At 39.4% G+C, this 52532-nt stretch overlaps 2 protein-coding genes across 5 annotated transcripts; both read left to right on the top strand.

Moving 5' to 3' along the window:
* Nucleotides 1-9530: 9530 nt before the first annotated feature.
* On the top strand, nucleotides 9531-52173 carry FMO5 (flavin containing dimethylaniline monoxygenase 5). 4 transcript variants are annotated; one of them, XM_086392204.1, is made up of 9 exons: nucleotides 9531-9637; nucleotides 10113-10287; nucleotides 26750-26938; nucleotides 29679-29841; nucleotides 31797-31939; nucleotides 36759-36958; nucleotides 40281-40633; nucleotides 46880-46952; nucleotides 49943-52173. In XM_086392204.1, exons 2-9 carry the CDS (start codon nucleotides 10153-10155, stop codon nucleotides 50286-50288), a joined length of 1602 nt encoding a protein of 533 aa, XP_086248330.1. In that variant the 5' UTR covers nucleotides 9531-9637; nucleotides 10113-10152; the 3' UTR covers nucleotides 50289-52173. The 4 variants fall into 4 exon arrangements, with proteins under 4 accessions (XP_086248330.1, XP_086248331.1, XP_086248329.1 ...); XM_086392205.1 differs by having other exon boundaries at nucleotides 9544-9637; nucleotides 10117-10287; XM_086392203.1 differs by lacking the exon at nucleotides 9531-9637 and adding an exon at nucleotides 9828-10011 and having other exon boundaries at nucleotides 10117-10287.
* Nucleotides 20871-23831, top strand: LOC147376234 (histone H2A type 2-A-like). The gene has a single exon (XM_086392212.1). The coding sequence runs from the start codon at nucleotides 22584-22586 to the stop codon at nucleotides 22821-22823; it is 240 nt and encodes a 79-aa protein (XP_086248338.1). The 5' UTR covers nucleotides 20871-22583; the 3' UTR covers nucleotides 22824-23831.
* Nucleotides 52174-52532: the final 359 nt, after the last annotated feature.

Here is a 52532-nt window from a genome sequence, read left to right as displayed (position 1 = left end):
AATCCCATGGATGGAGGAGCCTGGTAGGCTGCAGGGGTCGCTAAGAGTTGGACACGACTGAGCGACTTCACCTTCACTTTTCACTTTCACTTTTCACTTTCATGCATTGTAGAAAGAAATGGCAACCCATTCCAGTGTTCTTGCCTGGAGAATCCCAGGGACAGGGAAGCCTGGTGGGCTGCCGTCTATGGGGTTGCACAGAGTCGGACACGACTGAAGCGACTTAGCAGTTATACTTGTAACAAACAACTGAAATATGAAAATGTAAAAATAATACGATTTACAATGGGATATGAGTTCCATCCCTGTCAGGAATGGAACCTGGTCAGTTCCATCCCTGCCCACATGTTGCAGAGCAACTAAGCCCATGTACCACAACTGCTGAGCCTGGGCATCACAGCTACTGAAGCCTGCATGTCCTAGAGTGTTGTCCACAACGAGAGAAGCCACCACTATGAGAAGCCTGTGCGCCACAACTAGAGAGTAACCTCTACTCATGGAAACAAGAGAAAGCCCACGTGCAGGTGAAGACTCAGCACAGCCAAAAATAAATAATTATGTTTAAAAAGAAAGTGAAAAGTTAAGTCACAGACTGGAAGAAAATATTTGAAATACTGCAAAGGATATATATCTGCAAAGGATTTGTAACCAGATTGCACAAAGATTCTTACAACTCAATTCTAAAACCACTGAGCTTTTTAAAAATGGGCAAAAGATTTTCACAAACACTTTGCAAAGAAGATATATAAATGGTCAAGAAATTAAGTGGAAAGACGTTCAATATCATCAGTCATCAGGGAAATTCCAATTAAAAACACTATGAGATAATACCACATGCCCACAAGTATGGGTAACAGTACAAAGCGTGGAGAGGCTATGGAGCTACTAGAATTTTTATATATTGCTATTGAGTGTGTAAATGGCACAACCTCTTTTGAAAACTTTTTGGCAGTGTCAACTAAAGTTAAACATTATACTTACCTACTACCTATAAAGTTAAACATTCTTCCTACCTATGACTCAGCCAGGCTTCAGCAATATGTGAACCGTGAAATTCCTGATGTTCAAGCTGGTTTTAGAAAAGGCAGAGGAACCAGAGATCAAATTGCCAACATCCACTGGATCATGGAAAAAGCAAGAGAGTTCCAGGAAAACATCTATTTCTGCTTTACTGACTATGCCAAAGCCTTTGACTGTGTGGATCACAATCAACTGTGGAAAATTCTGAAAGAGATGGGAATACCAGACCACCTGATCTGCCTCTTGAGAAATTTGTATGCAGGTCAGGAAGCAACAATTAGAACTGGACATGGAACAACAGACTGGTTCCAAATAGGAAAAGGAGTGCGTCAAGGCTGTATATTGTCACCCTGCTTATTTAACTTATATGCAGAGTACATCATGAGAAACGCAGGGGTGGAAGAAGCACAAGCTGGAATCAAGATTGCCGGGAGAAATATCAATAACCTCAGATATGCAGATGATACCACCCTTATGGCAGAAAGTGAAGAGGAACTCAAAAACCTCTTGATGAAAGTGAAAGTGGAGAGTGAAAAAGTTGGCTTAAAGCTCAACATTCAGGAAACGAAGATCATGGCATCTGGTTCCATCACTTCATGGGAAATAGTTGGGGAAACAGTGGAAACAGTGTCAGACTTTATTTTGGGGGGGCTCCAAAATCACTGCAGATGGTGACTGAAGCCACGAAATTAAAAGATGCTTACTCCTTGGAAGGAAAGTTATGACCAACCTAGATAGCATATTCAAAAGCAGAGACATTACTTTGCCAACAAAGGTTCGTCTAGTCAAAGCTATGGTTTTTCCTGTGGTCATGTATGGATGTGAGAGTTGGACTGTGAAGAAGGCTGAGCGCCGAAGAATTGATGCCTTTGAACTGTGGTGTTGGAGAAGACTCTTGAGAGTCCCTTGGACTGCAAGGAGATCCAACCAGTCCATTGTGAAGGAGATCAACCCTGGGATTTCTTTGGAAGGAATGATGCTAAAGCTGAAACTCCAGTACTTTGGCCACCTCATGCGAAGAGTTGACTCATTGGAAAAGACTCTGATGCTGGGAGGGATTGGGGGCAGGAGGAGAAGGGGACGACAGAAGATGAGATAGCTGGATGGCATCACTGACTCGATGGACGTGAGTCTGAGTGAACTCTGGGAGTTGATGATGGACAGGGAGGCCTGGTGTGCTGTGATTCATGGGGTTGCAAAGAGTGGACACGACTGAGCGACTGATCTGATCTGATGACTCAGCAATTCCACTTGGGCACACAAGAAAACTGAGACCAGAAATCCAAAAAATAAAAGACTTGTTAAAGAATAAAACATCTTCTTCATTACACCAAAAAGTGGAAATAATCCAAATATTCATCAATAAGAGAATGGACAAAACTTAAAAACACTACATTGTGTAATGATTCCAAGCACAGAAAGTATATACTGTACAATTTATATGACGTTCAAGAACAAATTAAAGTATCAGATGTTCTCCAGACTTATTGTGGTGATCATTTCACCATTTCACCATATACAAATATATTCAGATGTATAAATTCTGTACACCAGAAACTAAATATATATCAATTACACCTCAGTAATAAAAAAACAAACAAAAATGAAAGGAATCTATGGTGATAAAAGAAAACAATGCCTGCTTCTAGAGGTGGGTATTGGCTGGGAAAGTGCATAAGAAAACTTTGTATGACTCCTCTGCTCCACATCCATCAGGTCATTCTATCTCTGAACCGTTTCTAGAATCATGTACTTTTCATGATCTGCACTGTCCCTACCCTAGACCACATCCCAGCAATCTCTGATGTGCAGGTCAGCAGGACCTGTGTCTGAGGAATGAACGGAAAGACAAGAGCCCCAGAGACTCATCTGATATGACTGTTGTTCTCTATGTGAATGAGCCATTACCACAAAATTTTCATTCCCTACTGATCCAGAATTTTAACTGATTTTCTTTTGTGCCTCAGTTGGTTTTCACAGCATTTCCAGTCCCTTAACCACGGAAAAAGATATTGTTTCTATAGGGAAATGTATTCTGATTTTCAACAATTTATTAAAATTGCTTAACTTTATAGAACCCAGCCATTTCTTCATTGGAGACTTCCCACCTGTTTTTTTCTTAATGGTATTTTTAAGTATCTTTAAATCTTTTTGATGGGTCTATATTCTGTGTTTCCAATCATCTTTGAAAATCACAAGGGAAGGGGCTTCCATTGCTTGTTTTTGTGCACAAGAGCATGGCATGCCGCTCTGGATGCATAGGAAGCACAACTGAAACAGGACACTCCCAGCATGTCCTCTGCCTGCCCTTCGTCTATAGAAAAACTTTAGTCAAAGTTGAGCATATATATGTGCTGTGCTTAGTCGCTTAGTCGTTTTGGACTCTTTGCAACGCCATGGACTGTAGCCTGCCAGACTCCTCTGTCCATGGGGATTCTCCAGGCAAGAATACCGAAGTGGTTTACCATGACCTCCTCCAGGAGATCTTCCCAACCCAGGGACTGAACCAGGGTCTCCTGCTTTGCAGGCAGATTCTTTACTAGCTGAGCTACCAGGGAAACCTGAGTTTGTATATACTCACTTGCAAATTTGCAGTTACCTTAAATAGAGAGAAAATTTGAGTTAAAGTTTAAAACATTTCACAAGAATTTAAAAACGACATCCATGCCAAGTTTGAAAGTAATTAATTACAAGATAGTGAAAGTAGTAGAGCATTAAAATAAAATTACATTTTAAAATACTAATTCTTAAAGGTAATTCCTGTATTATTCTGAAATGGTAAAACTGATTCAGTAGGGAGAGACTACTATTCAGTTTATAAACATATTCATCAGTTTTCCTATAACTAGGAATCTGTAGTAAATTCAAAATTATCCAATTTATAAATAATTTCATTTTAGGTTACACTTCCAGTAAAACACTTTTCAGAATTTTATTTTTAAAAGTACCTATTGTAAGTTCACATTTATAACTGAAAACTTTTATGAAAGATATCAGTCTTTAAAAAGCTACAGGTCCAAAAAATATTGATGCTAAGATTAATTAGAGTTATAAAAAGTTGTAAAAGCAGTTGTAAAAAGCAAAACTGAGAATTCAATAGCACAAACAAAATAGCAATTGATTTATCTCTCATATAACTGACCAAGATTAATAGATCAGATTAGGAGATCCAGTCATTTAGAGCCTCAATCTGATGGTGGACCTACTTCAATACATAGTTTCCAAAGGTCTCTCTAGTTATCAATATTCTAGGCCACAGGTAAGAAAATAGATCAGAAATTCAGGGCAAACCAGGGCAAACTATTGCCTTTTAAATAGGCTGGGCAGAACTTGTCTAGTCACCTCTTTTTACATTCCTAAGTGAGGACTTAGTCATATTTAGACAAATAGCTGCAAGGGGAACTGCCGGGGACCAGCCCCGGCTGATCCAGGGTATTCGAAGCGGGGACGGCGTCGGCGAGGATCAGGAAACAACTGCTTAATTAAACGTTAATTAAGGATATAAAGAGTAATAGAATGAGGATAGCTCAGTGAAGAAATTCAGTGGAGAAAAGAGGCTGAAATAAGGATAGCTCAGTGAGGAAATTCAGTGGAGAAAAGAGGCTGAATAATTCAGCCAGAAGGTAAGAGAAAGAACGACATGGTGAGACCAAGTTTCGGTGAACAAGGCCCGCACTTTATTTTCCAAAGTAGTTTTTATACCTTAAGTTATGCATAGAGGATAATGGGGGAAGGGGTAGAGTCATGCAGTAAGCCAGGCTTTCTTCCTGCAAACTTATCATATGCAAAAGTTTAGGTGATTTGCATCATCTTCTGGCCCGGAGGCCTTTTTCTCTAAAGGTGATTATTCTGAAGTCAGGCGCCAGCCTCCAAAAAGCATTAGATAAAGTTGCATTCCTACAGAGCAAAGGTGTGGTGGGCTATAACAAGAAAAAGAATTAACTCAAGGGTCCCAGGTTACAAACATTAAAGCTACTACTTACACCAACTATATTAATCAATACACTGCCAGGGACACAGCAGGTAAGGGATATGGAGACTTAGCAGCAAACATTGGCCCAACAAGTGAGAATCCCTTCACCAATACAATTTCTAATCAATCTTTTAACTGCTCAAAGGACTCTGTATTTAGACAGTTTAGAACATCTCACGCCTCTCAGTTTGGAGGCTCTGAGCAATCACATGTGGCCGGAAAAACCTATTCAGGCAGGCTAGAGGACTTCCAAGGGAGTTTGTAGGTTGAAACACTGTCACACCCAGGAATTATTAACTGGAGCTGTAAGCTAACTCTTTTTTCAGAGAGGTAGTGGGGGACAGCCCCCCGTAAAGTCAGAGGTGTAGGTGAAAGCACAAAGCAGAAAGTAGGCAGACTCTGGTTTTGGGGGTAGATTGCTCGAGAATTTCCAGGGAGACTCCTGAGGCTTGATCCCGCCTTTGCGTATGTCAAGCCTCCTTCCTCATGACCTTTGCCACGGGCGGAGCTCGCTCCCCACAGGGAACTGGGAAATACAGTTGTTATTTGGGTAGCCCCATCGCATCTACAGTCCTATAATGCTATATAATATGAGGAAAACAGATTTCAATGAAGAGTTAGCAGTCTGACACCCCTCTAGTCACTAAAATTCTGTGTTCTTCCTTCTGTTCTGCTCATCCCCACGCCAAGGGAGACAACTCCAAATTCCATCCAGGTGCCAAATCCATCTCAAATTCAGGGATCTCTGGGTAACTTGTAATCACCTCCCTCAGACATGGGTTGGTTTTTGTGGTTGAGCACCTCATTAATGCAAAGGAAGTCACTTGCTTCTCCAATACCCGATAAATCATGGTCTAGTAGAAGAGACAGGATGATTGTATGAGAACTTCTTGTTCTTTAGTATTCAGTGGCCCTTCCACCACCATAAATCTTGGGCAGTGATAAGATGAGAGGTTAATATTTTGAAATCTCAACGAAGATGCGTTTAGGTAACTGAAAAAAGAAAAGACCCTGCTTTTTCTTTCTAGGAGAAAGTAACACTAGACAGAAGAAAAGATATTTGGTGACAAAAGGCATTCTATTTTGTGGTATTTGATGGTGAGGACACTAGTTAAATAAGAGATTTCTGAAGCAAAGTGAGAAAAGAATCCAGAACAATAGTTAATAGTGGCTTTTTTAGAAAAATGAGAAGTTTTTTATTAGCTCATCTTAATATCACTCGAGAGATAAATGGCATTTTGATAAATAAGAACCATATCAAAAAAGACAGAACCACATTTAAAAAACCCACTTTTTAAAACTACTGAGAATTTGAACTCTCTCCTTAAGCTTCTTTCCCTTTATCCTCCCATTAGGCTATGTTGATGTCACGTTTCCCACTGTGCATGTATGTGTCTGTATGTTCATATAATTCAGACCATATTGTGAGCAGAAGTCTTTCTGACGGAGCCAAATGATTTCCCAAACCGAAGATCTATTTTTAAACATATTTTAAAGTAGTCAAAATAAGACAAGCTATGATCAGCTAAAAGCAGTTCAATGAAAGTATAAACTGTAAAGGCAGGATTTAGGCAAAGAAAAGAGAGATGAGAAATGGAAGGACTTGTGACTAAATTACATGTAAAAAATATTCTCATAAAGGAGAATTATATATGGTGATTGACACCCAGGCCCAAAGCCAGACTGCCAGTGTACCCCCCCTGCATTTTCACTTGCAAAACACACACATTATGAAGTTGCTCAGAGGATTACAGGTGTCCATTCCCAATTACATCTGTTGCACCATACAAAGTAAACCCTTGAAAAATAACCATTGGTCTGGGAAGGATACTTTTGGGGTGAGGTAAGTCAAAACCCAGTTTTGGCATTATTGGCATCAAACCATCTTCAGTAAAGTTGACTCAGGGAGTAGTACAAGGTGCACAAAGATGCATGGTATCAGCCATAACCTACCTCTCCCAGAACCCCTTCAGATCAGATCAGATCAGTCGTTCAGTCGTGTCTGACTCTTTGCGACCCCATGAATCACAGCACGCCAGGCCTCCCTGTCCATCACCAACTCCCGGAGTTCACTCAGACTCACGTCCATCGAGTCAGTGATGCCATCCAGCCATCCCATCCTCTGTCGTCCCCTTCTCCTCCTGCCCCCAATCCCTCCCAGCATCAGTCTTTTCCACTGAGTCAACTCTTCGCATGAGGTGGCCAAAGTATTGGAGTTTCAGCTTTAGCATCATTCCTTCCAAAGAAATCCCAGGGCTGATCTCCTTCAGAATGGACTGGTTGGATCTCCTTGCAGTCCAAGGGACTCTCAAGAGTCTTCTCCAACACCACAGTTCAAAAGCATCAATTCTTCGGCGCTCAGCCTTCTTCACAGTCCAACTCTCACATCCATACATGACCACAGGAAAAACCATAGCCTTGACTAGATGGACCTTTGTTGGCAAAGTAATGTCTCTGCTTGTGAATATGCTATCTAGGTTGGTCATAACTTTCCTTCAAAGGAGTAAGCGTCTTTTAATTTCATGGCTGCAGTCACCATCTGTAGTGATTGTGGAGCCCAGAAAAATAAAGTCTGACACGGTTTCCACTGTTTCCCCATCTATTTCCCATGAAGTGATGGGACCGGATGCCATGATCTTCGTTTCCTGAATGTTGAGCTTTAAGCCAACTTTTTCACTCTCCACTTTCACCTTCATCAAGAGGCTTTTGAGTTCCTCTTCACTTTCTGCCATAAGGGTGGTGTCATCTGCATATCTGAGGTTATTGATATTTCTCCCGGCAATCTTGATTCCAGCTTGTGCTTCTTCCACCCCTGCGTTTCTCATGATGTACTCTGCATGTAAGTTAAATAAGCAGGGTGACAATATACAGCCTTGACGTACTCCTTTTCCTATTTGGAACCAGTCTGTTGTTCCATGTCCAGTTCTAATTGTTGCTTCCTGACCTGCATACAAATTTCTCAAGAGGCAGGTCAGGTGGTCTGGTATTCCCATCTCTTTCAGAATTTTCCACAGTTGATTGTGATCCACACAGTCAAAGGCTTTGGCATAGTCAGTAAAGCAGAAACAGATGCTTTTCTGGAACTCTCTTGCTTTTTCCATGATCCAGTGGATGTTGGCAATTTGATCTCTGGTTCCTCTGCCTTTTCTAAAACCAGCTTGAACATCAGGAAGTTCATGGTTCGCATATTGCTGAAGCCTGGCTTGGAGAATTTTGAGCATTACTTTACTAGCGTGTGAGATGAGTGCAATTGTGCGGTAGTGTGAGCATTCTTTGGCATTGCCTTTCTTTGGGATTGGAATGAAAACTGACCTTTTCCAGTCCTGTGGCCATTACTGAGTTTTCCAAATGTGCTGGCATATTGAGTGCAGCACTTTCACAGCATCATCAATGGACCCTGATTCTGACCCAATGTGTGAAGTCCTATATCATTACATTGGTCTTTTCTGCATGATTCGAAAAAATCTGTTACTTTTTAAAAGTGGATATTTTGTGTTTTTAATTGCACAGGTAACTGTGTGAGAAAAAGAGCCTTTTAAAAGTATTTTTAGTTTTCTGAAATTATGTTTGTGTATTGTCCTCCCTACTAAACTCTAAGCTCCTCTAAGTAGAAAACAATCCACTCACTCCTCACTGTACCCCAGCACCCAGGTCAGTGCATGGATATTTTAAAGAAAATTTCTATCAGTAGCATAGAACCATTTGAAGTGAAGTGAAAGTTGCTCAGTTGTGTCAGGCTCTTTACAACTCGGTGGACTGTAGCCCGCCAAGCTCCTCTGCCCAAGAGATTCTCCAGGCAAGAATACTGGAGTGGGGGAAAAAAAAAAGGATACTGGAGTGGGTTGCTATTTCCTTCTCCAGGGGATCTTCCCAACCTAGGGATTGAAGCCAGGTCTCCTGCATTGCAGTCAGATTCTTTAGCTGCTGAGCCACCAGGGAAGCCCAAATAGCAGAGGGGGCATCCCTGGGTGGGCACGAAGAATTGATGCTTTTGAACTGTGGTGCTGAAGAAGACTCTTGAGAGTCCCTTGTACTGCAAGGAGATCAAACCAGTTAGACCTAAAGGAAATCAACCCTGAATATTAATTTGGAAGGACCGATGCTGAAACTCCAATACTTTGGTCACCTGATGCAAAGAGCCGACTCATTAGAAAAGACCCCGATGCTGGGAAAGATTGAAGGAAAGAGGAGAAGGAGATGACAGAGGGTGAGATGGTTGGATGGCGTCACTGACTCAATGGACATGAGTTTGAGCAAGCTCTGGGAGATAGTGAAAGACAGGGAAACCTGGGGTGCTGCAGTCCACGGGGTAGCAAAGAGTCAAATACGACTGAGTGACTGAATAACAAGCATAGAACCAAAGACCCAATTTGGGGGGTTGAGACCAAAAGGTGGACAAGGGGGCCCCGAAGTGGTTTATCAGATCTCCCGAGAGACAGATGTTCTCCACTTAAGCTTTTGGAGCAAGACTTGCTTGGTGGTGGTGTTGACAGTTTCCCTTCGCCAGGAGGCGTCTATCACTTTAAGATAAACACCAGGAAGTTAAAAGTGAATGGGAGAGGCGAGTGACGGAAATTCCGGCTGCTTGGATCTCCCCCTGAGAGTATTTGAGAGTTCGAGCATCTGCAGCTGAAAAACCGAGAGGTTGTAGGGTTAATCCTTTCTGCTTAAAGCGGGTTGGCCCACTTTTTATTCCCTCAGCTGGGGAAAAGGTTGCGGCTGAGTGGGCGGGGTTTTGGCTGACAGGTGTGGAGCCGAACAGCCCCGCCCCACTGGCTATTGCTGATGTTGGTATTTTGTTGCTTTATATATCTTCGAAAAGAGCCAAAATTGCACTGTGCTCCAGATCGCAGCTGTAGGATCTGCTGGTGTTGAGGCAAAGGCATTGAGTTCGGGTATCCCAGCCGACCTCTCAGCTCTGTGTCTCAGGTCTGGGTCTTGCAGCCGCAGGGCTCTCCCATCCAAGGTGTAATAATTCCCTGTGGCTAGGAGGACACTGGTATCTGGCTTCCTCGAAGGTATCTGCTCTTTCAGCCTTTATTATTGATGCCACGGCCAAGTCTTACCGAAGGATGTTAATTGATGTGTGTTTTCTATCTTTTGTCATCCTTTCTTTCAGACAGGTTACACTGACCCAGCCCCGAAGATCTCTGGAGACCATGGCCAAGAAAAGAATTGCTGTGATTGGGGCAGGTGTGAGTGGGCTCACGTCTATCAAGTGCTGCCTGGAAGAAGGCTTGGAGCCCCTCTGCTTTGAAAGGTCTGATGACATCGGAGGGCTGTGGCGGTTCCAGGTAAATCTCTTGGTTCCTTAATACTTGGAACTCTGGCTGTAACTAGGTGCAAAAGATATTTTATCTTGTGTCAGGAAATATGATGGGCTTCATAGTGATTCAGCCTGCTAGACTTCAGTTTGCTGATCCCTTCTCAGGTTCTATGCAGGTTCCTCTTTCCCAAGGCTGGCAGCAAAAATGGGACAGAGATATCACTTTTTTTTTCCTTTACTGATGACTATGAAAATGGCACAGAGATCATTTTCATTTACAGATCTTCCTTGATTGACAATGAAATTACATCTTGATAAGCCCATCATAAATTGAAAATATCCTAAGCTTAAAATACATTTAATACACCTAACTTGGTAAAGAACCTGCTTGCTATGCAGGAGACTGCCTACAATGCAAGAGCCCACCTGCAATGCAGGAGAGGCAGGATTGATCCTTGGGTTGGGAAGATCCCCTGGAGAAAGAAATGGCAATCCACTCCAGTACTCTTGCCTGGGAAATCCCATGGACAGAGGATACTGGTGGGCTACAGTCCATGGGGTTGCAAGAGTTGGACACGACTTAGTGACTAAACCACCCCCTAACACCATAGCTGCACCTAACCTGTCTTAAATGTGCTCAAAGCACTCACTTTAGCCTACACTGGCAAAATCGTCTCACACAAAGCCTATTTCATAATAAAGTGTTGAATATTTTATAATTTATTGAATACTGTACTGAACATGAAAACTAGAACGGTTGTAAACTGATCAGTTGTTTACCCTCCTGATCTGTGACTGGGTGGAAGCTGCCACTGCCCAGCAGCACCAGAGTATGGTACAAAATATTGCTAACCCAGGAAAAGATTAAAATTCAAAATTTGAAATATGGTGTCTATTGAATGAATATTGCTTTTAAACTATTGTAAAGTAAAAAAAAAATCACAAGTTGAATCATGGTAAGTAAGTTGAGGAGTGTCTAATAAGTTTTGCTGCTATCTGGAAGAGGGCAACAATCTCCATGGTGGCAGGGTGTAACAAAACGACAATATGTGAAGTGGCTAGAAAATTTAGAGTGGTTACTCTTGGTCTGCATTAATCAGTAAGTGATCTAGAATATAGTTTACAGCTCCTAGGAATTCCTCTTTTCAGTCTCTTCTAATCTTACTGTTTTTTGTTTGTTTATTCCTTCCTTCCTTCCTTTTAAAAAATTCTAGTAACTTTAAACAATTCTCTAATAATTCCAGTCCCTGAATAGGATATAAAATCTGGCCTAAAAGAATCAAAAAATTCTTTGAACTTTTTCTTTGCTTGAGAAATCAAATCAGTAGTCGTATCTTCAGAGGAGGGCAGATAGCATGTGCAACTAGATTGTCTTGTCCTTGCACAGATAAAGTTGTTGCTTTAATAAGCACACCCAGCCCTGCAACTAACATATTAAAGTATCATCTAACTTAAATGATAGTTAAGCTTATTATATGTTAAAGAATATCAACCTCTTTAACTTCCTCCAAAGCAACATCCATTGGGTTTACTTCTAAACTCACTTTTTAAAGCCAGTGTTTCATATTTCATAAAGACAGTGTTTGCCAGTTACTTAAAAGTGGTTTCACAGCATCCCTTAGTTGAACAACAGTGCCACTGTTTTGCTTCTTGCCTCTGTCTTAGCGACTAACTCTGACAATAGTTCTTATTCAGATCTAGGGTGAATACCCCTTAGCACACAACCCATGCCTCGGTCATAATCAGTCTTGCACGTGGACTGAAAAGACTGTTAATTAATATTTTGTAATCAATAGAAAATTTTACTTTAGAAACCCAGCCACAACATAGTGTAGAGTTTAAGAGCATAGTCTGGGTTCAAATCCTGTGTCTGCACCTACTAGCATTACTGTGACTTTGGAGAAAATCATTAAACCTCTCTGTACCTCTATGTTATCATCTTTAAGAAGGAGATACCCACTTCACAGAGTTATTGTGGAGGTTAAGTGAATAATTATGTCATCACTAATAACAGTGGCACAATAAGTGCTACACACCAGTTGTTATTCAGTAGGCCAAATGTGGGGCCCACACAACTGAGCGACTGAACTGAACTGAAGCCTCCTAGGCAACTACTGATCACTTAAGAAATCGGTTGAAGGTTCACCATCCTACCCGATTATCAGGTTTCTAGCTTTTATCTCCGAAGTGGCTTAAACTTCTTCTCTGTTAAAAACTCAACTTGAAGTTTGTTCTAATGATACTCTTGGCAAAATTTCAATACCTTATAAACTGCTTACTTGAAAATAAATAAGCTATATTTCATCGTAATGCTCTGACTTCTGTTAAGACAGACCACATCTGGGTCTATTATATATAACGCATATTTTTACATATATTATATGCACACACATACACACCACTATAATTCTAGAGCCAAAGGCCATGCCTGGCATGTATTAGGCACCAAACATACTTGCATTTTATAAATGAATCCTTGAAATGGAAAATTTCTTGGGTGGCTGCTTAGACTGCTTATGGAAATAGACCTTCATTCTCATATATCCCAGTTACACAGCTGTGAAGCCTGTGGCATTATAAACATTTGTTAATTGCAGATTAAGCATGTTTCACATGTTGATGCTGGTTTCCTCAAATATTCCTTTGAGATCTGCTTTTCTTTTACCTCCTTGCTTGTTATTTGGAGCCTTCTCCCCCACCCTACCCCCCTTCACATTTTTATAATTTCATTGGGGGTTTCATATATAAGATCATCCCAAAGTGAAGTCACTCAGTCGTGTCCGACTCTTAGCAACCCCATGGACTGCAGCCTGCCAGGCTCCTCCACCCATGGGATTTTCCAGGCAAGAATACTGGAGTGGGTTGCCATTTCCTTCTCCTGATCATCCCAAGCACACTGGAATTCCACTGTTGCTACGAGGTGTCCAATAAGTCACTGGGGACTCAGGGCTTCCATTTTCTTTCTTGTAATAGGTCTCAGGGATTCAGTATGTATGCCTTTCTTCTTGACCTCTTCATTAATGTTAGATCAGACTGAGGGTGAAACATAGGTAGTGATGTGAGACATATTGCTTTAATGTTCATTACTACAGTATTACTTTATAAACAAAGTGGCTTAAAATGATAAATCGCTTGGGAAATGTTGAGGTTTTAATAAGTATGCAATGCTGTAGAATAATTTTTAATTTTAGTTAAATTTAGTTTAATTTTGGAGAAGGCAATGGCACCCCACTCCAGTACTCTTGCCTGGAAAATCCCATGGACGGAAGAGCCTGGTAGGCTGCAGTCCATGGGGTCGCTAGGAATCGGACACGACTGAGCGACTTCACTTTCACTTTTCACTTTCATGCATTGGAGAAGGAAATGGCAACCCACTCCAGTGTTCTTGCCTGGAGAATCCCAGGGACGGGGGAGCCTGGTGGACTGCTGTCTCTGGGGTCACACAGAGTCGGACACGACTGAAGTGACTTAGCAGCAGCAGCAGTTTAATTTTAGTTAAATTTTTAAAATCTCAATGTATACCATAGCAATGCTTCTCAAACTTGAAAATGAAAATGAATCACTGGAGATTTTGCTAAAATGTACATTCTGATTCATTAATCTGGGGGTGGTGCTAAGATGCTATACTTCAAATAAGCCCCCAAGTGATATTGATCCTGCTGATTATTACATTTTGAGTAGTAAAATTCTAAAGTGTATATGTTATACAAAGGTACCATATTGATACAATATAATGTAAAGTAAGGCATATTTAATACATTTTGATTTAAAATATAAAATTAAGTGATAACCACTCTTAGATGGATAGATCTTTTAAATTCTTAAATATATCTCCCTCCGAAAAAGACAACTGAATGGATACAAAAGTACTTAGAAGGTTAACTATAGAGCAGTGGCTGTTAACTTTGGCTGCACACTGAGCAATCACCTGGGAACTTTAATAAACTTTAGCAAATACTGCTATCAGCCCATCCAGATTCTGGCTTTATTGGCCTGGAGTGCCAATAAAACTTTCCACTAGTTATTTCTAATGCCCAACCAACATGAAAACCTTTGGCCTTCAGCCTTTACCCCTGCTTTCCCACATGATAAATGAGGATGACATTGCATCTTTAAAACAAAATCAATAATGGTTTATTAAATAAACATTTCTGGACCTCAGACTATATTAGACGATGGGGAAACAGAATTATATAACCTCCTGCCTCTGCCCTTAGATATTTTGCAATTTAGCTAAGAATGTGAGGAGAAAGGACTTCTGAGGTGGATGGGATAAACTCTGGTTCCCTGAGCCTTCTAGGGCTAGCACATGACCTCATATCAGTAGATTTCAACCTTATCTACATATTAGACAGGCAGTAATTAAAACAGGGTCTCTGGGAGAAGGGACCAGGCATTAGTATTTTAGAGTTCCCCATGTGATCCCTGTGTGAAGACAACATTGAGAACAGTCCTAAGACAGCTGGGGTCCAATGGGATTCTGAGAGTCTGTCAAAGGAACAGAAGGTCCACACTGTTCTCATTCCTCCCACTGAAGGTAAGTCATTTTTCTCCGTTCTTCTGCCCTTACTAATGCCTCCAATCCCTTCAGTTTAAATTACATTACCCTATGTCCCCATTATTTTTTTTTCACATGAATTTCCTATTCAATGCAAGTCATGTGCTTAGGCAGGAAATATGATCAAGGTATGTCTGTATAGGGAAGATTATTCACTGATAGTAGAAAATACTAAAATGCGGGAGTAGAAGCTCCTTTTTCTACTCACTGACCTGATACTGCTCTGCCCTCACTTATAAAGTAGTGAGCTGACAGTAATAAGCACTACGAAGGATCTAATGGGGTGTTTAGAAGGACTTGAAGGTTTTTGTGGACATACAATATTTCATTGTCTTAATTATTTGAAAATTAATACAAATATATGATTATTGTCACATATAATGGGTAAGATCTGTGATTCATTTAGCTCAGTGACCCCCAACAGACCTGCTGTGGAAAGCATTGGTCTACTCCTTCTATATGGAAACTTCGAACCTTTGGAAAACAAGGACAGACGTGTATTTTTTAGCATTAAGATCGTGAGGTTTTTTGTTTTGTTTTGTTTTTTTATTTTGGCAGCTCTGGATCTTGGTTGCAGCATGCAGAATCTTTAGTTGCAGCATGAGAACTATTAGATGTGGCATGTGGGATCTAGTTTCCTAACCAGGGATCGAACCCACGTCCTCTGCTTTGGTACAGTGTGGAGTTTTAGCCGCTGGACCACCAGGGAAGTCCCTGCGGTGGCTGCTTCTGCTGCTGCTGCTGCTGCTAAGTCGCTTCAGTCATGTCCGACTCTGTGCAACCCCATAGATGGCAGCCCACCAGGCTCCCCCGTCCCTGGGATTCTCCAGGCAAGAACACTGGAGTGGGTTGCCATTTCCTTCTCCAATGCATGAAAGTGAAAGTGAGGTTGCTCAGTTGTGTCCGACTCTTAGCGACCCCATGGACTGCAGCCTACCAGGCTCCTCCATCCATGGGATTTTCCAGGCAGGAGTACTGGAGTGGGGTGCCATTGCCTTCTCTGAGGGAAGTCCTTAATATAGTGTTTTTATTACTTTAGAAATATCTGCTGAATGAATGAAGTCAAATTTAATAGTTAGGAATATTTCTACCCCTGCCCTCACAAACACCTTGTTTTCAAAAGGACCTAACCACTAATTAATTTTTTAATGTGCTATTACAAACAATATGTTTAAATAAACTTTAATTTTAGAACTGTGTTAAGTTTACAGAATTATTAGGAAAATAGTACAGAGTTCCCATATACCTCATGCCCAGATATTGTTAACATCTTACATTAGTGTGATAATATTTGTCATAATTAATGAACCAATATTGATACATTATTATTAACTGAAGTCCATGCTTTATTCAGATTTATTTAGGTTTATTTTTCCTAATGACCTTTTCCTGTTCCAGTTGTCCTGTCTCCTTAGGCTCCTCATGGCTGTGTCAGTTTCTTAGCCTTTCCTTGTTTTTGATAACCTTGACAGTTTTGAGAATCACTGGCTAGATATTTTATAGAAAATCCCTCAGCTGGGATTTGTCTGATGTTTTCATCATGGTTAGACTGGGGTTATGGATTTTGGGGAGGAAGACTTTAGAGGTAGAGTGCCATTCTCATCACACCATATCAGTGTTACACTCTATCACACTTGTCACACTGATTGATGTTAATCTTGATGACCTGGCTGGAAATGGTGTTTATCAGAGTTTGTCACTGTGAAGTTTCTTTTTTTCTCCCATGTCATACTGTACTCTTTGGAAGAAAGTCACTATGCACAGTCCACATTTAAGGGCAAAGTTGGCTATTCTAGGCTTTTTGTCCTTCCACATAAATTTTAGAATCAGTTTGTCAACATCTACAAAATAGCTAGCTGGGAGATTGACTGGGACTGCATTGAATCTGTAGATCAAGTTGGGAAAACTGACATCTTAAAACAATATTGAGTCTTCCAATCTATGAGTAGAGAATAAGTTTTCTTTTTTTTTTTTTTTTAAATTTTTAATATCAAAATGAATCCACCACAGGTATACATGTGTTCCCCATCCTGAACCCTCCTCCCTTCTCCCTCCCCATACCATCCCTCTGGGTCGTCCCAGTGCACCAGCCCCAAGCATCCAGTATCGTGCATTGAACCTGGACTGGCATCTCGTTTCATACATGATATTTTACATGTTTCAATGCCATTCTCCCAAATCTTCCCACCCTCTCCCTCTCCCACAGAGTCCATAAGACTGTTCTATACGTCAGTGTCTCTTTTGCTGTCTCGTATACAGGGTTATCGTTACCATCTTTCTAAATTCCATATATATATGCGTTAGTATACTGTATTGGTGTTTTTCCTTCTGGCTTACTTCACTCTGTATAATAGGCTCCAGTTTCATCCACCTCATTAGAACTGATTCAAATGTATTCTTTTTAATGGCTGAGTAATACTCCATTGTGTATATGTACCATAGCTTTCTTATCCATTCATCTGCTGATGGACATCTAGGTTGCTTCCATGTCCTGGCTATTATAAACAGTGCTGCGATGAACCCTTCTGGTTTCCTCAGTGTGTATGCCCAGCAGTGGGATTGCTGGATCATAAGGCAGTTCTATTTCCAGTTTTTTAAGGAATCTCCACACTGTTCTCCATAGTGGCTGTACTAGTTTGCATTCCCACCAACAGTGTAAGAGGGTTCCCTTTTCTCCACACCGTCTCCAGCATTTATTATTTGTAGACTTTTGGATTGCAGCCATTCTGACTGGTGTGAAATGGTACCTCATAGTGGTTTTGATTTGCATTTCTCTGATAATGAGTGATGTTGAGCATCTTTTCATGTGTTTGTTAGCCATCTGTATGTCTTCTTTGGAGAAATGTCTATTTAGATCTTTGGCCCATTTTTTGATTGGGTCATTTATTTTTCTGGAGTTGAGCTGTAGGAGTTGCTTGTATATTTTTGAGATTAGTTGTTTGTCAGTTGCTTCATTTGCTATTATTTTCTCCCATTCTGAAGGCTGTCTTTTCACCTTGCTAATAGTTTCCTTTGATGTGCAGAAGCTTTTAAGTTTAATTAGGTCCCATTTGTTTATTTTTGCTTTTATTTCCAATATTCTTGGAGGTGGGTCATAGAGGATCCTGCTGTGATGTATGTCAGAGAGTGTTTTGCCTATGTTCTCCTCTAGTTTTATAGTTTCTGGTCTTACGTTGAGATCTTTAATCCATTTTGAGTTTATTTTTGTATATGGTGTTAGAAAGTGTTCTAGTTTCATTCTTTTACAAGTGGTTGACCAGATTTCCCAGCACCACTTGTTAAAGAGATTGCCTTTAATCCATTGTATATTCTTGCCTCCTTTGTCAAAGATAAGGTGTCCATATGTGCGTGGATTTATCTCTGGGCTTTCTATTTTGTTCCATTGATCTATATTTCTGTCTTTGTGCCAGTACCATACTGTCTTGATAACTGTGGCTTTGTAGTAGAGCCTGAAGTCAGGTAGGTTGATTCCTCCAGTTCCATTTTTCTTTCTCAAGATCGCTTTGGTTATTCGAGGTTTTTTGTATTTCCATACAAATTGTGAAATTATTTATTCTAGCTCTGTGAAGAATACTGTCGGTAGCTTGATAGGGATTGCATTGAATCTATAAATTGCTTTGGGTAGTATACTCATTTTCACTATATTGATTCTTCCAATCCATGAATATGGTATATTTCTCCATCTATTTGTGTCCTCTTTGATTTCTTTCACCAGTGTTTTATAGTTTTCTATATATAGGTCTTTAGTTTCTTTAGGTAGATATATTCCTAAGTATTTTATTCTTTTTGTTGCAATGGTGAATGGAATTGTTTCCTTAATTTCTCTTTCTGTTTTCTCATTATTAGTGTATAGGAATGCAAGGGATTTCTGTGTGTTGATTTTATATCCTGCAACTTTACTATAATCATTGATTAGTTCTAGTAATTTTCTGGTAGAGTCTTTAGGGTTTTCTATGTAGAGGATCATGTCATCTGCAAATAGTGAGAGTTTTACTTCTTCTTTTCCAATTTGGATTCCTTTTATTTCTTTTTCTGCTCTGATTGCTGTGGCCAAAACTTCCAAAACTATGTTGAATAGTAATGGTGAAAGTGGGCACCCTTGTCTTGTTCCTGACTTTAGAGGAAATGCTTTCAATTTTTCACCATTGAGGATAATGTTTGCTGTGGGTTTGTCATATATAGCTTTTATTATGTTGAGGTATGTTCCTTCTATTCCTGCTTTCTGGAGAGTTTTTATCATAAATGGGTGTTGAATTTTGTCAAAGGCTTTCTCTGCATCTATTGAGATAATCATATGGTTTTTATTTTTCAATTTGTTAATGTGGTGTAGTACATTGATTGATTTGCGGATATTGAAGAATCCTTGCATCCCTGGGATAATGCCCACTTGGTCATGGTGTATGATCTTTTTAATGTGTTGTTGGATTCTGATTGCTAGAATTTTGTTTAGGATTTTTGCATCTATGTTCATCAGTGATATTGGCCTGTAGTTTTCTTTTTTTGTGGGATCTTTGTCAGGTTTTGGTATTAGGATGATGGTGGCCTCATAGAATGAGTTTGGAAGTTTACCTTCCTCTGCAATTTTCTGGAAGAGTTTGAGCAGGATAGGTGTTAGCTCTTCTCTAAATTTTTGGTAGAATTCAGCTGTGAAGCCGTCTGGACCTGGGCTTTTGTTTGCTGGAAGATTTTTGATTACAGTTTCAATTTCCGTGCTTGTGATGGGTCTGTTAAGGTTTTCTATTTCTTCCTGGTCGAGTTTTGGAAAGTTGTACTTTTCTAAGAATTTGTCCATTTCTTCCTCGTTGTCCATTTTATTGGCATATAATTGTTGATAATAGTCTCTTATGATCCTTTGTATTTCTGTGTTGTCTGTTGTGATCTCTCCATTTTCGTTTCTAATTTTATTGATTTGATTTTTCTCCCTTTGTTTCTTGATGAGTCTGGCTAATGGTTTGTCAATTTTATTTATCCTTTCAAAGAACCAGCTTTTGGCTTTGTTGATTTTTGCTATGGTCTCTTTTGTTTCTTTTGCATTTATTTCTGCTCTAATTTTTAAGATTTCTTTCCTTCTACTAACCCTGGGGTTCTTCATTTCTTCCTTTTCTAGTTGCTTTAGGTGTAGAGTTAGGTTATTTATTTGACTTTTTTCTTGTTTCTTGAGGTGTGCCTGTATTGCTATGAACTTTCCCCTTAGGACTGCTTTTACTGTGTCCCACAGGTTTTGGGTTGTTGTGTTTTCATTTTCATTCGTTTCTATGCAAATTTTGATTTCTTTTTGATTTCTTCTGTGATTTGTCGGTTATTCAGCAGCGTGTTGTTCAGCCTCCATATGTTGGAATTTTTAATAGTTTTTCTCCTGTAATTGAGATCTAATCTTACTGCATTATGGTCAGAAAAGATGCTTGGAATGATTTCTATTTTTTTGAATTTACCAAGGCTAGCTTTATGGCCCAGGATGTGATCTATCCTGGAAAAGGTTCCATGTGCGCTTGAGAAAAAGGTGAAATTCATTGTTTTGGGATGAAATGTCCTATAGATATCAATTAGATCTAACTGGTCTATTGTATCGTTTAAAGTTTGTGTTTCCTTGTTAATTTTCTGTTTAGTTGATCTATCCATAGGTGTGGGTGGGGTATTAAAGTCTCCCACTATTATTGTGTTATTGTTAATTTCTCCTTTCATACTTGTTAGCATTTGTCTTACATACTGCGGTGCTCCTGTGTTGGGTGCATATATATTTATAATTGTTATATCTTCTTCTTGGATTGATCCTTTGATCATTATGTAGTGACCTTCTTTGTCTCTTTTCACAGCCTTTGTTTTAAAGTCTATTTTATCTGATATGAGTATTGCTACTCCTGCTTTCTTTTGGTCCCTATTTGCATGGAAAATCTTTTTCCAGCCCTTCACTTTCAGTCTGTATGTGTCCCCTGTTTTGAGGTGGGTCTCCTGTAGACAACATATGTAGGGGTCTTGTTTTTGTATCCATTCAGCCAGTCTTTGTCTTTTGGTTGGGGCATTCAACCCATTTACGTTTAAGGTAATTACTGATAAGTATGATCCCGTTGCCATTTACTTTATTGTTTTGGGTTCGAATTTATACACCATTTTTGTGTTTCCTGTCTAGAGAAAAGTTTTCATTTATTTATATCTTTGATTTTCTTCTTCTGTGTCTTATATTACCTGGATATAAGTCTTATACATATTTTGTTAGATTTTTACCTAAGCATTTAATTCAGGGAGTATTATTATAAATGGTATGGTTTTTAATTTCAAAGTCCAATTTTTCAATTCTGGTATATAGGAAAGCAGTTGGCTTTTGTATATTACCTCTGTAGCCTGCAGTCCTGCTATAATTGCTTATGGTTTCCAGGAATTTAAAAAAATTCTTTGGAATTTTCTACATAGATAGACAGTCATATCATCTTCAAATAAAAATCATTTTACTTATTCCTTCCCAATATTTCATTTATTGCCATTTCTTACCTTATTACATTAGTTAGGATTTCTAATACAGTGTTTAATAGAAGTGTTAAGAGAGGCTGTCCTTGCCTTGTTCTCAATTTTATGGGTAAATTGTTCATTTTCTCAGTATTAAGTATAATGTTGTTGTATTAGTTGCTCAGTCGTGTCCAACTCTTTGCAACCCCATGGATGGTAGCCCACCAGGCTCCTCAGTTCATGGGATTCTCCAGGCAAGAATACTGGAGTGGGTTGCCATTCCCTTCTTCAAAGTATCATGTTACCTGTAAGTATTTTGTAGATGTTCTTTATCAAATTGAAGGTGTTTCCCCCTATTCCTAGTTGGCTGAAGGTTTTTATCATGAAGGTGTGGTATAAATATTTCTACAAAAATAAAAGAAAAATCCTACCTCCTTAATAAATCAATTTGTTTTTCCTACCTTCAAGTTTTATTGATTCATAATAAATAAAATATATAACAGGGGAGAGATTATGCAATGTGTAATTATGTAAACTTGGGTAGACACAGGCATACAGTTGCCCCAGGCATACATAATATTATATTTGGTGATTACAATGTAAATTTAATTTTGTATATTGCTTTTTCCACTTAAAGTTATAGCATAGGCTATTTTCAGTGTTCCTTTACAGATTTCAAAATCACATTTTTAAGTGTCTCTAAATTCAATCTCTATAATTCACTCATTAATTCATTTCAAATCATTTATTAAGCATCCACTATATATCAGGTTGGGAAGATATATACTTTCTGGAGTAGGAAAGGGCAACCTACTTCAGTATTCTGGAAAATTCCATTGTCAGAGGGGCCTGGCGAGCTACAGTCCATGGGGTTGCAAAGAGTCAGTCAGACACGACTGAGTGTGCACGCACACACACACACACACACACACATCAGAAATACAAAAAATAAGGCACAAACTCTACTTTTGGGTACCTCACAGTCATAGTAACAAATGTAGACTACTGTGTATTCTAAGTCGCCTTGATGGCAATATGAGCAGAGAGTTTTGGCAGTTTGGAGGTTGAATGGAGGCATTTAACTCAGTGGAGAGAACAAGAAATACTTCTCTAAAGAAGTCATATTTGATGGGACTCTTGAATGACTGATAAGAATTTTCCAGGAGTTTGTCGGACGTTTGGCGGGAGCAACTGTTAGTGGGTGTCGCTGTCATGTCTGGTCGCGCTCGTCTCGCCCAGGCTTGCAGTTCCCGGTGGGGCGGGTGCACCGCCTGCTGCGCAAAAGCAACTACGCTGAGCGGGTGGGGGCCGGCGCGCCCGTCTACATGGCAGCGGTCTTGGAGTACCTGACCGCTGAAATCCTGGAGCTGGCGGGCAATGCGGCGCGAGACAACAAGAAGACGCGCATCATCCCTCGTCACCTGCAGCTGGCCATCCGCAACGACGAGGAGCTGAACAAGCTGTTGGGCAAGGTCACCATCGCCCAGGGCGGCGTTTTGCCCAATATCCAGGCCGTGTTGCTCCCGAAGAAGACTGAGAGCCACCACAAGGCAAAGGGCAAGTGAGGCCGGTCTCCGCAAGTCCTACCCAGCTCTCCTGTAGAAGGGGCATCTGTAAAATCAAAAGGCTCTTTTCAGAGCCAAAAAAAAAAAAAGAATTTTCCAAATGAAGAAGCAGTAGTATTACAAAAGTTTAAAGTTGTGCAAGAGTCTAGAATGTTTCAAAAACAATTTAATGACTCAGAACCTTGAAGTTAATTGAGGGAACAATAAATGCAGATAATAAAGTAGATTAGGATTGTGCAACATGCTGAGTTTTAGAATAAGAAATCTGGTTTCCCACATGGAATCAGTGGAAGCCAGTAAGCAGTGGGCTGATAGGATCTGCTTTGAATTTAGCAGGATACTTAAGAAGTGGTGTGGAAGATAATTTCTACATCATACTGAGATCATAATTTATTAAACCATTTGCCTATTGGGAGAGGGGCCATTTTAAGTGATTTCTAATTAATAGCTATTTTAAACTATAAATTGAATATCTTCATGCATTTGATTTTATATTATTTTGCAATTTTCCTTACAACAAATTTTTATAAGATAAAAATATCTTATTCAACTCTTTTTGGAATGAATTTGATGTATTTCATTAGTTTGTTAAGCATTATGTGAAATTTACTTCTTTTTTCTATATGCACCTTTCTCAATGTAATTCAGCATACATCTATTAAATAGCTACTAAGTGCTATTTATAATTTTATATACTGTGGGAAAGATCATAAATATAAGTCAAGGGGTTTACAATCAAATTGGGGAGATAAAGAATGTATAAACTATAAGACATTATGGAGGTCTCTGAATCCTAAATTGAAAAACAAACTATAGAAAATGGAGCAGCATCCAAAAGTTTAATTAGAGAAGAGATACAACCATACCCTAGTAGAACACTTTGGTTGAAATTTGTAGGATAGGTTAGAAGATACTTGAAAAGAGACTTGTGAAAACATTATTAGCAGCCAACAAGAATGAGATCTGAAGTACAGGGAAAGAAATGGGAATGATCAATTCGGGATTCTGAAATTCAAAAATTCTTCTCTAAAAACCAGGGGAAAATCATCTCTAATGTGGGCAAAGCCAATGAACACTCTCCTTTATGGCCATTGAATGCTCAGGAACATCCAACATCCAAATATCTGTTTGTTTATGGAAAAAAGTGAGGACTCTCTCTGCATGATAAACAACCTTTTGTTGTTTAGTCTCTTAAGTCATGTGGACTCTTTTGCAATCCCATGAACTGGCAGGCTCCTCTGTCCATGTGATTTCCCAGGCAAGACTGCTAGGGCAGATTGCCATTTCCTTCTCCAGGGGATCTTCCAACCCAGGATTTGAACCTGTGTTTTCTGCATTGGTAGGCAGATTCTTTACCACTGAGCCACCAGAAAAGCCCTAAAAAGGAAGTGCATGGGTGTGTGCTCAGTCGTGTTGGAATCTTTGTGATTCCATGGACTTTAGCCCACCAGGATCCTCTGTCCGTGGGATTTTCCAGGCAAGAATGCTAGAGTGGGTTGCCATCTCCTACTCCAAGAGAGCTTTCCCACCCAGGGATCGAACCCACATCTCTTGCACTGGCAGGCAGATTCTTACCACTGGGCCACCTGCAAAGCCCAGAAAGGGAAAAGGGGGTCTAAGTTGGTTAAGGTAATTGACCATAATCAAAACAATTTTTAAAAGAGTTGAAAAATCATCATTTGTGATGTTTCAGTGAAGGCTAATATAGCTGTCTGGATAGATACTGTGCTATTTTTTGTGGTCAGTACAACACCCCTGTTTGTGTGTGCTAAGTCACTTCAATCATGTTCAACTCTTTGCAACCCTATGGACTGTAGCCCACCATGCTCCTCTGTCCATGGGATTATCCAGGCAAGAATACAGGTGTGGGTTGCCACGCCCTCCTCCAGGGCATCTTCCCAACCCAGGGGTTGAACCTGTGTCTCTTGCGTCTCCTGCATTGGCAGGCAGATTCTTTATCCCTGAGCTACCTGGGAAAATCTTGAGGATTTTGCTAAAAAGGCAGGTTCCAATTCAGTAGGTCGGGGTGGGGCCTGAGATTCTGCATTTCTAACAGTCTCCCAAGAGATATCTCTGCCTGCTAGTTCACAGATCATACTTCAGGTAGCAAGGATCTAGAGTAGTGATTCTCAAATACAGTGTATTTGTTGGGCATTAAATGGTTCTGAGACCAATGCCAGTGTGTGTGGGTGTGTATGTGCATGGGTGGGGGATGGTCCCCAGACACCAACAGACAATGTTCAGATACTAGCAAGATGTCCAAGAATTAAACTCTATTCTATTTACCCAGAGATAGTTTCAGATTCCACAAATTGAGAGCTCAGTCCTACAAGACTGCCCCCTAAGCCCTACTGTAGACACCAAGTCATAAACTCAGGTTATTACCAGTGCTTCTGATGAACTGGCTGCAGTTTGGAGATTCCAAGGACCCCTCCTTGGACTTTGGACTTCAGATGCCAGTCGTTACCAGGTTGTTACCTATACTTCTGACCAACTGGCTAGAAATCAGAAATTCCCATGACCCTTTCCTTGGGTTTGCTTAATTTGCTAGAGCAGCTCACAGAACACAGAAAACCCATTTACTCACTAGATTACCAGTTTCTTATAAAGGTATGTAGCTTGGGAACAGCCAAAGGGAGAGATGCACAGGGAAAGGACACTGAGCTTCCATGCCCTCTCTAGGCACGCTGCTCTCCTGATCTTTTCAGGTTCACCAACCTGGAAGCTCCCTAAATCCTACTCTTTTGAGTTTTTATGGTGGCTTCATGACATGGGAATGATTAATTAAATCACTGGGCATTGGCTACTGATTCAACTTCCAGTCCCTCTCCCCTCCCCAGAAGTCAGAAGAGGGCAACTGAAAGTTACAACCCACAGGGTTTGCTCCATTGGTAACGAGGCCCACCATTATTTGCTTTGTAAGAGTCACCATACTAACACAACAAAAGACTTTAATTACTCTCAACATTTGGGAAATTACAAGAGTTTTGGGAGCTCGGAGCTAGGAACTGTGGTAGAAAGACCAAATATATATGAGAAATATATTTTGACCATCTGGATGACCAAATATATATTTCTTATAAATCACAATATCACAGACATTTATTTCATTTTTATGTTACAAATAATGCGATCAACATACATTAACATAAATTTTTGTCTGAATACTGAATCTTTTTTTAAATGGCTAAGTGTCAAGGGTTTTCATATTCTTGCCGCATTACTCTCCAGAAAACATTGTACTGAGATTTCATTTTTGCTAACACTGAATAATTGTCTTTTAAATTAGTGAAAATAAGGTAAAACAGGAACACATAGTGGACAGAATTATAAATTAGTACAGTGTTTCCTGGAGAACAGTGTTGCAAGTACATGAAAAACCTTGAAAGTAGTACTCAGATGGGAGTCTCTTGTCATTTTAATCAGGTGACAAGTAAGACTGGACACATACTATGACCTCTTTGCTTCCATGTTTAGAACATCAGCTGGGATAACTAGGACTTCTGGGGGCTGGCTACACATCTCTCTATCACAAACATGCTCTTCATGTGGATAGCTTGGGCTTCCTCATAGGATGATGGTCTCAGGGTAGCTGGACTTGTTACACAGCTGCTGACTTCTACTAGAGGAAGCTTTCTAAGGAACCCAGGTGGAAGTGGCAAGACTACTTAGCACTTAGTTTTGGAAGCCATTCAGTATCATTCCAACTGCATGCTGTTGGTGAAAAGCAAGTCATAAAGACAACTCAGATTCAAGGGGAAGAAACAGCTCGAGGGTACAAATCCTGGGAGATATAAAGGGATGTGTGTGTATAACTTTTTTTTTTTTTAATTGGCGTTGCAGATAACTTTTCAAATGTTAATTGGCTGTTTATAAACCATGACTTTAATTCTCAAGCTGCTATGAATGCTTTTTATTTACTGCAGGAAGAACCTGAAGAAGGAAGGGCAAGTATTTACAAGTCAGTGATCATCAACACTTCTAAGGAGATGATGTGCTTCAGTGACTATCCCATCCCAGATCATTATCCTAACTTCATGCACAACTCCCAGGTCCTGGAGTATTTCAGGATGTATGCCAAAGAATTTGACCTTCTAAAGTACATTCAATTTAAGGTAGGGAATTTTGTGGGTATCTCTGTGTTTGAAGTTGTTTGCAAAGTAAATGAATAATGTGGTTTCATTTAGCAGTGCTTATGTGTAGCTTGGTTTGATATGCTCATGTATCTATCCAATAGACTCCACACTGTGTCTTCTCTCTGACTGAAAAGTATCAGTGGGAAAGTCTCTCTTCTATGTATTTTGACTACAGATCCAGGAAGCAACCTTCATTTCATTGCCTTCATTCTGTATCATTTGATTACAATAAACAAATGAGAACTGACAGGTATGGACACTTTGAAACCTTCTGGTGCCACAGTTTGTTCTACAACTTGCCACTTAGCCCTTTATGCTTTCTGAAGTGCTTTCCAATGCATTTTTTATGTGACGACAACAACCCCATGAATTAGTTATTGAACAGTTATGAGAAAGCAAATAAGTCAACTCTGGTGTAGAGGAAAGAACACTGAATTGAGGAAAAAATCTTAAGTTTTATTCTGCTGCTAATCTACTTGTGACTTCAGGCAAGTAAGTTCCTCAACTTTGATGTGTCTTAGTTTTATTTTTAAAACAAGATGATTGTAGTATATCACCTCCTTGGTTCCTTCCTGCTGTAAAATCTTCCATGATATTTCTATCATTTTAAGCCATGACCATAAAAGAACCAGTATTTCTGACAGCTGGCAAAAAGCCCAAATCTTCTACTTTCTGATCATTCTACTAAATCATGCCTTTTTCTATTTAACAACAAAATTAAAATGGCAATATCCAGTAACGACTTCCAAAGTCAGTCGTTTACAGCCTAGTGGTGCTTCTCTTCACTTGTTAAAAACACTTAGGTTTGTTATCACACTAAGCAGTGAAGAAACAAATACCAAAAAAACAAAACAAACAAAAAAACAGTGATTTAACAGTCTTAAATACAGAGTTACAGGGTGATAAATGCCCTGAGATCTATACATTGCAGCTCAGAGGTGGGACACTTAACCCATCAGAGCTTGAATTATCAGGTACCAAGGACGTTTTCTTAGAGGAGATAATACCAAACTAAATGTTGAAGGGTGAGTATCTCCAAATGAAGAAAGCATAAAAGGATGGTCCAGGCAGAAGCACCGGCCTGTGTAAAAGTAAGAACATGCTAGAGAGGAACTATAAATAATATAGGATCACTTGGGTATATAAGAGTGGTATTTCTATCAGTCCACCAAGACATTATGGTCATAAATCCTAGAAGCACATAGGACATACTCTTAATGTTTCCTTAGACTAGATAAAGTAACCCGTATTTGTTTTTAAAGCTAAAAACTATACCACTGACTATCCCATCTTGTATCTTCTTTCTTTCTAGTTATTTGTAAAATGGGCATTTATGGGAGTCAAAGAAGTTCATTTACACAAAACATGAGCCACTGAGATGTTTTTCTACTCTATTAGGAAAGGGAGCCTTATTAGCTCAGTCACACATTTAAGACTAGACAGTGAGAACAGAACTTGAGATAAGAAAGCATCAGAAGATCTCAGGATGTCTGGGAGTATGGGGAGGAATAGGCATTTAGTACATCAAGTGTCTTAGAAACACAAGAGAAGCCCAAATTTTATTTAAGTATCATATTGCCTTAGGGTATGGTCCAGGGCATATGGTCCAAGAAGGGCTTCCCAGGTGGCGCAGTGGTGAAGAATTCACCTGCCAATGCAGGAGACACAGCAGACTTCGATCCCTGTGTCAGGAATATCCCCTGGAGGAGGAAATGGCAACCCACTCCAGTATTCTTACCTGGAAAATCCCGTGGACAGAGGAGCCTGGTGGGCTACAGTCCAGGGGATCGCAAAGAGTCAGACATGATTGAGTGACTGAGCATACACAAATGCATGGCCTAATAAAACTAGTAATTTGCACTTTTCTCAGAGAAGACAATGGCACCCCACTCCAGTACTCTTGCCTGGAAAATCCCAAGGATGCAGGAGCCTGGTAGGCTGCAGTCCATTGGGTCGCTAAGAGTCCGACACAACTGAGCGACTTCACTTTCACTTTTCACTTTCATGCATTGGAGAAGGAAATGGCAACCCACTCCAGTATTCTTGCCTGGAGAATCCCAGGGACGGGAGAGCCTGGTGGGCTGCCATCTATGGGTCACACAGAGTCGGACATGACTGAAGTGACTTAGCAGCAGCAGGAGAGGACAGTGCAACGTTAATTTGCCAACTCATTTGAATTAGGTTGCCTCATGAAAGTTTTCTCACTCTGACCAAGGCGGTGGTGGTTGTGATGGTTTAGTTGCTAAGTTGTGTCCTACTCTTGTGATCCCATGGACTATAGCCCGCCAGACTCCTTTGTCCATGGGATTTTCCCAGGAAAGAATACTGGAGTTGGTTGCCATTTCCTTTTCCAGGGGATTCTTTCCAACCCAGGGATCAAACTCTGGTCTCCTGCATTGCAGGCAGAATCTTTACCAACTGAGGCATGGCCCAAGAAAAGTAGTCATTTGTACTTTTCTAGAAGGAGAAGATAGTGCACTGTTAGTCTGCCGACTCTGTTTTATTTAGCTTGCCTCGTGAAAGTTTTCTCACTCTGACCATAGCCCGAAACAAAAATAGTTCTTATTTGTAGAGTATGAATATCAAATATCCCTGCCTTAGCCCTCTTATGTGGTATCAGCCCTTTCGTGTAACCCCGTGCAAAGACATACCTGTCAGGGAAGATGACCACTGCATATCTGTGGCTACAGTCCCCCGTGGTGATCCCTTTTCTTCTTAGACCACTGTTTGCAGTGTGAAGAAGCAACCTGATTTCCCCACTTCGGGCCAATGGGAGGTGGTCACGGAATCTGAAGGGAAAAAGGAGGTGTATGTCTTCGATGGAGTTATGGTTTGCACTGGCCATCACACCTATGCTCACTTACCCTTGGAAAGCTTCCCTGGTAAGTACCTACTAAGCAGGAAGACCCTTGAACCATGCCTGTGACCTGGTCCCTAAAGAATGGTCTGAGTGATTCCTACCTTGGGATGAAATAAGGCTTATCCTAATTCTGCATATTCTCCTGAAAAATGTCGTGGTAACTTGTATTAATAATATTTGGGAGGTAGAAATAACAGTAACATGGGGGTCTAGAGGAAAATTAGAAGGCTTTATATTTAGTTTCACAATGATTATAGTTTTTCTAAGGATAAAAAGAGTTGATCTGCATTAGACTGAACGAGGGCTTTAAAAAAATTTTATTGGAGTATAGATGATTTAAATATTGTGTTTTGAAAAGTTTCTGCTATATAGCAAAGTGAATCATATATCCACTCTTTTTAAGGTTCTTTTGCCACACAGGTCATTACAGAGTATTGAAAAGAGTTCCCTGTGCTATACAACAGGTCCTTACTATTGCTGTTTAGTTGTCAAGTTATGCCAGACTCTTTTGCGACCCAATAGACTGTGGCCCACCAGGATCCTTTATCCATGGGATTTCCCAGGCAAGAATACTCAAGTCAGTTGCCATTTCCTTCTCCAGGGCATCTTCTCAACCAAGGAATTGAACCCATGTTTCCTGCATTGGCAGGTGAATTCTTTACCACTGAGCCACCAGAGACCCCTTATTAGCTGTCTATTTACAGTGGTGTGTATATGCCAATCCCCATGTCCCAGTTTATCCCTCCCCCACTTTTCCTCCCTATAGAAGTTTGTTTTCTATAACTCTTTCTGTTTTGTAAATAAGCTCATCTGTGCAATTTTTTTAGACTCCACATATAAGAGATACCATATGATATTTGTCTTTCTCTGACTTATTTCACTCAGTTTGACAACCTTTAGGGGCATCCCTGTTGCTGCAAATGACATTATTTTGTTCTTTTTCATGACTGAGTAATATCTCATTGTATAAATGTACCACATCTCTTTATCCTGAATGAAGGCTTTTTTTTTTTTTTTTAAGCAATGGAGGAAACAAACAGAAATATTGAGTTTCTAAGCAAGAAAATAAAGCTTAAAGAAAGAGTTAAATTACAGTCTTTGGCCTGGATTTTCATTTTGAGGGGAAAAAAATACTATATATGTGCTCAGTTGCTCAGTTTTCAACTCTTTGTGTTACCACTGGAGTGGGTTGCCATTTCCTCCTCCAGGGGATATTCTCAACCTAGGGATTGAACCCATGTCTTTCTGCATTGCACATGGATTCTATGTATACTCTAGAGTATATAAAAACATATATACTACAATTGAAATGGAAGTAGGTATTTACAGAAGATGAGAGGGTGGGGTGGGCAAAATAGGTAAAGGGGATTAAGAAATACAAACTACTAATTATAAAATAAGTCACAAGTAATATAATATACAGCACAAAGAATGTAGTCAAAATACTATAATATTGTTAGAGAAGAAAATGGTAACCCACTCCAGGGTTGTTGCCCAGAGAATCCAATGGACAGAGGAGCCTGGTAGGCTGCAGTCCGGAGGGTCACAAGGAGTCTGACACAACTGAGCATCTAAACCACTATAATATTGTAATAAGTTTGAATGTTGCATAATCTATAAAATATCAAGTTACTATGTTATACATCTGGAACTGATATAAGTCAACTACAAAAAAAAAAAAAAAAGAAGAAGAAGAAGAGATGAAAAGACAAGAGAATGTTTTCTGAAGTAGTTTGGATTTGTGAGTCCACAAGTCCAAAATACAAACAGATCCTGAGGTAAGCAGACTACTTATGGTAAGGAAATCACAAGGTTTGACTCTGGGGCTATGGGAAAAGAAAACAGGCAAAAATATTTAAAAAGGTGACAGTGTGCTTGAATAAAAGGAGAACACATGGAGAATGTATGCATAAACTCTACAGACTGCAAAAAAATTGAATGACCATTACCCATTAATTATTTTTCCTTCTGTTGTAGGAATTGAGAAGTTCAAAGGACAATACTTACATAGTCGAGATTTTAAGAATCCAGACAGTTTCACTGGAAAGAGAGTCATTATAATCGGCATTGGGAATTCTGGAGGGGACCTGGCAGTGGAAATTAGCCACAGGGCCAAACAGGTTTGAATTAGTAAAATTATTTACTTTGCTTCACCAAGGAAGCCGCAGGACCCAACGGAGTGTATATACCTGCACACAGCCCATCAGTGCCAATGGCAAATGTAGGGATTGGTTTTGTAGCCTCAATTGGCAACATCATGATTGATGATGTGACTGAGCCAGGTTACAAGTTAAGATTTCCATCATTTATCTGGTCACTCTAAGGAATTCAGTTATGACCAAGGACTGTGCCCATAATCGCTCTCAGCTGTCTCTTCGGAGGGTGCTTCTGGCTTTGAAGAAGACCAAGTGATTGCTGGGAGAGCTTGTTAGAATGCAGCATCCAGTGGGGACCACCTGGTGGCCAGCAGAAGTGCTATGCTCTTATTTTGAAGGAAAGTGTACTGGGTCATTGAAGGCTTTTCACTCATAGGCTGGTAGGGGAATTTTCCCCTTCACTCTTCTTCACTCCCCAAATGAAAAAAAAAAAAAAAAAAAGCAGTCTAATCCTCTAAAGACAACAGACATCAGTATGAAAAGCATCCACATTGTAGCACATGCAAGCAGCTCTTCCCAGCTTCCGTGTACAATTAGTTAACATAGAATTACATCCACAGTAAAGCCATTTCTATGTCCTTGAGGGTTTTTTGATTGTTTTTTATTTTTTGTGTATCATAGATTTTGAACTGTGAAGAAAGTATCTTCATTATAAATTCCTAGAAAAAGACATCATTGTCTTTCTGGAATCATAAAGATTCATGTCTTTATAGAATCATAACTTTTTTGGCATAGTTAAATGCCTGGTTGTTCTTCAGTAACTTTAATTAAACATACATTTTAAATTACTTTAAAAAAAATTACTTTTAAAAATAGAAGTTTAATGCCACAACTTTGTTAAATAACCTTTACCCAGAAATTCCATTCAATAACAGTTCTTCTCAGGTTTATCCCCATCTATTGCCACAAAACTGATTTTATATGTTACTCCATGAGTTAATTCAATGAGCATTTATTAGGAAACAGTTATGTAAATAATAAAGGGTAAAAATGTACGTGGGTGATGTGATAAAAGACTTTTCAAAGTACGTGGTAGGGACCCAAGGCATGAGCTTTCTTTAATACCATTGGCTTGTTAAATTGTCAGCTATAGAGAAGCTTGGCCTTACAAGCACTCAGTTCAGTTCAGTCACTCAGTTGTGTCTGACTCTTTGCAACCCTATGAATCACAGCACGCCAGGCCTCCCTATCTATCACCAACTCCCGGAGTTCACTCAGACTCACGTCCATCGAGTCAGTGATGCCATCCAGCCATCCCATCCTCTGTTGTCCCCTTCTCCTCCTGCCCCCAATCCCTCCCAGCATCAGAGTCTTTTCCACTGAGCCAACTCTTCACATGAGGTGGCCAAAGTATTGGAGTTTCAGCTTTAGCATCAGTTCTTCCAATGAACATCCAGGACTGATCTCCTTTAGAATGGACTGGTTGGATCTCCTTGCAGTCCAAGGGACTCTCAAGAGTCTTCTCCAACACCACAGATCAAAAGCATCAATTCTTCGGTGCTCAGCTTTCTTCACAGTCCAACTCTCACATCCATACATGATTACTGGAAAAACCATAGCCTTGACTAGATGGACCTTTGTTGGGAAAGTAATGTCTCTGCTTTTGAATATACTATGTAGGTTGGTCATAACTTTCCTTCAAAGGAGTAAGTGTCTTTTAATTTCATGACTGCAGTCACCATCTGCAGTGATTTTGGAGCCCCAAAAATAAAGTCTGACACGGTTTCCACTGTTTCCCCATCTATTTCCCATGAAGTGATGGGACCAGATGCCATGATCTTCGTTTTCTGAATGTTGAGCTTTAAGCCAACTTTTTTACTCTCCTCTTTCACCTTCATCAAGAGGCTTTTTAGTTCCTCTTCACTTTCTGCCATAAGGGTGGTGTCATCTGCATATCTGAGGTTATTTATATTTCTCTGGCCAATCTTGATTCCAGCTTGTGCTTCTTCCAGGTCAGCGTTTCTCCTAATGTACTCTGCATATAAGTTAAATAAGCAGGGTGACAATATACAGCCTTAACGTACTCTTTTTCCTATTTGGAACCAGTCTGTTGTTCCATGTCCAGTTCTAACTGTTGCTTCCTGACCTGCATACAGGTTTCTCAAGAGGCAGGTCAGGTGGTCTGGTATTCCCATCTCTTTCAGACTTTTCCACAGTTGATTGTGATCCACACAGTCAAAGGCTTTGGCATAGTCAGTAAAGCAGAAATAGATGTTTTTCTGGAACTCTCTTGCTTTTTCCATGATCCAGCAGATGTTGACAATTTGATCTCTGGTTCCTCTGCCTTTTCTAAAACCAGCTTGAACATCTGGAAGTTCACGGTTCATGTATTGCTGAAGCCTCGCTTGGAGAATTTTGAGCATTACTTTACTAGCCTGTGAGATGAGTGCAATTGTGCGGTAGTTTGAGCATTCTTTGGCATTGCCTTTCTTTGGGACTGGAATGAAAACTGACCTTTTCCAGTCCTGTGGCCACTGCTGAGTTTTCCAAATGTGCTGGCATATTGAGTGCAGCACTTTCACAGCATCATCTTTCAGGATTTGAAATAGCTCCACTGGAATTCCATCACCTCCACTAGCTTTGTTCGTAGTGCTGCTTTCTAAGGCCCACTTGACTTCACATTCCAGGATGTCTGGCTCTAGGTCAGTGATCACACCATTGTGATTATCTTGGTCATGAAGATCTTTTTTTGTACAGTTCTTCTGTGTATTCTTGCCACCTCTTCTTAATAACTTCTGCTTCTGTTAGGTCCATACCATTTCTGTTCTTTACTGAGCCCATCTTTGCAAGAAATGTTCCCTTGGTATCTCTAATTTTCTTGAAGAGATCTCTAGTCTTTCCCATTCTGTTGTTTTCCTCTATTTCTTTACAAGCACTGAGGAACCATAAATTGCCAAAGAACAAGGCAGCAAGAGTGGGTTAAGGTAAGGTGGATATGTTTCTGATAAAGGTTTGTGACATATGTATTATTGTCACTATTTTATACATAGAGAAGTTTTTACTATTTTTTAAATAGAGGATAATTGCTTTATAATGTATTGGTTGAGAACTTTTTAACTGAAGCTCTGAGCATTTACATTACTTATAACCTATATTTTAAAAGTTACATAGACTGCACACAAAATCATTTGATTCCTAAGACCATGCATGCTCTTTCAACTGTGACACATATAAAGTGCTTAATTATGATAGTGCTTAAGGGCACCATTGGTGAGAATACATGTATGAAGTATATGATCATCCCTCTGTAGACAGGTCACCTTTTAACAGGAGGACTTAAACAAAAAACCGTGAAATAAGGACTTCCCTGTCAGTACAGTGGTTAAGACTCCACTGCAGAGGGTGCGTGTTCAATCCCTGGTTGGGGAACTAAGATCTCACTTGCTGCATGGCATGGACCAAAAAAAAACAAAAAACAAAAAAAAACCCCACAAAACATTGTACTTAAATAGCTTGCTGCTGCTGCTAAGTCACTTCAGTCATGTCCGACTCTGTGCAACCCCATAGACGGCAGCCCACCAGGCTCCCCCGTCCCTGGGATTCTCCAGGCAAGAACACTGGAGTGGGTTGCCATTTCCTTCTCCAATGCATGAAAGTGAAAAGTGAAAATGAAGTCGCTCAGTCGTGTCCGACTCTTCACGACCCCATGGACTGCAGCCCACCAGCCTCCTCCATTCATGGGATTTTCCAGGCAAGAGTACTGGAGTGGGGTGCTATTGCCTTCTCCGCTTAAATAGCTTACAACCCTGGAAAGTATCTCTAGAGAGTGTTATAACGTAGACAAAGTGATGCTTTTGCCAAGTAGCTGAATACCAAACTTTTATTAGCTCTGAATGTGGACTTGAGCCAGCAGATGACACAGAAAGAGTGACCAGCTCCCGTGTTGTTCTACTCGCAATATTCAGTTTTTCCCTTAAATAACTGAAACATTTCTTAAGCACAAGCTTTGGCATAGGTAAGACTTAGGTTAGAAATTCAGCTCTACCACTTAGTAGCTATATGAGTTCAGGCAAATTATTCATCTTCTCCATGTTTCTCATCCATCAAATGGACATAACATTACCTACCTCAAGAGGTATTTATTTATTGATCAAATAAAAATACAGATAAAGGACCTAGTACAATGACTTACGGGTTATAATTCTCAATAAATGGAAATGGTGATGATGGTATGTTGGGAACTAGAAGATGTATGTGCTATACCTTCCACCTTGGAGAAAATACATTCGGAAAGACAAAAATCAGAATATACAATGTTAAATATCAGTATAGTTGATGTTTTTTTGTAATAATGCAAACAATGTCAAAGAAAAGATTAAAGGTTTTAGATTAAATGATGTCCACTTGCTGTCAGCTTTATTGTCCCCTGATTTTAGATGAATTGGACAGGTGATAAGTGCTAGAGAAGTTCAGAAAATGGAGAGAAAATTATCAGCCAGAATGATCAGTGGTATCTTATGGAGGAGGGAGACTTGATTCTGGATCTTAAAAAGGAATAAGCTTTGGAGAATTTAGGGAATAGGGGGCCTTTCAGGGAGGCATAATGACATTAAACAGAAATGCAGTGGTAGCTTACAGCAAGATATATTCTTGTTCAGTGAATATACCAATTTAATTGTAAGCTTAGTGTTTGAGAAGAAAATGGCAGGAAATTTAAATAAATAAAGAGATAGGCAGGGAATAAAAAGCCAGATTAATGAGTTTGAACTTCATCTTGAAAAAAATGGGTTCCCATTTCTTCAGAGAATGGCAAAAGCAAAAATTATTTTTTCCCCATTCTCAGGTTTTCCTCAGCACCAGAAGAGGGGCTTGGATCCTCAATCGTGTAGGAGACTATGGATATCCTTTTGATACAATTTTGTCATCTCGATTTAATCATTTGCTGAAGAAGATTACTGGTGAATCAGCAACAAATAGATATTTGGAAAAAAAGATGAACCAAAGGTTTAATCATGAAATGTTTGGCCTGAAGCCTAAACACAGGTATGTTCCAAGGCTTGGAGTTGGCAGGGATGGCCAAAGCAAAGTATAAAGGCTGTGCCCACAGACTAACAGTAGAGCTTATCTCTACCTGTACATGAAACAGATGCACAGAATCAGAAATCAGATTTCTACCTTGCCCCCACGGAAGTCCAAGATCTACTGGTCTGTAATTTTCAGTCTAGAATTCTCCTTGGCATTAATCATTTTATCATTCTCCAAGGTACGAGTTCTTTTTACACGATGCCCAACAGCAACAATAAAATGGTAGTAGAGGGCAGTGCATCCTTCACTCATCTAACAACTGAGCATCTGAGCCAAGCAGTAAACTGGCTTGAGAATACTGAGACTCAAGACCTAATAGTAATACTAACATCTTACCTTTCTGAAGACTTAATATAAGACAAACATGGTGCTAAATGTGTTACATGCATGATCTCATTTAGTCCTCACAGTAGCCCTATAGGTTGGTACTATTTTGATCTCCATTTTGCAAATATAAAAATTGACAATTAGAGAAACTAACTTGCCCGAGATCAAGTAAGCAATAAATGAGAAATGGCTAGTTCTTTAAATACTCTAACAAGAAGACAGATGGTAGAATATGATGTTATAAGAGAAATGCATGGAGATTATGAAGGACAGAAGTCTTCACACAGAAGTGGACTGTGATAGCATTTCCAGAGGGTGATTTTAAATGCTTTTTACTCCCTCCAACTTTTAATTTTTTTTAATGTTTAGATTTACTTGCTATAAAATAGTAAGTACAATGAACACCCATATACCCTTCATTTAGGTTGACCTATTATTACCATTTCACTATATTTCCTTTCTCTCTCTTTCTGGAGGTATATAGATCCATACATATATAGTATCTATATATCCATGCATGCATTCATACATTTTTTCCCTGAACTATTTGAGAGTAACTGCTGCTGCTGCTGCTGCTAAGTCGCTTCAGTCATGTCCGACTCTGTGCGACCCCATAGACGGCAGCCCACCAGGCTTCCTGGTCCCTGGGATTCTCCAGGCAAGAACACTGGAGTGGGTTGCCATTTCCTTCTCCAATGCATGAAAGTGAAAAGTGAAAGTGAAGTTGCTCAGCCGTGTCTGACTCTGAGCAACTACTTGTAGTCAATAAGACACTTTACCCTACATTCTTTAGCATACATTGCCTAAGAAAAAGGGCATTCTTCTACATAAACATAATATAATTACCAGACTTAGCAAACTGAACATTGATAAACTACCATTATCTATTGATAATATATTGCATATTCAAATTTCCCAAATTGTTTCAATAATACTTGTAGCTTTTTATTTTGGAGCCACACTGTGTGGCTTAAAGTGCAGAGTCCTAACCACTGGATCACCAGGGAATTCTTTGTAGCTTTTTTATTTTTAAAATCTAGGATCCTGTCAGGTATTATACCATGGCATTCAGTTGTCATCTCTCTTTTGTCTCTCTTAATCTGAAATAATTCTCTATTTTTTACACGGATTTTTGTTTTTTTTAAGAATTGAAGCCATTTGTTTTGCAGGAAGTCTCTAAATTTGGACTTTCATAGTTATTCTTCCTCTATTATATTTAGATTAAATGGTTCTGGTGCCAATACTCATAGGTTGTGTTGTGCCTTCTTGGTGGATCACATGAGAAACCAAATGACAACAGTTTATTGCATATTAATGATGTTAAATTTGATCACATGGATTTGGTAGTAGCTACCAGGTTTCTCTTCTGTAAAGATATTTTTTTCCTTTGAAATTAATCAGTGGGATGATACTTGGAGAGTGTGTTTCCCAACAAACTTTCAGCCATTTATTTGACCCAATTATGGAAACTGTAGCATCCAAAACTTTGGGAATCACAAAAATAAACTGAGTCTTTATGAAATAATAGGAGATAGTCAAACAAAATGGGTAAGGAAGTAGCGTTCTAATTATAAATACAAGGTCTTAGAATAGCAAAAAATACATTATGCTGTAAGACCTGCATATAGTTTTGTTGGGCTGGACTACTAGGCAGAGATAGAAGAGTGCCTGAGTACATCTCCAGGTTCGCTGGAAATAAATAAAATAAAAAGTTTAGAACGAAGACAGTCCAGAGCCATCATCAAAAGGTTTTAACCGAGTGACATAATAATAATAAATACATTTTTGAACAATCACTCCCAAAAAAATGTAGAACATAGATTGAAGGGGGATGGAGCAGAAGACCCTGAAGACAACTATAACAGTCCAGGTGAAACAGAATGAGTAAAACAATTCTGAAGATGTTTAAAGGAGAAAGGGTGGCCTTGGTAACCAGATATAAGACTCACAGTTCTGTGATTTGGGCAACAGTGTGGAATTGTGGTACTGTTAGTGAAAAGGAGTAAGTTTGGAGGGAAAGATGAAATGAGGTTAGAATGAGAACAGAATCACAAACCTAAAGGTTTGAGTCAAAGAATTACTAAATGCAACAAGCCAGTAATACTGTTTAAACAGACCAGTTCCTGAGAAGAGGCCAGCTCTGTCCGAACATGACAGGCTGAGGATTATCAGAGCCTGTTAACACAATATCCAAGGATTCAGACTGTTTTTAGAAAGGTCCAAATTCTGCAAACCTGTCATTTTTTTGTCACCTTATCCTATACTATTTCTAGGAAATACCACTTACCATGCCCAGAGGATCTCAAGGGAGTTCATAAAAAGCCATTTTGATATAAATCCTAAAGTCCTAGGCTGCAGGACCTTAGGCAAGTCACTTAACTTCTTTAGTCCTCAGTTTCCTCATCTGTAAAACCTGGATAATGGTAACTGTCCTGCCTCCTTCATTAGGTTTATGTTAATGTATGTAAAATCAATTTATAAAAGTAAATTACTATACACATGTAGTTCATTATACAGTTTGGAAGATGATGGTTCAAGTCTACCTCCTGGGCCTTTGAAACTAAAATGAGGCTCAGTAGGATGCTGATAATACAGTTCTGCAGACTTTCTGACATATGGATAGAAACCACTAGACTGTGGCCTTATTATGTCACCAAGAGCATTATTATTCCTTGAGAAACCATACATGTACTTTTCAAATAAGACCATTCTTCCCTTACTTCTCCAACATCTCCCCTTTCAATGCCTTCCACAGTCCAACATCTACTCTGAGATCGTCCTTATCTTTATCAAGCTGGTGTATATTAGACTGTTTCCAAATTTCATGAATAAAGGGAGACTATTGGCATATTGATTAACCACCTCAATTGAAGCAGAATTTTACTTACATGGTAATGATTTCTCTCTCTCTCTCTCATGATCTCTCTCATTTCTCCTTTATCATCATTCACAGAGCTCTCAGTCAGCATCCAACAGTAAATGATGACCTGCCAAACCGTATAATTTCTGGCTTTGTGAAGGTAAAAACAAATGTGAAGGAGTTCACAGAGACAGCAGCCATATTTGAGGACGGCTCCAGGGAAGATGACATTGATGCTGTTATCTTTGCTACAGGCTATAGCTTTGCATTTCCTTTTCTTGAAGATTCTGTCAAAGTAGTCAAAAACAAGGTATCCCTGTATAAAAAGGTCTTCCCTCCTAACCTTGAAAAGCCAACTCTTGCAATCATAGGCTTGATCCAGCCCTTGGGTGCCATTATGCCCATTTCAGAGCTCCAAGGACGCTGGGCCACTCAAGTATTTAAAGGTAAGTGACCATGTAAGATGATTACCTGATTACTTAGCAGTATGTTTAATTATATTTATGTTCTTGCTTATAAATAGCCAGATAGATAGTATGTATGATTAAAACAGTGCCTGGCACAAAGTTAGTGCTCAAAAATTAATTGTTGAGGGAATATAAAGTAGTAATTTATAACCATGGACCTATAGCAAAATCTCCTGGGAAATTTTCCCAAAATAGGCATGTTTTGCTGGTGGTATTTAGTTAATAAGTCCGAGATGGAGCTGATATAAAATCATTGAGAAAATGTTCCCCAGGTGATTAAAATGTGCACTCCAGATTAAAATCCACTCTTCTAGATTTTAGAAAATGGATACATATTTGTGAAGCAGTCTTCTTTTATTATAGTTAGAGAAAGTCAAATATAGAAGTGCTGTGACTTGATTTCAGCAAAAAATTAAGACCTGGTAAAGACTAGTCCAGAATATAGAAGATTCAGCCACTCAAATTCTCAATTTCCCCCTTTATATTCCCTTTTTCAGAAAGTTTTGGCTATGAGAACATGAGAAAAAACTGTAGGGTTTGGGATAGTAGGTTCAGTATGAATTAGCAGAATAATGTGGCTTCTAAAAGACTTAATTATACCTGACATCATTAAAAAACTATAATATCCTGGAATTTACAAAATTCTTCTCTAAGTCAGACCACACTGTGGTCAGACCACACCTAAAGATATTTTAAAAGTGAAACTGGAGTACATTAAAAGGAGAGAGATAAGAATGGTTAAGGGATTTGAAAATGTGCCATTTGAAGTACTAAAAAGGAGCTGACATATAGATTCAGGGATCAGATCTGATAGACAGAGTACCTGAAGAACTATGGATGAAGGTTCATAACATTGTATAGGAGGCAGTGATCAAAACCATCCCTAAGAAAAAGAAATGCAAAAAGGCAAAATGGTTGTCTCAGGAGGCCCTAAAAATAGCTGAGAAAAAAAGAGAAGTGAAAGGCAAAGGAGAAAAGGAAAGATATACCCATCTGTATACAGAGTTCCAAAGAATAGCAAGGAGAGATAAGAAAACCATCCTAAGTGAACAATGCAAAGAAATAAAGGAAAATAATAGAATGGGAAAGACTAGAGATCACTTCAAGAAGATTAGAGATACCAAAAGCACATTTCATGCAAAGATGGGCATAATAAAGGACAGAAACACTATGGACCTAACAGAAGCAGAAGATATTAAGAAGAGGTGGCAAGAATACACAGGAAAACTATACAAAAAAGATCTTAATGACCTAGACAACTATGATGGTGTTGTCACTCACCTGGAGTGTGAAGTCAAGTGGGCCTTAAGAAGCATCACTACAAATAAGGGTAGTGGAGGTGATGGAATTCCAGCTGAGCTATTTTAAATCCTAAAAGATGGTGCTGTGAAAGTGCTGCAGTCAAAATGCCAGCAAATTTGGAACACTCAACAGTGGCCACAGGACTGGAAAAGTTCAGTTTTCATTCCAATTCCAAAGAAGAGAAATGCCAAAGAATGTTCAAACTACCACACAATTGTACTCATTTCACATGCTAGCTAGGTAATGCTCAAAATCCTTCAAGCTAGGCTTCAACAGCGTGTGAACCAAGAAATTCCAGATGTACGAGCTGGATTTAGCAAAGGCAGAGAAACCAGAGATCAAATTGCCAACATCTGTTGGATCACAGAAAGAGCAAAAGAATTCCAGAAAAACATATACTTTTGCTTTACTGACTATGCAAAAGCCTTTGACTGTGTGAAAAGTGAAAGTTGCTCAGTTGTGTCCAACTCTTTGTGACCCTATGAAATTCACCAGGCCAGAATACTGGAGTGGGTAGCCTTTTCCTTCTCCAGGGGATCTTCCTAACCCAGGGATCAAAGCCAGCTCTCCCTCATTGCAGGCGAATTCTTTACCAGCTGAGCCACCGGGGAAGCCCCTTTGACTGTGTGGATCACAACTGTCTGTGAAAAATTCTTAAAGAGATGGGAATACCAGACCACCTCACCTGCCTCCTGAGAAATCTGTAGGCAGGTCAAGAAGCAACTGTGAGAACCAGACATGGAACAACAGACTGGTTCCAAATCGGGAAAGGTGTATTTCAAGGCTGTATATTGTCATCCTGCTTATTTAACTTATATGCAGAGTACATCATGCAAAATGCTGGGCTGGATGAAGCACAAGTTGGAATCAAGATTGCTGGGAGAAATATTAGTAACCTCACATATGCAGATGACACTGCCCCAATGGCAGAAAGTGAAGAACTAAAGAGCCTCTTGATGAAAGTGAAAGAGGAGAGTGAAAAACATTCAAAAAGCTAAGATCATGGCATCCGGTCCCATCACTTCATGGCAAATAGATGGGGAAACAATGGAAACAGTGACACACTTTATTTTCTTGGGCTCCAAAATCACTGCAGATGGTGACTGCAGTGATGAAATTAAAAGACGCTTGCTCCATGGGAGAAAAGCTATGACAAAGCTAGATAGCATATTAAAAAGCAGAGACATTACTTTGCTGACAAAGGTCCACCTAGTCAAAGATATTGTTTTTCCAGTAGTCATGTATGGCTGTGAGAGACCATAAAGAAGGCTGAGTGCCGAAGAATTGTTACTTTTTAACTGTGGTGTTGGAGAAGACTGTTGAGAGTGCCCTGGCCTGCAAGGAGATCCAACCAGTCCATCCTAGGGGAAATTAGTCCTGTATATTCATTGGAAGGACTGATGCTGAAGCTGAAGTTCCAATACTTTGGCCACCTGATGTGAAGAAGTGACTCACTGGAAAAGAGCTTGATACTGGGTAAGATTGAAGACAGGAGGAGAAGGGGATAACAGAGGATGAGATGGTTGGATGGCATCACTGACTCAGTGGACATGAGTCTGAGTAAGCTCTGGGAGTTGGTGGTGGACAGGGGAGCCTGGCATGCTGCAGTTCATGGGGTCACAAAGATCGGACATGACTGAGTGACTCAACTGAACGGATTCAGAGTTCTTATAAAAATTACAGCTTCTTCCCTAGTGAATACTTCATGGTAGTAGAGAAAAAGAAACTATGGTGATAGATGGGAGTGAAAACTAGTACAACCACTATGGAGAACAGTGTAGAGATTCCTTAAAGAACCAGAAATAGAACTGCCATACAGCCTAGCAATCCCACTGCTGGGCATACACACTGAGGAAGCCAGAATTGAAAGAGACACACGTACCCCAATGTTCATTGCAGCACTGTTTACAATAGCTAGGACATGGAAGCAACCTAGATGTCCATTGGTAGAAGAATGGATAAGGAAGTTTTGGTACCTATACACAATGAAATATTACTCAGCTATAAAAAAGAATGCATTTGAGTCAGTCCTGATGAGGTGGATGAAACCAGAGCCTATTATACAGAGTGAAGTAAGCCAGAAAGAGAAACACCAATACAGTATATTAATGCATATATATAGAATTTAGAAAGACAGTAAAGATGACCCTATATCCAAGACAGTCAATGAGACATAGATGTAAAGATCAGACTTTTGGACTACGTGGGAGAAGGAAAGGTTGGGACGATATGAGAGAATAGCATTGAAAATGTATATTACCATATGTAAAATAGATGACCAGTGCAAGTTCGATGCATGAAGCAGGGCACTCAAAGCTGGTGCTCTGGGACAACCCAGAGGAATGGGTGGGAGGGAGGTGGGAGAGGGGTTCAGGATGGTGGGACACATGTACACCCATGGCTGATTCATGACAATATATGGCAAAAACCACCACAATATTGTGAAGTAATTAGCCTCCAATTAAAATAAATAAATTTTTTAAAAAAAGATTAGCAAAAAAAAAAAAAAAAAAAAGAGCTTTCCCAGATTTCTCCAAAGTTCTTTCATTTCTTTTCTTTTTCTTTTAATTTTTTGGCCACACCACAGGGCACATAGGATCATAGTTCCCCAACCAGGGATTAAACCCGTGTCCCCTGCATTGGAAGCATGGAGTCCTAACCACAGGGACTACCAGGGATGTCCCAGAGTTCTTTCATTTCTTAATTCTTTAATTCTATCCAGTAGATTGTGTACTCCTTGAGCGCTGGACCAGCAATCCAATGCAAGTAACCCATTAAGTTGGCTAATTCCAGTCATATTAAGTGGATCTTTTAAGTGGTCAATTAAGTAAGAGGAAAAAATTGCATTAAAATAGGCCACAGTACCTTAATATATTTTGAACAAACAACTGAGACTCTTCCAGAACAAGTGAACTATTGAGAGGATTAGGGAAAAAACATTTGGAAGATTCTGCATTACGGCTGTGGGATTAGGGGATTTTAGGGGAATTGTATAAAAAGCCCAGTTTTCTATGCTAGCAGAGCTTAGTGCTAATTCCTCCAGCTTTCTTGTAACACTCGGAAGGAAGGAATCATCAGAGAATCCCTATAAATTTATCAAACTTCCAAAAGGAACCCTGAGTTTCTTCTGATACTCATACCCCTACATTCTACCTACCAAATTTCTTGCCTTTCTCATCCCTGAATTCTACCCTCACTGTGCTGATTTTAAGCCTTTAGAATCAGCTAATTTCACACATGCCCAGCTCAGCCTGTCTTCTTGCCTGATGTGTTCTTTCCTACCAAGTCCCAATTCTCTTCTTCCTTTGTTCTCTAGAATTACTATTCTCTTGTTAAGGAAATATTACACCCTTTTGTAGAACACTAAGTCTACTTGCTTGCCTTGACCAAAATCTAGTTTTCTTTAATCTTTGTCTCTTTTGTAACCTCTCAAGAGCCCTTGCAAGGATCCCACTTTCATTTAGTAACTTTCTTCCCTTGCAAACCATATGAAATGATACAATTCTCTGGATCACAAGGAGGCATTATGTCATAGCATGGCATGTTCCTTCACAAATTGGATAAAGGCTGCTTTTTCAGGCCTATCTTTCACTTCTTTTACCATATATCCTATCATTTTCTAGATCCTATCATCTTCTAAATCTTCTAGCTGACTTACCCACTAAGCAGCAAACACAGCAGGTAATATGTTGAAAGCTCTTTGTTTTTCTGGCTGCAAACTGGGTCCACCTTGCAGGGCACAGGCTTCTCTAGTTGTAGTGCGAGGGCTTAGCTGCTCTGCTGCATGTGGGTTCTGAGTTCCCTAACCAGGGATTGAACCCACTCCCCTGCATTGGAAGACAGATTCTGAACCACTAGACCACCAGGGAAGTCCCTGAAAGTTCTTTAAATACAAGAGTCAAGTTTATTTGCCTTTGTCTTCTAAGACTAGACCAATGCCTAGCACATGGGAGGCAGCTAATAAATCTCTAGTCAATGAATGCAAGTCCAGCTTTGGTGGTTTTCTAAACTCTACAGTTGTTCAGTCCCTAAGTCATGTCTGACTCTTTGCAACCCCATGGACTGTAGCATGCTGGGCTCCACTTTAGAGTTGGGTTTAGAGTTGGATACAACCAACGGAGGAAATGAACAGGCTTTTTCTACACAAATAAGGAGTAAAGGGGAAGGCATACAAGACAGAGAAAACAGCAGAAGCAAAGGCATAAGGTATGAGTACCTTTAGAGTTGGCTCAAATTTTCTCTATGGCATAGTGCCTATAAATTCCTGGCAAATTGTTAAGTACTATCCTACCTTTGTTTAGCCATGTCCTTGATGTTGGTGTTAAATTCCTGCTACTGGAACTCTTTGTGCATTGGTGCATAAATTTATTTGTTAAGACTGGGTATTGAGTTGCCTTTAACCTTACCCCTCACTCTCACCAAATAAAAAAGCTTGTAAGGTAAGGTTTATTTCCCAAGGGACTTAAGGCATAAAACAGATTGACAGTTTATTTTTACTTCCTTCTCTCTGTGGTATAAAGCCCCTTTGTGATTGAGTACAAGAACAGATGTGTTTCCCATCATCCTCCCACCCTTTTACTTTGAACCTAACTTTTCATATAATTTTTATCATTTTCTCATGTCCATATCTCATTTCCCAGTTGAAAGACTATTTTAGGGAGGAGGCGGATATTGGTTGGAAAGCAGATTAGGAGAAATTTCTTCCAAAGACAAAGTGGGAAAGAGTAAGCTACCAAAGTTAATATGGTTATATTCTGGTGGTGGAAGGGTAAGGTGATCAACTGAATGTGTAACTTCCTTGGTACAGAAAACTAGCCTGTATTCCTTTGAATTCTCCATAGCAAGGTCATTGTTAATAGGATTATTATTCATACTGAGGTAATTTTACACATAAATTTTTGATTTTTTTTTTTTTCTCTTTAGGGTTAAAGACATTGCCCCCACAAAGTGAAATGATGACAGAAATAGCTAAAGTTCAAGAGGATATGGCAAAACAGTAAGAATTCTCCCAATTTTTCCCACTCAATTCTTAATAAGAGCAATGTTGTACTATATTTATTTTCCTTGTGTTCATTTAAGGATTTAGATATTTTGAAGGAAAGGAAATAATAGTTTGTCACAACAGAATAGAGAAATACCACCAAGTGATTTGAGTATGGATGGGAAAGGAGATAAGAGCTTAAGAAAATCCTATGTGTAAGGCCTAAAAGAAAAGTCAAGTAGGAAAAAGTACACGGAGGGAAAACCAGGTATGTTATTTTGGCAAGAATTACTTGAAGGGCTGTTAGAGCTGCCAGAGAAAGGAGGGGCAGCAATGAATTAATGAGGGGTGGATATGGTCAAATTACAAATCTGTAGGTAGACTTGCAGATCTGCAGAGGACATTTGCTGGCTGGCCTGTGACAGCATACTCAGGCCCCAGTAGCTCTTGGTATGAACAGTCTATATGATCTGGGAAGGTGGTACCGTCAGCTAGCTGCTTAGTGCTTATTTAGCAATCTGAATTTCAGAACTTAAACTTATTCACTGGGGGATTTTTATTTGAACGAAGTTGATGTTGATCAAGTCCTAAAAGTCAGAGGCACAATCACCCCATGCCCAAAGATGTGGTTTTCTTCAGTTATATGATTATACCAGTGTAACTCTCCCTTCTGGGAGGAAGAGAAAGTTTTTATTTAACCCTGATACCCTTTCTAGATGCCCTCCTGTTTTCCTCCTTCCTTTCACTGCCAAACTTCAACAATATAAACATTCTGTATTACATGTTCTAAATTGGCACCCTTTTCTCCATTGTAACTTCCATCCTTATTCCTGAAATTGCTCTCTTAAGAGTCATCCATGAACAACTTAATTTTTCTTTCACTACTGAGTTTGGTGCTTTTTAACACCTCTTCCTTCTTGGAGTGCTTTCTTTCCCTGGCACTATTTATTATTTTTATTATTAATTATATTTATTATTGGGCTTCCTAGATGGCTCAGATGGTGAAGAATCTGCAGGCAGTGCAGGAGACTTGAGTTCCATCCCTGGGTTGGAAAGATCCCCTGGAGAAGGGAATGGCCACCCACTCCAGTATTTTTACCTGGAGAATTCCATGGACAGAGGAGCCTGGTGGGCTACAGTCCATGGGGTCACAATATTATATTATTTAAATAATTTATTATATTTATTATTTAGTATGTATTTATTATCAATTATTATATTTATATCATGTATTATATTTATTATATTATTTAAATATATGTATTATTACCCCATTTCAATTTTCCTCCTTTCTTTCCTTTGACTTACCTTCTGACTGTGAGCAGTTCCTAAGGACAATATTTAACTTTTATTGAGGGTCAACTTTGTGCAAATACTAAATGTTTTACATGTATGAGTTTATTTAATTCTTGAAACAATCCTACAAAGCAGGTACTAGTGTATCTCTGTGACATCTTCCTGAATACCACAGCTGTTGACCCACTACATGCCTGTAAACCCATGAGCTAACATAATACCCATAAGGGAAAGCTCTCAAATTCTTTCCTGTCTTACCTTCTTCTCTTCTAAACTTTAGTCCCATTTCACAAATTCCTTTGCCTATCTATCAGTTCCTCAGGAATTCTATCTTACCAGTTCTATTTTAAATTTATTTTCTATCATTTTTTCTGCCTTGTTTTTTATAGTTTCTTTTGGCGTTTCTATTTTTATTTTTTTAAAAAATTTGTTGGCTGTACAGCATGTGGGATCTTAGTTCCCTGACCAGGAATTGGGATCTTAGTTCCCTGACCAGGAATTGAACCCATACTCTCCTTCACCCATCCCTCCTCCTCCTGAATTGGAAGTGCAGAGTTTTAACCACTGGGCTGCCAGGGAAGTCCCTTTTCCTGTCCTTTTTGGATTTCTAGTAAGCCCATCTAATCTCAGTTAACCTGACTTGACTTTTCTCATATTTCTTTTCTGTCCCACTGTTCTTTCTTTTTTTTTAATAGAAAGTAAAAAGAGAAAGTCATCAGTTAACTCTTTAAATCCCACTGGCTTCCCCGATCCCACTAGTGATAAAGAACCCACCTGCCAATGCAGGAGATATAAGAGACGTGGGTTCATTCCCTGGGTTGAGAAGATCCCCTGGAGGAGGGCATGACAACCCTCTCCAGTATTCTTGCCTGGAGAACCCCATGGACAGAGGAGCCTGGTGAGCTACAGTCCCTAGGGTCGCAAAGAGTCGGACATGACTGAAGCGACTTAGCATGCACTTTTCACATATGTATTGTACTGTTACCACATTTTCTCTCCCAAAAGCCCATTTTGCTCTTCAAATCTGTACTTGGTGTAATCATTCCATCTGGTTCCATTTGGAGGAAACTTGTAGGATAAGTCATCCTCCCCCTCCTTTCAGGATTCCAAATTAATGTTGGTCCTGAGAAGTCCTGCCCTTTGGACTCCACCTCCCTCATGAAACAATTGAGGATCCCAAACTTGAGAATTTTTGTGGTGGGTTCTTTCTGACAACATCAGAGTCCTCTGTATCTCGATCTGCTATGTTTGCTTCCATATATCCACCCTTATTTTCTACATCATTCTTCCTCTACTGTAGGTAGTGCCCACGAATACTCTGTGCTTACATTCTATACTCATTGTTGCCTTCTTCCTTCACTGTGCCATTCCCTTGACTTGTAATGCTCTGCTCTTTGTTCTCACTTTATCTATTTCTTCCACATCCTTCAAGAACTTAACATAGCTCTGTTTCAACTACCCTCCTCTACATTTCTATATTTATCAGCCTAAAACCACATGATTTAACAAAGTCTTGAATTCTTCTCTGTTTCATGTGTACCTATCTACTCCAGTAGATTATAAAGGTCCTTAAGGATAGAGACAGTGTCTTTTCTTTCTTCTCTGTTTTCTGTAGTTCCTATCCCAATATTGAGCCAATAGCAGGTACTCAGAAAGCACTGATTGATTGAATTGTTAATAGGCCATGGTTTCTGTCTTCTCTGCTTCAGGTTTGTGGAAAGCCAACGCCATACCATTCAGGGAGACTATATAGGTACCATGGATGAGCTTGCTGATCTGGTGGGTGTCAAGCCCAATCTTCTGTCCCTGGCCTTCACTGACCCCAAACTGGCATTCCAGTTATTTTGGGGACCCTGTACTCCAGTCCAGTATCGTCTACAGGGTCCTGGAAAGTGGGATGGAGCTCGAAAAGTGATCCTTACTACACAAGATCGTATCAAGAAGCCACTAATGACAAGAATACTTGAAACCGATAATTCTAACACTTCGACAATAACAATGGCCAAGTTTGTGTTGGCTGTTGTTTTCTTTGCCATGGTTATGACCTATCTGTAGCTGTTCCATTGTCATGGTCCCAGTTTTCTTTGAAAGCTGAATCTACAGATGCCTTTGGAGCCTGACAAGATTGAACAACTTTCATTGCCCAAAAAGAGATATTTCATATTGCCCAGAAATCTACTTTTCTTTCTCTTTCCAAAGCATTCATTCTTTTTCCTTTTTTCCCTACAGTAAAATCTCAGCATTTCATTTCTATTGACTTACTTCCCTTACTCTTATGACTCATTACTTTTTCCTTCCAGTAATTCCTGGACCATGAGCTTAGATACTCTTTTAGTCATCTTTGTTTCTCCTTAGCAGAATTCCTGGCATGTGGCAGGTGCTTAATAAATGTGTGCCGTCATTTATCAAATATTATGGTGGGGAACATAAGCCAATATCTACATAAGAAATGGGTGACTCCATGTAACTGTGCTTCTGACAGTATTTTCTACTAGAAGCTGAATCTTTTGTTGTTTTTAATATATAACTAAATGTATTTTTCCTGAGAGATAAGAGAAAAAAGTTGTCTTATAACTGTTGTACACACCTAAGATAAGATATATAGATACTTAAACATTTTGTTTCACTATGTATTCACTAGTATATCTGATACCTGGTCATTTTATTCTTTTCCGCTAAGTAACACATCTCTATTTTTTCAATGAGAACTACCTTCAACTATCTAGGTTCATGGATCGTTCTAACAATCTAGCAGCTGCCAACAGGCTCAACCTGACTGGAAAAACTGGGATTTTAAATTAGCGGTCCAGTCCTTTTTGATCTCTCAGCTGTCATGTTAGGATACAAGACTTTATCTTAGGAACTGTGATAAGTAGCCATCAACTGCTATAGTATGACACACAAATGTGACTGGATTTCCTCCCCCACCCCCAACTCCCACTGTCTCCCCTCCATACCCTCCCACACACAGAAAGTCAAGGTAATTCAAAGAGGTCAGTTATGTAATAAATTAAAATTGATGATAACTAAATATAGGGGGTATTCTACTTTTAACAGTTATGTCAGAAATTGCAAGTTGTGAAAAACAAAGCAAATGAAATGAAAACCAGGGACTCCAGTTTATGTCCAAGAGCTGCTGTTGATTCTGTTTTCTCATCTGTAGAATTGTTGCCCTGTTTTTGTGCCTTAGAGAAGTTAGCTAAGTGTTAATTGTTGGGCACACTGAATTTCATGAAGAAAGGTACTGGATGTACCAATCAGATGTGTGTTCATAAAGATGCTGTTGTATAATACATTTTGGGATTGCTCTCTATTACTTAACAAAAGAATAAGTTTGAACAACTGAAGAAACAACACTAGAAATTATTTTCTTTCCCAATATAAATAAGAGAACCAGAAATGTGAGAACTACAACTTCTTCTTAATCATATAACTATTAATATTTGTACAATTCCCTGCTATTTTGCCTGTGGAAAAACCTTTTGAGAATGAGAAGGTCTTTTGCCTTCCATAATTCTTGTGATACTTGGGATTTATCCTCTATTAAAATGGACCTAGTATCTTTTTTTTTTAATTGGAGTACTTGCTTTACAATGTTTTGTTAGTTTCTACTATACGGCAAAGTGAATCAGCTATATGTATACATATATCCCCTCTGTTTTTGGATTTTCTTCCCCATTTCCTCACCACAGAGCACTGAATAGAATTCCTTTTGCTATACAGTAACTTCTCTAAAATGGACCTAGCGTTTTCTAATCTGCAGACTATTCTAGTGCAAGAGTAAATGAAAAACCACTTCTTTTTCATTTCCTTCTTTTAACATATACATTTTCCTCTTTTAGCATGTAAGTTTGTTGAATTAATAGTCCTTTGACAACATAATTCCTAGTGATCAGTAATACTTCACTTTTATCTTTAAATAAAAAGCATGTAATTCTAAGCTCATTGACTCTCTCACTTTATGTATAATATGAAAGTTTACCAAAAAAAACCCATCATCCTAAACCAAGGTAAAATTCAGATGTGAATAGGAAAATGAACTCAAAACAAACTCAAGATACAAAGCCCTAGTTACTGATTTTCTCGTCGTTGTTGTTTAGTCGCTAAGTCATGTCTGACTCTTTTGACCTGATGGACTGTAACCCACCAGGCTTCTCTGTCCATGGGATTTCCCAGGCAAGAATACTGGAGTGGGTTGCCATTTCCCTCTCCAGGGGAATCTTCCCAACCAGGGATCAAATCCACATCTCCAGTGTCTCCTGGATTGCAGGTGAATTCTTTACTGCTGAGTCATCTGGG

This window comes from Bos grunniens, chromosome 3, assembly GCF_055505025.1.
Source record: "Bos grunniens cultivar Pamir isolate PY7600 chromosome 3, Bosgru_T2T1.0, whole genome shotgun sequence".
In the NCBI taxonomy this organism is placed as follows: Eukaryota; Metazoa; Chordata; class Mammalia; order Artiodactyla; family Bovidae; genus Bos; species Bos grunniens.
Note: the sequence above shows the minus strand (reverse complement) of the source record. Positions and strands in the feature narration are given on the sequence as shown.

Bases quoted from the DNA above. Each gene is read 5' to 3' on its own strand.
- FMO5 (XM_086392204.1), top strand. From the start codon at position 10,153: ATGGCCAAGAAAAGAATTGCTGTGATTGGGGCAGGTGTGAGTGGGCTC. The intron at 29,842-31,796 runs GTAAGTACCTAC...CTTCTGTTGTAG, and splicing joins ACCCTTGGAAAGCTTCCCTG to GAATTGAGAAGTTCAAAGGA. The intron at 31,940-36,758 runs GTTTGAATTAGT...CCCCATTCTCAG, and splicing joins TTAGCCACAGGGCCAAACAG to GTTTTCCTCAGCACCAGAAG.
- LOC147376234 (XM_086392212.1), top strand. From the start codon at position 22,584: ATGGCAGCGGTCTTGGAGTACCTGACCGCTGAAATCCTGGAGCTGGCG.